Here is a 72,089-nt window from a genome sequence, read left to right on the forward strand (position 1 = left end):
CGAACAGGCCCTGCTTATATTTTTTTATTCATTGTTCTCTCATGTATATCTGTGTGCACTGTGTTTCTGAACCTGCTGGTGATTATCTCCATCTCTCACTTCAAGCAGCTCCACACTCCAACCAACCTGATCATCCTCTCTCTGGCTGTGGCTGATCTTATTGTGGGATTGATTGTTATGCCTGGGAACATAATGCAACTGATAGACTCATGTTGGTATCTTGGAAAATTGGTGTGCATATTTTTCCCACTGATCAGTTCTCTGTCAGTGTTTGCATCTGTGTTAAGCCTGGTTTTAATTGCAGTAGATCGGTACATTGCTGTGTGTGACCCCTTGCTCTATCCCAGTAGAGTCACTGTGTGTAAAATGTCTATATGCATAATCCTAGGCTGGTCTTTCTGTCTGATGTATTGTGTAATATATATGTACTTTAGTGACCATCTCATTTCAACACAGTTATATTCCACATGCTATGGTGAATGTCTTCTGCTCATGAAATATTCCTGGCTGATTTTTGACTTTGTGCTTTCATTTCTAATCCCTTTCTTTGTTATACTGATACTGTACGGGTTGATCTTCAAAGTGGCGAGACGTCAAGCCAAAGCTGTAAGAGCTGTGTGCAATAGTGTCTCAAAAGAACAAGAAGCCAAAGTTCCAGGCTCTTCTGAGACCAAAGCAGCCAAAAAATTGAGCTTGGTTATTTGTGTGTATCTCCTTTGTTGGATACCATTTTATTTAACTTCTTTTTCACTCGAAACTTTCAATACTTCATCGATAGTGTGGACTTTTTTTGGCTGGCTTTTATTCTTTAATTCTTCCATTAATCCAATAATATATGCCATTTTCTATCAGTGGTTCAGAGTGTCTGTAAAACTCATTATGACTTGTAGAATATATGACCCTTCATCTTCCAGGTTTAATTTGCTTTCTGATGGGATTTAAATCCAGACTGACAAAGACTTAGCAAAATCACAACCCAGCTTTCTTCATTATGCATGTGTTTACAGCATTTATTGCAAATATTGTAATATATTATGTGTGAATTATATTATATGTGTCGACTCATCTAATAATCCTATTTATAATTTTAATATATGTTTGCAGGAGATGTTAGAAATGATCTTTTCACTGATTCGATACAATCATGCAAATTTGTATCGTGACTTTTTCCCAACTTGTAATATTCTGTGATGTTTATTGGCTTATCTCACATTTACTTGTACATCTCCATGATTTATAGTAGTGATTTCCTTTCCCCTGATCCTGAATTGAACAGATTTGGCCATTTATTTGTTGAGGAAAATGTGCCATGATTACTTATCTGAGTGGTATTTGAGCATGTGAACCCTTGGGAAATATTCCAAATTGTTATATTTTACAGTAATGTTTATTAATTCCCCATATTATTGGAAAATTAAATTAGATAAGTAAAATAAATAACTCTGTCACAGGATACAGGCCATATTCCATGTTTTCTGCTTCACCGAATATAGCAAGTCACAACACCATTACAGTCACAAACACAATGTTTCTATTTAGGTTCAATAAGGATACAAATGAATTTCAATATTGTTTGTGAGTTCATTACAAATATGAATAAACTGACAATATTTTATCTACAGTATGGTTTAGTAGTATGAGGAAATTATGCTTCTGACTACAACAGCTCTCTTAAGTCAAGGCTGTAGGAGGGCTATGTACAGAGTTGAGCTTCTTAAGAAGCCTCCAGGAATTATTTGGATTTCTCCTAAAAATATTAATAAAAAAAAATTAAAAATAGCAAAGAGAAACTGGGCAAGCCTAGTTTTGCCAGACTACCATAAGTCATATAGCCATTGTCACAGAGGTGTTTCTGGCACTTAAAAACAGGAAATACCCAAAATACATATCCTAGTCATTGGAAGGTCTGTAAAAGCTTTGGTGTTTTGTATCAATGTCTTTGTTTACATGTGTTTTTGTTTTTTTTTATTCTGTACTTGTGTTTAATAGAAATGTGGAGGTCAGGACCAATAAATGCAGAAATTAAAAAAGGAGCATAAAGTTTGTCTCATAATATATAAACACAGGCATCAGTTTTCTTGTTTTTTATATTTAAAAATAAATAGTAGATGATACTAATATTATATTCCCTATATTCTGTGTCATAGAAAATACATCATACACCCTATGTTATTCTCAGATGACCCACATGGGAAGTAATGACATACTCCTGAAAATTAAATCTGTGAATATTTAATGCAGAGCGACCATTCATTGGTCAGTGGGAGGGTTAACACATGTATAAATAGACATGGCAAATAGGCACAGCTCTTAGTTCAGTAACCTTAAACAAAGCTGGATCAGGTAAATCAATATCTATTACAGATGGATGACATAGTTTATGAAAACATCACAGTACAGTACTGCTTTCCTGACAACAACGCATCGTGCAGAAAGGAGGTCCGAACAGGCCCTGCTTATATTTTTTTATTCATTGTTCTCTCATGTATATCTGTGTGCACTGTGTTTCTGAACCTGCTGGTGATTATCTCCATCTCTCACTTCAAGCAGCTCCACACTCCAACCAACCTGATCATCCTCTCTCTGGCTGTGGCTGATCTTATTGTGGGATTGATTGTTATGCCTGGGAACATAATGCAACTGATAGACTCATGTTGGTATCTTGGAAAATTGGTGTGCATATTTTTCCCACTGATCAGTTCTCTGTCAGTGTTTGCATCTGTGTTAAGCCTGGTTTTAATTGCAGTAGATCGGTACATTGCTGTGTGTGACCCCTTGCTCTATCCCAGTAGAGTCACTGTGTGTAAAATGTCTATATGCATAATCCTAGGCTGGTCTTTCTGTCTGATGTATTGTGTAATATATATGTACTTTAGTGACCATCTCATTTCAACACAGTTATATTCCACATGCTATGGTGAATGTCTTCTGCTCATGAAATATTCCTGGCTGATTTTTGACTTTGTGCTTTCATTTCTAATCCCTTTCTTTGTTATACTGATACTGTACGGGTTGATCTTCAAAGTGGCGAGACGTCAAGCCAAAGCTGTAAGAGCTGTGTGCAATAGTGTCTCAAAAGAACAAGAAGCCAAAGTTCCAGGCTCTTCTGAGACCAAAGCAGCCAAAAAATTGAGCTTGGTTATTTGTGTGTATCTCCTTTGTTGGATACCATTTTATTTAACTTCTTTTTCACTCGAAACTTTCAATACTTCATCGATAATGTGGACTTTTTTTGGCTGGCTTTTATTCTTTAATTCTTCCATTAATCCAATAATATATGCCATTTTCTATCAGTGGTTCAGAGTGTCTGTAAAACTCATTATGACTTGTAGAATATATGACCCTTCATCTTCCAGGTTTAATTTGCTTTCTGATGGGATTTAAATCCAGACTGACAAAGACTTAGCAAAATCACAACCCAGCTTTCTTCATTATGCATGTGTTTACAGCATTTATTGCAAATATTGTAATATATTATGTGTGAATTATATTATATGTGTCGACTCATCTAATAATCCTATTTATAATTTTAATATATGTTTGCAGGAGATGTTAGAAATGATCTTTTCACTGATTCGATACAATCATGCAAATTTGTATCGTGACTTTTTCCCAACTTGTAATATTCTGTGATGTTTATTGGCTTATCTCACATTTACTTGTACATCTCCATGATTTATAGTAGTGATTTCCTTTCCCCTGATCCTGAATTGAACAGATTTGGCCATTTATTTGTTGAGGAAAATGTGCCATGATTACTTATCTGAGTGGTATTTGAGCATGTGAACCCTTGGGAAATATTCCAAATTGTTATATTTTACAGTAATGTTTATTAATTCCCCATATTATTGGAAAATTAAATTAGATAAGTAAAATAAATAACTCTGTCACAGGATACAGGCCATATTCCATGTTTTCTGCTTCACCGAATATAGCAAGTCACAACACCATTACAGTCACAAACACAATGTTTCTATTTAGGTTCAATAAGGATACAAATGAATTTCAATATTGTTTGTGAGTTCATTACAAATATGAATAAACTGACAATATTTTATCTACAGTATGGTTTAGTAGTATGAGGAAATTATGCTTCTGACTACAACAGCTCTCTTAAGTCAAGGCTGTAGGAGGGCTATGTACAGAGTTGAGCTTCTTAAGAAGCCTCCAGGAATTATTTGGATTTCTCCTAAAAATATTAATAAAAAAAAATTAAAAATAGCAAAGAGAAACTGGGCAAGCCTAGTTTTGCCAGACTACCATAAGTCATATAGCCATTGTCACAGAGGTGTTTCTGGCACTTAAAAACAGGAAATACCCAAAATACATATCCTAGTCATTGGAAGGTCTGTAAAAGCTTTGGTGTTTTGTATCAATGTCTTTGTTTACATGTGTTTTTGTTTTTTTTTATTCTGTACTTGTGTTTAATAGAAATGTGGAGGTCAGGACCAATAAATGCAGAAATTAAAAAAGGAGCATAAAGTTTGTCTCATAATATATAAACACAGGCATCAGTTTTCTTGTTTTTTATATTTAAAAATAAATAGTAGATGATACTAATATTATATTCCCTATATTCTGTGTCATAGAAAATACATCATACACCCTATGTTATTCTCAGATGACCCACATGGGAAGTAATGACATACTCCTGAAAATTAAATCTGTGAATATTTAATGCAGAGCGACCATTCATTGGTCAGTGGGAGGGTTAACACATGTATAAATAGACATGGCAAATAGGCACAGCTCTTAGTTCAGTAACCTTAAACAAAGCTGGATCAGGTAAATCAATATCTATTACAGATGGATGACATAGTTTATGAAAACATCACAGTACAGTACTGCTTTCCTGAAAACAACGCATCGTGCAGAAAGGAGGTCCGAACAGGCCCTGCTTATATTTTTTTATTCATTGTTCTCTCATGTATATCTGTGTGCACTGTGTTTCTGAACCTGCTGGTGATTATCTCCATCTCTCACTTCAAGCAGCTCCACACTCCAACCAACCTGATCATCCTCTCTCTGGCTGTGGCTGATCTTATTGTGGGATTGATTGTTATGCCTGGGAACATAATGCAACTGATAGACTCATGTTGGTATCTTGGAAAATTAATGTGCTTATTTTTCCCACTGATCAGTTCTCTGTCAGTGTTTGCATCTGTCTTTAGCATGGTTTTAATTGCAGTAGATCGGTACATTGCTGTGTGTGACCCCTTTCTTTATCCCAGTAGAGTCACTGTGTGTAAAATGTCTATATGCATAATCCTAGGCTGGTCTTTCTGTGTGATTTATTGTGTAATATATATGTATTTTAATGACCATCTCATTACAACACAGTTATATTCCACATGCTATGGTGAATGTCTTCTGCTCATGAAATATTCCTGGCTGATTTTTGACTTTGTACTTTTATTTCTAATCCCTTTCTTTGTTATACTGATCCTGTACGGGTTGATTTTCAAAGTGGCGAGACGTCAAGCCAAAGCTGTCAGATCTGTGTGCAATAGTGTCTCAAAAGAACAAGAAGCCAAAGTTCCAGGCTCTTCTGAGACCAAAGCAGCCAAGAAATTGAGCTTGGTTATTTTTGTGTATCTCCTTTGTTGGATACCATTTTATTTAACGTCCTTTTCAGTTGAAACTTTCAATACTTCATCGATAGTGTGGACTTTTTTTGGCTGGCTTTTATTCTTTAATTCTTCCATTAATCCAATAATATATGCCATTTTCTATCAGTGGTTCAGAGTGTCTGTAAAACTCATTATGACTTGTAGAATATATGACCCTTCATCTTCCAGGTTTAATTTGTTTCATGATGGTGTTTAAATCCAGACTGACAAAGACTTAGCAAAATCACAACCCAGCTTTCTTCATTATGCTTGTGTTTACAGCATTTATTGCAAATATTGGAATATATTGTGTGTGAATTATATTACGTGTGTTGACTCATATAATAATCCTATTTATAATTTTAATATATGTTTGCAGGAGATGTTAGAAATGATCTTTTCTTTGATTTGATGATAGAATCATGCAATTTTGTATCGTATGTGTATGTGATGTTTATTGGCTTATCTCACATTTACTTGTACATCTCCATGATTTATAGTAGTGATTGCCTTTCCCCTGATCCTGAATTGAACAGATTTGGCCATTTTTTGTTGAGGAAAATGTGCCATGATTACTTATCTATGTGGTATGCGAGCATGTGAACCCTTGGGAAATGTTCCAAATTGGTATATTTTACACTAATATTTAATAATTCCCCATATCACTGGAAAATTAAATCAGATGAATCAAATAAATAACCCAGTCACTGTCACAGGATACAGGCCATAGTCCATGCTCTCTGCTTCACTGAATAAAGAAAGTGATAATATCATTACAGTCACAGACACACAATGTTTCTATTTAATTTCAATAAGGAAACAAATGAATTTCAATATTGTTTGTGAGTTCATTACAAATATGAATGGACTGACAAAATTTCATCTGCATTCTGATTCTGTAGTATGTAAAAAAATTATGCTTCTGACTACAAAGGCTCTCTTTAGTCAAGGCTGTAGGAGGGCTATGTACAGAGTTGAGTTTCTTAAGAAGCCTCCAGGAATTATTTGGATTTGTCCTAAAAATATTAATAAACTTAAAAAAAATAGCAAAGGGAAACTGGGCAAGCCTAGTTTTGCCAGACTACCATTAGTGATATAGCCATTGTCACAGAGGTGTTTCTGGCACTTAAAAACAGGAAATGCGCAAAATACATATCCTAGTCATTGGAAGGTCTGTAAAAGCTTTGGTGTTTTGTATCAATGTCTTTGTTTACATGTTTTTTTTTTTTTTTTATTCTATGCTTGTGTTGTATAGAAAATGTTTAGGGCAGGACCAATAAATACAGAAATGAAAAAAGGAGCATAAAGATTGGGTCATAATATATAAGACAGGCATCAATGTTTTTTTTTGTTCTTTTCATTTACAAATAAATACTAGATGATCTACCACCAAAGAACAAAGGCCTCTAAGAACATTTTGTTGATTTTAAGTATTACAAATACTTATTAATTCGATGTAACAAGTTAAAGCATGTGGAGTTCAAGGAGGCTGTGTGCTGCTATATGGAGTTTTATAAACACACTAATGCCACAAATTTTTCCCTATCACTTCCTTTTATAATATTTCAGCAAATACACACACTCACATTAAATAAGACAAATTCAGCAGTTCTCCTGTCTCTGTGAGGTAAGATGTGTGTAAATGTTGCAGAGTTCCAAGCGATCCAGCTGAGCTTGTGAACTAACCAAACGCTGAGCCAAGGCTTTGGTCAACACATGATGTTGGGCAAAACATAGCTACAGAAACACACACAAACAGAGCGTGCTCCTGTCTTATTTCCTATTATTCAGCTATGTTTTCACTCTGAAGAACCTACTGTTCTTTGGTTTCAGCTGGGAACTCATTTTTCTGGTTTGCAAACAAGTATATGTTTGTGAAAACAAACCAAATGGTTCCAAATTTAGTTTAAGGGATGTGAAGGACTGGCGCCCCCTCCAGGGTGTTTTCCTGCCTTGCGCCCAATGATTCCAGGTAGGCTCTGGACCCACCGCGACCCTGAACTGGATAAGCGCTTACAGATAATGAATGAATGAATGAATGAACTGGAATGTGAAATATGAATTAAATAATAAACAGTGAAATATGGCTGAACTATCAGGTTCTACACCTGCATACACATTTAAACTTTAGGATTCAGTCAGCGACTCAGAAATTTAAAGGGCCTCTTCTAGGCTGACCTGGTAGGCGGCCTGTCAAAAACACACACACACACACACAAACAGGGTACATCATATTAGAAATGTATAACAAATATGAATATAAAAAACATGTATTACACTTTGACCTTTTCATTGGTCTATCAGTGCAGTATTAATACATTATAACTGTAATATTGCATTTCTGTATTTAATACAGATGTGGTCTTTGAATTAATTTATGAATCCTTCACTGTTGACAGCTGTTAAAGTCTCCTACATTCTGTGTCACTGAAAGTACATCATACACCCTATGTTATTCTCAGATGACCCACATGGTAAATGATGACATACTCTTGCAAATCAAATCAGTGATTTTTTAGCACAAAGCGACCATTCATTGGTCAGTGGGAGGGTAAATACATGTATAAATAGACATGGCAAATAGGCACAGCTCTTAGTTCAGTAACTTTAAACTAAGCTGGATCAAGTAAATCTATGTCTATTACAGATGAATGACATAGTTTATGAAAACATCACAGTCCAGTACTGCTTTCCTGACAACAATACATCTTGCAGAAAGGAGGTCTGAACAGGCCCTGCTTATATATTTTTGTTCATTGTTCTCTCATTTATATCTGTCTGCACTGTGTTTCTGAACCTGTTGGTGATCATCTCCATCTCTCACTTCAAGCAGCTCCACACTCCAACCAACCTGATCATCCTCTCATATTTTAATCTGTATAGTCCATAGAACTGTAATAATTGATATTAGTGTTTTGTAGTTGAAAAGTTAAGTCAAACCAATAAAATCGGGAACATTTTCACATATTTGAAGATGTGTGTTTGGTTGTAAGATCTTGTATCATTTGATTCTTCACTGCCATGACTAAAATCAGGTTGAGAAGAGGAGACGTCTAAGAAAAAAGGTGAACGATTGAATGTGCTACATAACACCCTAATTAAAAATAAAAAGGCATTTCAATCTTTTTATCAACTAGGCTTGAGCTTTATTATTGGTCTTCTTCTTTCTTATAATTTTATGTCTATCTGACACATTTTATGTGAATTCTTTATCTTGATCTGTGTTCTGTTAGGCTGGACCTGACATTCAAACATGTGTACAACAGGGACATTTTACAAACATGTTTCTTAAAATACTGAAGGAAAAAAAAATGTTATATATATATATATATATATTAATCAGCCTACTACAACAGTTCCATGTTCAATATTATATTCAATTCTATTCACATTTTAAAATAATTAATTATTTATTTATTATATTTAACTTTTACTCAAATCCCAAAGTATTTTAAAGGATATTAACATTCATAATTGATTTGGGTAGTCACAGTAAATTAAGGGACACCACTGAGTATGAAATTAAAAACAAATGTAGTTTTTGTTTGTGTTTTGACTTTAGCTGTAATGTTTAGGTTTATCTGTATTTATGTCCTCTTAGTCATTCCCTAAATGTTTTGTCATTGTAAATAACTGATCATGCCTGAACTATTCTCAGATCACCTACATGGTATGAGATGACATATTCTTACATATCAAAGTAGGCAATGGCATAAACAAAGCATTCATTGGCCAGTGGGAGGGTAAATACATGTATAAAAAGAGATGCCAAACATATAAATGTCTTAGTTTAGTTTTACTGAATGGTACATTGGGATCATTTTCAATAAGTTAATCTGTGTGTATCGAAGATGGATGATATAGTTTATGAAAATATCACAGTGCAGTACTGCTTTCCTGAAAACAACGCATCTTGCAGAAAGGAGGTCCGAACAGGCCCTGCTTATATTTTTTTATTCATTGTTCTCTCATGTATATCTGTGTGCACTGTGTTTCTGAACCTGCTGGTGATTATCTCCATCTCTCACTTCAAGCAGCTCCACACTCCAACCAACCTGATCATCCTCTCTCTGGCTGTGGCTGATCTTATTGTGGGATTGATTGTTATGCCTGGGAACATAATGCAACTGATAGACTCATGTTGGTATCTTGGAAAATTGGTGTGCATATTTTTCCCACTGATCAGTTCTCTGTCAGTGTTTGCATCTGTGTTAAGCCTGGTTTTAATTGCAGTAGATCGGTACATTGCTGTGTGTGACCCCTTGCTCTATCCCAGTAGAGTCACTGTGTGTAAAATGTCTATATGCATAATCCTAGGCTGGTCTTTCTGTGTGATGTATTGTGTAATATATATGTACTTTAATGACCATCTCATTACAACACAGTTATATTCCACATGCTATGGTGAATGTCTTCTGCTCATGAAATATTCCTGGCTGATTTTTGACTTTGTGCTTTCATTTCTAATTCCTTTCTTTGTTATACTGATACTGTACGGGTTGATCTTCAAAGTGGCGAGACGTCAAGCCAAATGTCACGCCTTCGTCCTGTCAGTCTGTTGTCCCCGCCATGTGCTTTATTCGCACATGGCTATGTTTTGTTTATATTCTGGTCTCCGCCTTTGTCCCGCCTCCTCGTCTGTCATGTGTTAACCCGTCCTCGTTATCTGTCCAGGTGTGTCTCGTTTGTGTCTGTATTTAAGCCCTCTTGTGTCACGTCCTGTTTGTCGTACATTTCTCATTTCTCATTTCTCATGTCTAGTCGGTCGTGTTTTCGAGTCTCTCCGTCTGTCTCCACAGTTTCTCCGTGTTTGTTTTCTTAGTCGTTGTTTCGTGTCGTAGTTTCTTTTCCTCTCTCGTTCCTTCGTTTACTCTTTAGTCTGTCAGTCCGGTTTACCCTGTTTAGTTTCCCTTGTTTAATTTAGCCTGCCTTGTTTCCCTGTATGTTTTCGTGCTTTGTTTGGTTACCTCCCTTTATTAAAGAACTGTGTTTTAGCGAGTGCGTCCGCCCTCCTTCTATCCGCCCCTCGTTCCTGACAGAATGTACGACCCCCAGGACGCAGCTAGCACAGACTATTATCTCAAGGGATGTGCCGTTCGCCGGACTCCATTCCGCACAGGCCCCAAAGATCCTGTGGGGGAGGCTTTGAAAGCGGCCTCGGAATGGAGTCGCCGGCTCCAGCTCCTGCCTGGCGCTGCTCCGGATCCTATAGCGGAGGAGTCGACTCGGGAATCGAGTAGTTGCACCAGCGGGAGTCGAAAGAGTCGGCGGAAGAACCGTGCTGGAGTTCCCCCCTCGCTGGAGGATTACCCCCTCAGGTCCGGGGAAATTTTTGGGGGGGCGTTAAGGGTAGGGGCTGTTAGCCTCACCTCCGGAGCTCTGAGGTCTGAGGCTAACAGGGGCGCACCTCGAGGTGATCTAATGGGTGCGCCTGTGAAACCCCCTAAACCCTTTACAGCTCCAGCGCGAGCCCGGCGAGCAGCACAAACCCCTGTCCTCGAGAGCGCGGCGCGCGCCTCTCCTGTCTTCAGGGACGACGTCGCTGCAGGTTCCCCTGCCTCCGTGGACGACGTCGCTGCAGGTTCCCCTGCCTCCGTGGACGACGTCGCTGCAGGTTCCCCTGCCCCCGTGGACGACGTCGCTGCAGGTTCCCCTGCCCCCGTGGACGACGTCGCTGCAGGTTCCCCTGCCCCCGTGGACGACGTCGCAGGTTCCCCTGCCCCCGTGGACGTTGCTGCGGGGCTTCCTGTGTCCGTGATGGCGGCGCCCGCCGCTCCAGTGTCCGTGACGGCGGCGCCCGCCGCTCCAGTGTCCGTGACGGCGGCGCCCGCCGCTCCTGTGTCCGTGACGGCGGCGCCCGCCGCTCCTGTGTCCGTGACGGCGGCGCCCGCCGCTCCTGTGTCCGTGACGGCGGCGGCGCCCGCCGCTCCTGTCCCCGTGACTGTGGCTACGGCCTCTCCTGTCCATGTCCGTAGGTCGGCCCGAAGGACTTCAGGGCCGATCCCCAGAACTGTGCCCAGGCTGGTTCCTCAGACTGCCACACAGACATTAGCCAGTCCTGGGCACCGCCCTGTTATTTTGGTTCCCTTGTCTGTCCCTGTCCTGGTTCCCGTCTCTGTCCTTGTCCTTGTACCCGTGTCTGCCTTTGTGTCTGTCCCGGTCCCTGTCACGGTGTTTGTGTCTGTCCCCCTAAACATCTTGGTCCCTGTTCCCCTACCAAGTCCAGTCCAGTCTCCTGTCCTGCCTCATGTCCAGTCCCCTGTCAGCCCTGGCCAGTCTCTGTTTCAAATCCCTGTCCAGTCTCAAGCCCCGTCTCCGTTTCAACCCTCTGTCTTGTCTCATGTCCAGTCCCCTGTTAGTCCTGTCCAGTCCCCGTTTCAACCCTCTGTCTTGTCTCATGTCCAGTCCCCTGTCAGCCCTGTCCAGTCTATGTTTCAACCCCCGGTTCAGTCCCCTGTTAGTCATGTCCAGTCTTCGTATCCGTCCAATGTCCAGTCACCCGTCTTGTCTCCGGTCCAGTCTCTGTTTCAAATCCCTGTCCAGTCTCAAGTCCCGTCTCCGGTCCAGTCTCTGTTTCAACCCTCTGTCTTGTCTCCTGTCCAGTCCCCTGTTAGTCCTGTCCAGTCCCCGTTTCAACCCTCTGTCTTGTCTCCTGTCCAGTCCCCTGTTAGTCCTGTCCAGTCCCCGTTTCAACCCTCTGTCTTGTCTCACGTCCAGTTCCCGTATCCGTCCAATGTCCAGTCACCTGTCTTGTCTCCGGTCCAGTTTCCCTTCCAATCCCCTGTCCAGTCTCCAGTCCCGTCTCCGTTCCAGTCTAGTGTCATGTCACCTGTCCTGTCTTCTGTCCAGTCACGTACCCCTGTCCAGTCTAACGTTCCTATCCTGTCCAGTGTCTTGTCACCAGTCTCTGCTCCCGTCCAGTCCCAGCACCAAGTTCTGTCACCTGTCCCGTCTTCTGTCCAGTCCCTGTTTCCATCCAGTGTCATGTCCAATGTCAAAAACCCTGTCAAGTCCCATGTGTCCACTCCTGTCCTGTCCAGTCCGTTCTCGTCTCTTGCTGCCCGCCTTTGTCAGTCTCCTGTCATGTCCCATGTCCCATCTTGTATATTCGGTCCTGTCGTGTCCCCAGCTCCTGTGTCTGTTCCCGTCCTGTCCTGAGTCCTGTCACCCGTTGGTTTGTTGTCCTGTCTTGTTTTCCGTGCCCTCTCCAGTGCCAGCTCCTGGGGGGTTTAGGAGTACGCGCCCGGGAGTTGCGCGTTCTTGGGGGGGGCATCTGTCACGCCTTCGTCCTGTCAGTCTGTTGTCCCCGCCATGTGCTTTATTCGCACATGGCTATGTTTTGTTTATATTCTGGTCTCCGCCTTTGTCCCGCCTCCTCGTCTGTCATCTGTTAACCCGTCCTTGTTATCTGTCCAGGTGTCTCGTTTGTGTCTGTATTAAAGCCCTCTTGTGTCACGTCCTGTTTGTCGTACATTTCTCATTTCTCATGTCTAGTCGGTCGTGTTTTCGAGTCTCTCCGTCTGTCTCCAGTTTCTCCGTGTTTGTTTTCTTAGTCGTTGTTTCGTGTCGTAGTTTCTTTTCCTCTCTCGTTCCTTCGTTTACTCTTTAGTCTGTCAGTCCGGTTTGCCCTGTTTAGTTTCCCTTGTTTAATTTAGCCTGCCTTGTTTCCCTGTATGTTTTCGTGCTTTGTTTGGTTACCTCCCTTTATTAAAGAACTGTGTTTTAGCGAGTGCGTCCGCCCTCCTTCTATCCGCCCCTCGTTCCTGACACCAAAGCTGTCAGAGCTGTGTGCAATAGTGTTTCAAAAGAACAAGAAGCCAAAGTTCCAGGCTCTTCTGAGACCAAAGCAGCCAAAAAATTGAGCTTGGCTATTTTTGTGTATCTCCTTTGTTGGATACCATTTTATTTAACGTCCTTTTCAGTTGAAACTTTCAGTACTTCATCGATAGTGTGGACTTTTTTTGGCTGGCTTTTATTCTTTAATTCTTCCATTAATCCAATAATATATGCCATTTTCTATCAGTGGTTCAGAGTGTCTGTAAAACTCATTATGACTTGTAGAATATATGACCCTTCATCTTCCAGGTTTAATTTGTTTCATGATGGTGTTTAAATCCAGACTGACAAAGACTTAGCAAAATCACAACCCAGCTTTCTTCATTATGCTTGTGTTTACAGCATTTATTGCAAATATTAAATTATATTATGTGTGAATTATATTACGTGTGTTGACTCATATAATAATCCTATTTATAATTTTAATATATGTTTGCAGGAGATGTTAGAAATGATCTTTTCATTGATTTGATGATAGAATCCTGCAATTTTGTATCGTATGTGTATGTGATGTTTATTGGCTTATCTCACATTTACTTGTACATCTCCATGATTTATAGTAGTGATTTCCTTTCCCCTGATCCTGAATTGAACAGATTTGGCCATTTTTTGTTGAGGAAAATGTGCCATGATTACATATCTAAGTGGTATGTGAGAATGTGAACCCTTGGGAAAGGTTCCAAATTGGTATATTTTACACTAATGTTTAATAATTCCCCATATCACTGGAAAATTAAATCAGATGAATCAAATAAATAACCCAGTCACTGTCACAGGATACAGGCCATAGTCCATGCTCTCTGCTTCACTGAATAGAGAAAGTGATAACATCATTACAGTCACAGACACACAATGTTTCTATTTAATTTCAATAAGGAAACAAATGAATTTCAATATTGTTTGTGAGTTCATTACAAATATGAATGGACTGACAAAATTTCATCTGCATTCTGATTCTGTAGTATGTAAAAAAATTATGCTTCTGACTACAAAGGCTCTCTTTAGTCAAGGCTGTAGGAGGGCTATGTACAGAGTTGAGTTTCTTAAGAAGCCTCCAGGAATTATTTGGATTTGTCCTAAAAATATTAATAAACTTAAAAAAAAATAGCAAAGGGAAACTGGGCAAGCCTAGTTTTGCCAGACTACCATTAGTGATATAGCCATTGTCACAGAGGTGTTTCTGGCACTTAAAAACAGGAAATGCCCAAAATACATATCCTAGTCATTGGAAGGTCTGTAAAAGCTTTGGTGTTTTGTATCAATGTCTTTGTTTACATGTGTTTTTATTCTGTGCTTGTGTTGTATAGAAAATGTTTAGGGCATGACCAATAAATGCAGAAATGAAAAAAGGAGCATAAAGATTGGGTCATAATATATAAGACAGGCATCAATGTTTTTCTTGTTCCTTTCATTTACAAATAAATACTAGATGATCTACCACCAAAGAACATTTTGGTACATTTTGGAACATTCAAGGCCTCTAAGAACATTTTGTTGATTTTAAGAATTTCAAATACTTATTAATTCGATGTGACATGTTAAAGCATGTGGAGTTCAAGGAGGCTGTGTGCTGCTATATGGAGTTTTATAAACACAATGCTGCTACAAATCTCTCCCCACCACTTCCCTTTATAATATTTCAAGCAAATACACACACTCACATTAAATAAGACAAATTCAGCAGTTCTCCTGTCTCTTTGAGGTAAGATGTGTGTAAATGTTGCAGAGTTCCAAGCGATCCAGCTGAGCTTGTGAACTAACCAAACGCTGAGCCAAGGCTTTGATCCACACATGGTGTTGGGCAAAACATAGCCACAGAAACACACACAAACAGAACGTGCTCCTAGACTACTTCCTATTATTTAGCTATGGTTCACTCTGAAGAACCTACTGTTCTTTGGTTTCAGCTGGGAACTCATTTTTCTGGTTTGCAAACAAGTTTCTGTTGGTGAAAACAAACCAAATGGTTCCAAATTTAGTTTAAGAACTGAAATGTGAAATATGGATTAAATAATAACAAACAGTAAATTATGGCTGAACTAACAGGTTCTACACTCGCATACACATTTAAATTTTAGGATTCACTTAGTGACTCAAAAACTAAAAGGGCCTCTTCTACGCTGGCCTGGTAGGTGGTCTGTCAAACACACACACACACACACACACGAGGTACATATTATTAGGAATGTATAACAAATATGAATATAAAAAAAATATTTGTTCTACTTTGAGCTTTTCATTGGTCTATCAGTGCAGTATTAATAAACTATAACTGTAATATTGCATTTCTGTATTTAATACAGATGTGGTCTTTGAATTAATTTATGAATCCTTCACTGTTGACAGCTGTTAAAGTTTCCTACATTCTGTGTCACTGAAAGTACATCATACACCCTATGTTATTCTCAGATGAGCCACATGGTAAAACATGACATACTCTTGCAAATCAAATCAGTGAATCTTTTAACACAAAGCGACCATTCATTGGTCAGTGGGAGGGTAAATACATGTATAAAGTGACATGGCATATAGGCACAGCTCTTAGTACAGTAACCTTAAACTAAGCTGGATCAAGTAAATCTATGTCTATTACAGATGGATGACATAGTTTATGAAAACATCACAGTTCAGTACTGCTTCCCTGACAACAACGCTTCTTGCAGAAAGGAGGTCCGAACAGGCCCTGCTTATATATTTCTGTTCATTGTTCTCTCATTTATATCTGGGTGCACTGTGTTTCTGAATCTGCTGGTGATCATCTCCATCTCTCACTTCAAGCAGCTCCACACTCCAACCAACCTGCTAATCCTCTCTCTGGCTGTGGCTGATCTTCTCGTGGGACTGATTGTAATGCCTGGTAATTTAATGCAACTAATAGATTCCTGTTGGTATTTTGGAAAAACAGAGTGCTCAGTTTTCCAATTGGTCAGTTCTCTCACATTGTTTGCATCTGCTTTTAGCCTGGTTTTAATTGCAGTAGATCGGTACATTGCTGTGTGTGACCCCTTGCTTTATCACAGCAGAGTCACTGTTTGTAGAATGTCTATATTTGTAGTTCTAGGGTGGTTTTTCTGTCTACTGTACAATACTTTTTTAATACATGTTAATGAGTACTTCCCTCCATATGAGACACCCAGTAGCTGTTATGGTGAGTGTGTGCTTGTCATAAAATATTCCCTAGGTCTAATCGACCTAGCAATTTCACTGGTGTCCCCTTGTTCTGTGATACTGGTCTTGTATGGTTTGATTTTTAAGGTGGCAATACATCAAGCTAAAACTGTTAGAGCTATGAACAGTAGAGACTCAAAACCACAAAAACCAAATATGTCAAGCTCTTCTGAAACAAAGGCAGCTAAAAAACTGAGTTTGGTCATATTTGTTTATCTCAGTTTTTGGATACCATTTTATTTATTTTCTCTGTCAGCGGAAAGCATCACATCTTCATCAGTGGCGTGGAATGTGTTTGGGTGGCTGATGCTCTGTAACTCTTCTATGAATCCAATAATATATGCTATCTTCTATCAGTGGTTCAGAGTGTCAGTAAAGCATGTTATTACATGTAGAATATTTGAATCCTCATCTTCAAGGTTTCATTTGTTTCCTGGTGATGTATAAAGCCAAAATTCTCAAAGCTGAGGTTACAATTCTTTACTGAAACACTATCACAGCTTAGTTTTTTTTTTTTTCTTCGGTGGATTTGAATGTTGAAACCTTGAATGTTTGGACCATTCCTGTTTAATGAACTAAATAAGGAATTAAGAAATATTCATCATATCTGCCAGCTGATAGCTATGATGTAGACTGTGTTGATCTGGCTTTTATATATGAACTCATTTGTGAATACTCTCCTGTATTCTGTTTTTTATTCATTGTTCAGAGCATAAGCGATGTATATTGTATCTTGCACAATATATGAGTTGTCATCTTCAATGTTGCATTTATATATAAAAAATAAACTAAGCTGAAGAGATTTCAGACATTTCCCTTATTCACAGTAATATTGTACTACACAGTGCTGTATACAAAATATTCAATACAATTCTAATTTTAAATCAATTGATAGAAAACCTGAGCTGATATGTCATGCCTTTGTTGGCCCTGGCTTTGTTTGATTGGGTCTTGTTTATTGATTATATTATAGTCCTATATTTCTGTGTATTTTTCTTTTTTCTTTTTTTTTTTTTTGTAAATTCTGAGTCCTATTAGGAGCTTTTGTCTTCCTTTACCTTACCAGTTAGAAATGCACCAATATCGTATGTTTTACACAAGTATATATTATTAAGCACAGCCCCTGACAATCTAAACAAAATAAAGAGTAGTAAATTAAGTCATTTACTTTTAAACATCTTAAATTTTCCTCCTGAGGACAGACTTTCTGCTTCACATCATCCAGCTACTCATCAGATCATTAAGATAACAGTGAAAAAATAGTTACATTTCTGGTCAAATTTAATAAGGAAATAGATACTTTTCTGTTTTCTTTATTATTTTAATGATGGCATGCAAATATTTTCTCTACAGTCAGGAATGTTGGTATAGAAAGTACATTAATTCATTCATTGTCTGTAAACGCTTTTACAGTTCAGGGTCACAGTGGGTCGAGAGCCTACCTGGAAATATTAGGCGCAAGGCAGGAACACACCCTGGAGGAGGTAGCAGTCCTTCACAGGTTGACACATACATTAACATATTCACTCACACACTCACACCAGTTGCCAATCCATCTACCAACATGGGTTTTTGGAGACTGGAGTTTTTCAAAAGACCCTATAAAACATTAAGGTTTTGACAATTAAAAAACATGAATCTCCATTTTTGTTTACTACATCATTTGAACACAGCAGCTGTCCCTCACACAGTGTGAAAATTTCATGATGAATGAATCCATTGAAATGCTTTAAAAATATTTTCACATTCACTTTGAAATTATATTAAGTTTTGTCTTTCTGTAAAGTTTTTATTTTTGGGGATATATGTGATTAATTGGACAGTGATTATTTGTATTAAAATATATACAGCTTCATTAACATAACAGTAAAATGCATGTTTATTTTTAAAAATGTATAATACAGATTAGAAGTACATTTTATTTTAAGCTTTATTTTTGCACTGGATGGTTGCTGTAAGTCAAGGCAACATTTTTAATATGAAATAAGGGAATGATGTAAACAATACATTAGTAATTCATTTTTCAGTGGGAGGATTCACCAACATGTATAAATAGCCATGTCATACAGGCAGATCTCTCAGTTCAGTCTTCCTGAACAACTGATGTAAATCATTTCCACAGGGTAGATTTTTGTCTATTACAAATGGATAACAGAGTTTATAAAGACATCACAGTCCAGTACTGCTTTCCTCACAGCAATGCATCGTGCAGAAAAGAGGTCCAGACAGGCCCTGCTTTTATATTTTTGTTCATTGTTCTCTCATGTATATCTGTGTGCACTGTGTTTCTGAACCTGCTGGTGATCATCTCCATCTCTCACTTCAAGCAGCTCCACCTTCCAACCAACCTGATCATCCTCTCTCTGGCTGTGGCTGATCTTATTGTGGGATTAATTGTTATGCCTGTGAATATAATGCAACTAATAGACACATGTTGGTATCTTGGGAAATTGTTATGCTTAATTTTCCCACTGATCAGTTCACTGTCAGTGTTTGCATCTGTGTTAAGCCTGGTTTTAATTGCAGTGGATCGCTACATTGCTGTGTGTGACCCCCTGCTTTATCCCAGTAGAGTCACTGTTTGTAAGATCTCTATATGCATAATCCTAGGCTGGTTGTTCTGTCTGATTTATTGCATAGTATTTATGTACTTAAATGACCATCTTACTGCAACACAGTTATATTCCACATGCTATGGAGAGTGTATGCTGCTTTTGAAACAATCCTGGCTAATTTTTGATTTTGTGCTTTCATTTCTAATCCCTTTCTTTGTTATAATGGTGTTGTATGCTTTGATTTTTAAAGTGGCCAGGCATCAAGCCAAAGCTGTCAGAGCTATGTGCAATAGTGTCTTTAAAAAACAAGAAACCAAATTTCCAAGCTCTTCTGAAACCAAAGCAGCCAAGAAATTAAGCTTGGTTATTTTTGTTTATTTCATTTGTTGGATACCATTTTATTTAAGTTCATTTTCAGTCGAAAATGTCACTACTTCATCAATAGTCTGGACTGTGTTTGGCTGGCTTTTATTCTTTAACTCTTTTATGAATCCAATAATATATGCCATTTTCTATCAGTGGTTCAGAGTGTCTGTAAAACTCATTATGACTTGTAGAATATATGAATCTTCGTCTTCCAGGTTTAATTTGTTTTCTGATGGTGTTTAAATCCAGACTGGCAAACACTTGGCATATTCACAACCCAGCTATATTAATAATGCATGCGTTCACAGCATTTATAGCAAATATTGGAATATATTGTGTGTGAATTAAATTTTTTGTGTTGACTCTTCTCATAATCCTATTTAAAATGTTATCATATTTGCTGGGGATGTTAGAAATTATATTTTCATTGATTTGATACAATCTTGCAATGATATATTATTATGGGAAAGGTCGGTGGTGGACCCAAGAGCAGCGGTCTAGGTTGATTTATATTTACAGGTAACTAGTGAATGTGATTTGAAATATAATAAAAAAAAGTTATGAGGTGTTGAGAGCATGCTTGTGTACTTTTAGTGTTAGTGTGTATGAGCCTGGATTTGAATCAGTAACGTAGGGAACCAGGGAGCTGAATTTTACCACTGCTATACAGGAGGCGTTGAAAAGAACATGGAAAACCAACTCAAAAGGCAGTAAATATGCGAGAACGGCAAACAAAGGAGACACCAAAAAATGGTATGTTCAAACAAAGGGAAATACTGATAACTAAAGCAACAAAATAATTCTCAGCCACTGGGCTGGAAATACACTTAAAAAATGTTTTTTTAATGTTTAATAAATAAACTTAAATCACAGGAACCTGAATTCTTCTTTCAACATAAAGCATCTTAGTCTATAACTACTTTTTTTCCAGCTTCCTTTTCTCTATATTTTTGTTTTCTCCTTTTACAAAGAACCTTACCATCTGCCTCTCTACAAAGGTGCAGCACAGAGAAAGGTTTGTGTGAGCCTTTTATACAGCACCTTGCAGGTGTGCCTGATTAGCACTAATCAGTGCTAAGGCTTCTGGGAAATGGAGTTCTGAGAGCTGCTCCCAGCTGCTCTCTTACAGGGCCACCCCTGCCCCTTGCTGGTGGCCGGCCGTATGGATAAACCTCTTACATATATCATGTCTTTTTTTGGCCTTGTTATATTCTGTTAGGCTTATTGGCTTATATTACATTTGCTTGTATATTTCCATGATTTATAGGAGTGGTTTCCTTTTCCCCGATCCTGAAATGATCAGATTTGGCCATTTATTTGTTAAAGAAATTGGGCCACTATTACATATCTGAGTGGTATGTGATCATATGAACATTTGGGATTAACCCAGTGAGAAATGTTCCAAACCTGTTTATTTTACACTATTGTTTATTAATTTCCCATATCACTGGAACATTTTAATCAGATACATAAAATAAATAAGTCAGTTACTGTCACTGGGCACAGGCCTGAGAGTTTCCATTATCCACATGAAGATATATTTTCTGCTTCACAGAATATACCGAGTCATCACATCATGACAGTCACAAACCCACAATGTTTATATTTTCCTTCAGTAAGGAAGAGATCAATTTCAATATTTATGTGATTTCTTAAAAAAAAACATGAATGGATTGTCAAAATTTTATCTGCAGTCTGCATCTGCAGCATGAGGAAATTATGCTTCTGACTGCAACAGGACTGTGCACAGATTTGAGCTTCTCAAGGAACCTCCAGGAATTATTTGGATTTGTCCTAAAATATTAATTAAACTGAAAAAAGCACACATAGAGAACCTATTATTTTTAGGAATTTATAACAAATATTAATTTAACAAGTTTACTATTTCATTGGGCTGTCAGTGTAATATTAATATGAATGAATGAATTTATGTATCCTTCACTGTTGACAACTGTTAAAGTGCCCTACATTCTGTGTCACTGTAAATACATCATACACCCTATGTTATTCTCAGATGACCCACATGGTAAATGATGACATACACTTGCAAAACAAATCAGTGATTCTTTTAGCACAAAGTGACTATTCATTAGTCAATGGGAGGGTAAATACATGTATAAAGTGACATGGCAAATTGGCTTATCTGTTAGTTCAGTAATCCTGAACGGCACAGTTACATCATTTCAAACAAAAACCTTGTCGGCTTAGATGGATAACCCAGTTAATGAAAATGTTACAGTCCAGTACTGCTTTCCTGACAACAATGCATCTTGCAGAAAGGAGGTCCGAACAGGCCCTGTTTATATATTTCTGTTCATTGTTCTCTCATGTATATCTGTGTGCACTGTGTTTATGAACCTGTTGGTGATCATCTCCATCTCTCATTTCAAGCAGCTCCACACTCCAACCAACCTGCTCATCCTCTCTCTGGCTGTGGCTGATTTCATAGTGGGATTGATTGTTATGCCTGTAAATATAATGCAATTTATAGACTCATGTTGGTATCTTGGAAAAGTGATATGCAATATGCTTCCAGCTGTCAATTCACTTTCAGTGTTGGCATCTGTCTTCAGTCTGGTTTTAATTGCAGTAGATCGGTACATTGCTGTGTGTGACCCCCTGCTTTATCCCAGTAGAGTCACTGTGTGTAAAATGTCTATATTCATAATCCTAGGCTGGTCTTTTTGTCTGATTTATTGTGTAATATATATATACTTTAATAACAATCTCACTGCAACACAGTTATATGTCACATGCTATGGAGAGTGTGTTCTGGTGATAAAATATTCCTGGCTGATGTTTGACTTTGTGCTTTCATTCTTAATCCCTTTCTCTGTTATACTGATCCTGTATGGGTTGATTTTTAATGTGGTGCTACACCAAGCCAAAGCCATCAAGACTTTAAAGAAACATGCCATAAACAAACAAGAAGCCAAAGTTCCAGGCTCTTCTCAAACCAAAGCAGCCAAAAAACTGAGTTTTGTCATTTTTGTGTATCTCGCTTGTTGGATGCCATTTTACTTAAGTTCTTTTTCAGTTGAAAATGTTACAAATACAACAGTAGTGTGGACTGTGTTTAGCTGGCTAATGTTCCTGAACTCTTCCATGAATCCAATCATTTATGCAATTTTCTATCAGTGGTTCAGGGTGTCTGTGGAGCACATTTTGACTTGTAGAATATTTGAATCTTCATCTTCAAGGTTGAGTGTATTTTTAGACTATGTCTAAGACCAGACTGACAAAGTCTTGGCCAGTTTACAAACACCAGTCTTTTTTTTATATATATACACTAAATGAAAAAAAAAAAGACTTCATGTAAATCAGCATTTAACTTTGTAATGCTATTATTATCTCATTAATCAGAGCAGTGATGTGGGCCGTGATGTCCTCCTCCCACTTTGGCAATGATTTCCAATAAGCTCTGCTTTTATTATATTGTTTAAATGAATGTTTTTGTGTTAAATAATTTATAACAAACATTTATTCTTGCTCATAAATCATTTGTGAAAATAAAAATGATGACTGTATGTCAAGATTCATAAAATATTTTAACAATGTATTAAGTGTACATTTAATGAGCTATGCTCTTTGATTTGGCAAACTATATGCTCTTTTTATGAATGTATGTCATGAATGTATGTGTAAAGCAAGAATCCCAGATACTATGATAAATTATGTGTGAACTGAACCTACATTTCTAAATCTACATAAATTTGAATTGTGAGCACTGATCTGACAGAAAGCCTAAGCTGATGTTTTATTTGTTATTTTATCTCTGGTAATCTCCCTAGTTCTGAAAAGTTGAGTTGTATATAATAGAATCCATCTGTTTGCATCCTGAATTGGATTAAATAAATACATCCTTTTCAAATCTATTAAATAAATATGTCTTATCCTCTAAAGATTCCTGATGAGCATTTATCTACATAAATGAATCCATAAATGCACTGCATGTTACTAATTATGAGCTTAGATAAACTATCCGCAGTGTCTGTTACCACAGTGACAAAATAAATGTAAATTATGAATCCAATATATAAGGATTATAAATACTAAACTGCTGAGAAAGTCATTTCCTCACACTTTAACCTCACCTAACTGTAGAAGTGGAATACTTAAACTCATTGATATTGTATTACAAAGCATACAATAAATAATGATGTTGTCTCTGTTCCTTCTTTGAATGTGTGTCTTGTTTATAAGTTTACGTGCCACTTGATTCCTCTTCCCTTCATTGGCTTTAATAAAGACAAAGCACTGTATACAGGCTGAGAATAGATGTTGTTGATCTACTCATGAAGAATATCTTCTTTAGATATTTTGATTAAATAAATAACAGTTTTAATGTGCCACCTGTAAACAAATAAGGATACGCTTGATATTCTGCTAATCAACATTATCATTTCCCTGTAGTCCTTAAAGCATTGTATTCAAATGGGATTGGGATTTATTTTATTGTTTGTTTACAGTCTTAGAAATTTTGGGTGTATCGTCCGTGTTATCAGATCTTTTGATACCTGCTCAGTTAGAAATATTCCAAATGGGTATATTTTTAAATAAAATAAGCCAGTGACTATCACTGGGGACAGTCGTAAGAACTTATTTATTAAAAAGGAATCTCTGTTTTATGGAGTACTGCAAGACATAAAATAATTAGAGTCACAAAAACAATTCTGATCAACTTCAATAAGGAAACAGGAAAAATTCCATCTTCTTTGCAATGTCATTGATGGAGTGCAAACATTTACAGTCCACAGTCTGCATCTGTAACAAAATAAATTATCAATCTAACTAAAACAGGTCTTTTTGATCAGGCTGAAAAACCTCTATGCACATTTTTTTACAATTTAATGACCCTCCAGGAATTTTTTAGGGTATTTTAATGCACTGCTGAGTGTTGACACTTGCTGGAATTCCCTATGTGAGGTTTCATTGTAAATACGTCATACACCCTGTGTTATTCTCAGATGTCCTCCTGCACAGTAAGTGATGACATATATGTGCAAACCAATTCAGGGAATATTTTATGCAAACTCAACATTCATTGGTCAGTGGGAAGGTAAATACATGTATAAAGTGACATGGAAAATAGGCACATCTGTTAATTTGGTACTCCTTAACAGCACAGTTAAGTGATAAAAAAAAAAAAAAAAAACTTATCAGCTTAGATGGATAATATAGTTACTGAAAATGTTACTGTCCAGTACTGCTTTCCTGACAACAACGCATCTTGCAGAAAGGAGGTCCGAACAGGCCCTGCATATATATTTCTGTTCATTCTTCTCTCATGTTTGTCTGTGTGCACTGTGTTTATGAACCTGTTGGTGATCATCTCCATCTCTCATTTCAAGCAGCTCCACACTCCAACCAACCTGCTCATCCTCTCTCTGGCTGTGGCTGATTTCATAGTGGGATTGATTGTTATGCCTGTGAATATAATGCAATTTATAGACTCCTGTTGGTATCTTGGAAAAGTGATATGCAATATGCTTCCAGTTGTCAATTCACTTTCAGTGTTGGCATCTGTCTTTAGCCTGGTTTTAATTGCAGTAGATCGATACATTGCTGTGTGTGACCCCCTGCTTTATCCCAGTAGAGTCACTGTGTGTAAAATGTCTATATGCATAATCCTAGGCTGGTCTTTTTGTTTGATTTATTGTGTAATATATATGTACTTCAATGACAATCTCACTGCAACACAGTTATATGTCACATGCTACGGAGAGTGTGTTCTGGTCATGAAATATTCCTGGCTGATTTTTGACTTTGTGCTTTCATTCCTAATCCCTTTCTCTATTATACTGATCCTGTATGGGTTGATTTTTAAGGTGGTGCTACGCCAAGCCAAAGTCATCAAGACTTTAAAGAAACATGCCATAAACAAACAAGAAGCCAAAGTTCCAGGCTCTTCTCAAACCAAAGCAGCCAAAAAACTGAGTTTTGTCATTTTTGTGTATCTCGCTTGTTGGATACCATTTTATTTAAGTTCTTTTTCAGTTGAAAATGTTACAAATACAACAGTAGTGTGGACTGTGTTTAGCTGGCTGATGCTCCTGAACTCTTCCATGAATCCAATCATTTATGCAATTTTCTATCAGTGGTTCAGGGTGTCTGTGGAGCACATTTTGACTTGTAGAATATTTGAATCTTCATCTTCAAGGTTGAGTGTATTTTTAGACTATGTCTAAGACCAGACTGACAAAGTCTTGGCCAGTTCACAAACACAAGTCTTTTTTATATATATATACACTAAATGAAAAAAAAAAAAGACTTCATGTAAATCAGCATTTAACTTTGTAATGCTATTATTATCTCATTAATCAGAGCAGTGATGTGGGCCGTGATGTCCTCCTCCCACTTTGGCAATGATTTCCAATAAGCTCTGCTTTTATTATATTGTTTAAATTAATGTTTTTGTGTTAAATAATTTATAACAAACATTTATTCTTGCTCATAAATCATTTGTGAAAATAAAAATGATGACTGTATGTCAAGATTCATAAAATATTTTAACAATGTATTAAGTGTACATTTAATGAGCTATGCTCTCTGATTTGGCAAACTATATGCTTTTTATGAGCCATGAATGTATGTGTACAGCAAGAATGCCATATACTATGATACATTATGTGTGAACTGAACCTACATTTCTAAATCTATATAAATTCGAATTGTGAGCACTGATCTGACAGAAAGCCCAAGCTGATGTTTTATTTGTTATTTTATCTCTGGTAATCTCCCTAGTTCTGAAAACCTGAATTGTATATAATAGAATCCAACTGTTTGCATCCTGAATTGGATTAAATAAATACATCCTTTTCAAATCTATTAAATAAATATGTCTTATCCTCTAAAGATTCCTGATGAGCATTTATCTACATAAATGAATCCATAAATTCACTGCATGTTACTAATTATGAGCTTAGATAAACTATCCGCAGTGTCTGTTACCACAGTGACAAAATAAATGTAAATTATGAATCCAATATATAAGGATTATAAATACTAAACTGCTGAGAAAGTCATTTCCTCACACTTTAACCTCACCTAACTGTAGAAGTGGAATACTTAAACTCATTGATATTGTATTACGAAGCATACAATAAATAATGATAGTGTATCTATTCCTTCTTTGAATGTGTGTCTTGTTTATAAGTTTTCATGCCACTTGATTCCTCTTCCCTTCATTGGCTTTAATAAAGACAAAGCACTGTATACAGGCTGAGAATAGATGTTGTTGATCTACTCATGAAGAATATCAGTTTTAATGTGTCACCTGTAAACAAATAAGGATGCACTTGGTATTCTGCTAATCAACGTTATCATTTCCCTCTAGTCTTTAAAGCATTGTATTCAAATGGGATTGGGCTTTATTTTATTGTTTGTTTACAGTCTTAGATATTTTGGGTGTATAGTCCGTGTTATCAGATCTTTTGATACCTGCAAAGTTAGAAATATTCCAAAAGAGTATATTTTTAAATAAAATAAGCCAGTGACTATCACTGGGGACAGTCGTAAGAACTTATTTATTAAAAAGGAATCTCTGTTTTATGGAGTACTGCAAGACAAAATAATTAGAGTCACAAAAACAATTCTGATCAACTTCAATAAGGAAACAGAAAAAATTCCATCTTCTTTAGAATGTCATTGATGGAGTCTACAGTCTGCATCTGTAGCAAAATAAATAAATTATCAATCAAACTAAAACAGCTCTTTTGGATCAGACTGAAAAACCTCTATGCACATTTTTTGATTCATTTATTTATTTATTTTTACATGTCAATGGCCCTCCAGGAATTTTTAAGTTTTTTTTTTTTAAAGGGGTGGAATATTTTATGCAAGGGAGTACACTAGGGAATATTTTATGCAAACTCATTATTCATTGGTCAGTGGGAGGGTAAATACATGTATAAAGTGCACATCTGATAATTTGGTACTGCTTAACAGCAAAGTTAGGTGATTGAAAAAAAAAAAAAAAACTTGTCGGCTTAGATGGATGACATAGTTAATGAAAACATCACAGTCCAGTACTGCTTTCCTGACAACAACTCATCTTGCAGAAAGGAGGTCCGAACAGGCCCTGCTTATATATTTCTGTTCATTGTTCTCTCATGTTTATCTGTGTGTACTGTGTTTCTGAACCTGCTGGTGATCATCTCCATCTCTCACTTTAAGCAGCTCCACACTCCAACCAACCTGCTCATCCTCTCTCTGGCTGTGGCTGATCTTATTGTAGGTCTGATTATTATGCCTGAGAATATCATGCAACTGATCGATTCTTGTTGGTATCTTGGAAGCTTGGCATGCTCTGTTTTTCCACTGGTCAGTTCTCTGTCAGTGTTTTCATCTGTCTTCAGCCTGGTTTTAATTGCAGTAGATCGGTACATTGCTGTGTGTGACCCCCTGCTTTATCCCAGTAGAGTCACAGTATACAAAATGTCGATATGCATAATCCTAGGCTGGTCTTTATGTCTGATTTATTACATCACTTTTATGTACTTTAATGACCATCTCACTGCAGCACAGTTTTATTCTACATGCTATGGAGAGTGTGTTCTGGGCATAAAATATTCCTGGATGATTTTTGACTTTCTGCTTTCATTTGTAACCCCTTGCTCTGTTATACTAGTGTTGTATGCTTTGATTTTTAAGGTGGCTAGACATCAAGCCAAAGCCATCAGTGCTTTGAGCAATGGAGTTCCAAACAAACAAGAATCCAAAGTTTCTGGCTCTTCTCAAGCCAAAGCCGCCAAAAAATTGAGCTTTGTCATTTCTGTTTACCTTATTTGTTACATACCATTTTATTTAACTTCTTTTTCTGTTGAAAACGTCACTACATCATCAATGGTGTGGACTGTTTTTGGCTGGCTGATGTTCTTTAACTCTTCCATGAACCCAATAATATATGCTATTTTCTATCAGTGGTTCAGAGTGTCTATAAAGCACATTATGACTTGTAGAATATTTGAATCCTCATCTTCAAGATTCAGCATGTTTTCTGACCATGTTTAAGTCCAAACTGACAAAGCATTGACCAATTCACCAGCCAGCCCTCCTGAAAAAGTGGGTCTTTTTTTACTTTATCAATCACAGCAGTGCTATGAACCTTAAATTTGTACCAATTGTAAATGTAGCCAACTCTATTTTGTACATTTCCAATAAGCCCTGCTTTTTCAATATATTGTTTAAATGGATTCATGAGGTTTCTTAAACTTAATTATGTGCTGATATAGTTTCTTCTTCTTCTTTTTTTTTTACACTTAAATGCCCAATCATATTAAAATTAAGTAAGAATATAGTCTTACTAAAAGTATATTTAATTGTCTTTGTTACCTTAGGGTTACTTTGCATGTAGAACAACAATAGTCAACTATTATAAAATGTGTGCTTTGAACAACTTCAAAATATATATAAATATATAATACATAATATTATATGTGTATATGTCTGGGGGATCTGTAAAGAAAAAATGCAATTCATTATGCTGGAATAGGTTAGTCATATTTGTAGATTTTTAACCATTATACTCTACCTCCCCTCAATGATTTTTATTAATATAAAACACTAAAAACAGGCTGAGAAGAGATGTTTTGATCTACTTTTGGAGAACAAAGCCTTTAGATATTCTGCTTTTATTCTGCTTTTATCTGGATATACTTCAAGTAGTGATCTTATTCTGCTAAATATATTCTCAGGTTATAGTAGTCCATAAATTATTTTATTAAGTGGGATTTGGCTTCACTAACGTGTGTGTATATCTTTTAGGCTTTATGTGAATGTTGAGTTCTTATCAGTGCTTTTGTCTCCCTGTACTTGCACAGTCAGGAATTAGCCATACTGATACATTTTACACCAATGTTCATTGTCACCTGTCAAAATCTAAACCAAATGAAGAGAAGTGGAATAAATATTCAATTATGTTCACAGGCCTGAGTGTTTCCTTTTAAAATCAAACTTTGATAACACTTCAAATGAATCTTGTATTTATAAAACCTTATAAATGCATTCATAATAAGCCTGTATATTTACTCATGAAAACATATTGCTATTTTCATGACACTTTATAAAGTATTAGTGCATAATTTCATAAAGACAGGTGTTAGAATGCACTATAATATCCATCGTTAAGAACATTGTACCATTTGGGGAACCTTTGAGGCAGTAGTAGTAGATAAGGCTCATCATACACAAAAAATGGGTATTGTGACAAGGCCATTCTGCCAGTAACTGTGATTTATTGTCCTAAAAAGGGATTTGGGAACAAGTGAACAAGTCAGTATTTGGGCTTGGTGTATGATGATGATGATGATGAGTTGCATATCCTCATCCACCGTCACACAAGTCTCCAGACGATGGATACTGTTCTGTCCCATCAGTGATCACACACCAGGCACACAGAAAACACCCCCAAGAACAAAATACTACATCCCCCAGCCCATAACACACAAATCAACCAACATGGTGTGGTGGCTATGCACGCAGTGATTCCCTCCTGTGAGAACCCCATCCTGCCCAGATGGTTATTATAGTGCAATATAACACCTGCAATTATAAAGTGTTATGTATTTAGCTATATCTATGTATGAGTAATTATAGAGGTTTATAGCAGTCATTGTAAGGTATATGTATGCCATAAAATGCATAATAAATACAAAATTCGTAGGAAGTGTAACCCTCATTTGTCAGGGCAATAAGTGCATTATACACAGGACTGAGGTTTTCAAGAAGCCTTTTAAAAATCATTAAGATTTTTACTCAAATATATTACATAGATTTGGTTTAAAACCAAAATCATCAACAAAGTCCCAAAAGATTTCCATTGGGTACATTCATTCATTGTTTCTAACTGCTTATGGTGTGTCCTGCACAGGAACACACACACACACACACACACACACACATTCATTCACACACTCACACCTATAGACACTATTGAGTCGCCAATCTACCTACCAGCGTGGGATTTAATTTTTTTTTTTTCGGGTCACCATTAGCTTTGCATTTAGCTGTCACTGTAAGTCAAAACATATTGCTGAATATGGAATAGTGAATGATAGAAGGTAAAATGGGCATTTAGTTATGAGTAGGATTCCTTTTGTATTCGTATCCAAATGGAAATGGTAGATGCTTTGATGCTTTAATGCAGGTAAGATCTATACTGTATACTGTATACAGTAAAAAACATCTTCAGCTGTTCTCAGATGACCCACATGGTAAGAACTCAGAGACAATTACACATGAACCAGCCATTCAAAGGTCAGTGGGAGGGTCCATGCACATGTATAAACAGACATGACCAACAGGCAGATCTCTCAGTTCAGTCTTCCTGAACAGAAAAGAGAATTTACTTCTAGAAAGTAAATCTGTTTCTATTCCAGATGGATAACAGAGTTTATGAAAACATCACAGTTCAGTACTGCTTTCCTGACAACAATGCATCATGCAGAAAGGTTGTCCGAACAGGCCCTGCTTATATATTTCTGTTCATTCTTCTCTCATGTATATCTGTGTGCACTGTGTTTCTGAACCTCCTGGTGATCATCTCCATCTCTCACTTCAAGCAGCTCCGCACTTCTACCAACCTGCTCATTCTCTCTCTGGCTGTGGCTGATTTTTTTGTGGGACTCGTTATTATGCCTGGGAACATAATGCAACTGGTAGACTCCTGCTGGTATCTTGGCAAACTGGCATGTTCCATTTTCCCTCTGGTCAATTCTCTCTCAGTGTTGGCATCTGTTTTTAGCTTGGTTTTAATTGCAGTAGATCGTTACATTGCTGTCTGTGACCCCCTGCTTTATCCCAGTAGAGTCACAGTTGGTAAAATATGTGTATGTGTAATCCTTGTGTGGTCTTTGTGTTTAATTTATTGTATAATTTTCATGTATTTCAATGACCATCTCACTGCAACACAGATGTATGCCACATGTGATGGAGAGTGTGTTCTCGTCTTAAAACAATCCTGGATGATTTTTGACTTTGTGCTTACATTTTTAATACCCTTTGCTGTCATATTAGTCTTGTATGCTTTGATTTTTAAGGTGGCCATGCATCAGGCCAAAGCTGTCAGAGCTGTGGGCAGTGGTGTCTCAAAAAAACAAGAAGCCAAAGCTCCAGGCTTTTCTCAAACCAAAGCAGCCAACAAATTGAGCTTTGTCATTTTTGTGTACCTCGCTTGTTGGATACCATTTTATTTAAGTTCTTTTTCAGCTGAAACTGTCACTACATCATCAATGGTGTGGAATGTATTTTGTTGGCTGATGTTCTTTAACTCTTCCATGAATCCAATAATATATGCAGTTTTATATCAGTGGTTCAGGGTGTCAGTAAAGCACATTATAACTTGTAGAATATTTGAATCTTCATCTTCAAGGTTTAATTTGTATTCTGGCCAAGTTTAAGTCCAGACTGACATAGCCTTGGCCAATACTTAAGCTGGCTTTCTTGAAGAATTGGGATGTATTTGTTCAAACCATGGATAACACGGTATTTTATGTAGATCAGCATTTGATCTGATGCTGTTATTTCCTTATTAACCTCAGCAGTGGTGTGAGCCTTCATTTCTTCCTCCCTTTAGAACAAAGCTGATTTCCAATTAATCATTTTTAAATATTTTTATTGATTTTTGAGTTTTCTTAATGAGTTGTAATACTTAATAATACATTTGTGTTCTATTATTTCAACAATAATATTTAAATTCACATTAGATTTCCAAATACAGTCAAATTATTTGATTACAGGAACATTTAATAGGATTAAGAAACTGAGTTTGAAAAACTTTACTCTTCTTCATAAGGGTTATACATTGATTTGATTAATAAAATACTTCAGCTTATGTGTAATTGTTTTTTTTTTCTGCCTATGCCTAGGTAACATATGCCTGCATATAGTCATAGTATATAACAGTGTTTCACGTCCCTGGTCCTGAAATCCTGAGCTTTGAATACAAAATAATCTGAATGTATTTGTCTTAAGATTGTTAAATGAGCAGTGTACTATCTTTTCAGAATGACATTAATCCATGGATGTAAATAAATAAAATAAATTACTTGTTTAAATTAGCAGCAAATTGCTTGAATATGTTGCCTATCAACTCTTAAGAATTGATTTAATATTCTGCTCCTTTTGTGCTAATTAAAGTAAAAAAGTCACTGGAGTCCATTAATCATTTATCAACTGTTATCAGGCTATTTTTATTTGTTTAACTGTACTTTCCCAGTTTGTAATAATTAAATAAATAAATGAATAACAGACAGTGTCTTGAGTTTGTGGGTTCATGCACTGCTCTGGTTGACTGTCTGTCAGAGAGGCGCGGCTGGAGGTGCCGCGGGCACGAAGAGAGGCGCGACCGGAGGTGTGATGAGTGGAATTACGGAGGGCGGACACACTCGCTATAACACGGACAGTTTAATAAAGAGCAAACAGAACAAACGAACTAGACGAGGGACACGAAATAACATTACTAATAAACATGGCAATGAGCAGGAAACAGGCAGGAGACAACGAGAAACGAGCTAGAGAAAACAAAGACTACGAAAACAATTGGGAAACAGAACAAGCCAGAGAACAACACAATTCACAATGAAACAAACAAACTCAAAATGACCGATCACAGGAAGTGAGGGAAGAGGGCTTAAATAAACGAACTTAACTAGACACACCTGACACAGATAACAAGGGACAATGACAAAAGAGGCGGAGGTAAGAGTGAAACGAGGGCGGAGCTAGGAATGACAACAAACAGACAGAGCCACATGGAAGAGGAAAACAAACCAGAAAGTGTCAAGGTGTGACAGGAGGGTTCTGCGGCAGGATGCTGTGCAGGCCCTGTACCACAGCAACCCTCTCCACAGCAGCCCCATTGATGGATAGAGGGGCATGTTGTGTGCGAGTTCTCCTGAAGTCCACAGCTATCTCCTTGGTCTTCTCAGTGTTCAGAGAGAGATTGTTGTGTTTGCACCAAGAGGCCAGCTGGCTCACCTCGCTCCTGTAGTGTGACTCATTGTTGTTGCTGATGAGGCCTACCATAGTCGTGTCATCCGCAAACTTGATGAAAAGATTGGAGGTGTGTGATGGAGAGCAGTCGTGGGTTAGCAGAGTGAACAGAAGGGGGCTCAGCACACATCCTCAGAGTGATGGTGCTAGATGAGTTACTGCCAACCTGTACTGCCTGTGGTCTTCCAGTCAGGAAGTCAAGTAGCCAGTTGCAGAGTGATGTGTTCAGTCCCAGTCTGTCCAGTTTCTGAATGAGTTGTTGGGGGATGATTGTGTTGAATGCAGAACTGAAATCAATAAAAAGCATTCTGACATAGGTGTCTTTCTTGTCCAGATGAGTAAGGGCTGAATGGAGAGCAGTGGAGACAGCATCATCAGTTGAACAATTTGATCGATATGCAAACTGATAGGGGTCCAAGAAGGGGGGAGGGAAGACCTCATGTGTTGCATGACTAGCCGCTCAAAGCACTTCATGAGGATGGAGGTAAATGCAACCGGGCGGTTGTCGTTGAAACAGGAGGGTGATGAATTCTTTGGGACAGGGATTATAGTGGTGGCTTTGAAGCATACAGGGACCTGACACAGTGAGGTGTTGAAGATGTCAGAATACACCTCTGCAAGTTCGCCAGCGCAGTCCTTCAGTACATGACGAGTCAGGTCCAGGAGCTTTCCGAGCATTGATCCTGCTGAATACACTCCTCACCTTGTCTGAGGACAGTGTGAGCACCTGGTGCCAGGGTGTGGTTTAGTGCCTCAAACCAAGCGAAGAACCCATTCAGGTCATTCAGCAGAGAGGAGGTGCTGTCACAGGTCTGTGGCGGGGGTTTGTAATCTGTAATGAACTGAATTCCCTGCCACAGGCTCAGAGTGTCTCTGCTGTCGCTAAAGCGTTGGGCTATCCTCTTGGAGTGCTGCCTTTTTGCCTTTCTGATGCCATAGTACAGGTTGGCCCTAGCTGTCTTCAGGCCTGCCTGGTCTCCAGCTTTGAAGGCAGCATTCCTAACCTTCAGCAGCCTTTGGACCTCACCTGTCAGGCATGGCTTCTGATTGGCACGAATGGTGATGGTCTTGAGGACAGTTACATCATCAACGCACTTGGTGATGTAAGCAGAGACAGTTTCTGTGTACTCCTGAATATCTGTGAAGTTGTTGTAAGTTGTTTAAACACATTCCATGTTTGCTGGATTCTCCTGCGGCCCAGACCAGACCAGCTGCTCACCTTATTATTATTATGTAGCATAATGATACTTCATTGGTGATCATTTAAAATTCAATCTATAGTTTGATCAGAGGAGCATGTGAGCCAAGACCTTTGTGAGTCTTGGTTCCTCCCAAGGTTTCTTACTCCAGCCTTGAGGGAGTTTTTCCTTGCCACTGTCGCCTTCGGCTTGCTCGCATTGGGCTTTGATTTAAATGTTCTTTTCTGAAACTGTGAAGCTGCTTTGTGACAACATCAGTTGTAAAAGGCGCTATACAAATAAATTTGATTGGATAGGATGAGAAAAGCATCAGGGTGGGCTGTCTGCTGCTCCCTGATGTGCCGATACAGTTCATTCAGCGACTCGTTCCTGATGTTGGTGGAGCTTGGGGGAAGATAGACAGCAGCTAAAAGCACAGCTGAGAAATCCCTCGGTAGATAGAACGGTCGGCACTTAATAACCATCAGTTCCACTACTGGCGAGCAGTATTTGCAGACCACAACAGCATTACGACACCAAGCATCGCTAATGTAAACACAGAGCCTGTCGCCACGTGTTTTACTTTCAGTGAGAACTCGGTCCAGTGTGGCACCGTGGTGCAGCAGGTAGTGTCGCAGTCACATAGCTCCAGGGACCTGGAGGTTGTGGGTTTGATTCCCGCTCCGGGTGACTTTCTGTGAGGAGACACCTCCAGGGTATATTTCCGCCTTGCGCCCAATGATTCCAGGTAGGCTCTGGACCCACCGCGACTCTGAATTGGATAAGGGTTACATGTAATGAATGAATGAATGAATGAAAACTCGGTCCGCCCGGTAGCAAGTTAGCCGCACGAGTTGAACGGCGTGGTCCGGGACGCTGTTGTTGAGCCAAGTTTCTGTGAACACATAAACACAACAGTCTCTCATGGTCTTCTGAGTTGACTGAAGTAAGTGGATATAGTCCAGTTTGGTCACCTATATGGTCAGTATCATGGTGGGGATGGCTGGCTTGTGTGGGCTAGCCACTAGCCTCACTCTGATACCTCCGCGTTTCCCCCTCTTCTGCAACCTCTCGCTCCGCTTGTGGCGCTTCAATTGTGGGCGAGGCACGGCGTTGGGGGTCAGTGATTGTGCCGGTATCCTGAGCAAGCTGCAGATTTGCAACTTATCGCGGAGTTCAGGGTTAAGTTCCAAATGCGAGCTTCTGCCGAAATCAAGCAGAGATTCACGGCTGTATGAGTATTCCTGAACACAGCCGAATTATCTCTAACAGGCAGACTTGTTTTCATTCCAGATTGATAAGACAACTTATGGAAACATCACAGTTCAGTACTGCTTTCCTCATAACAACTCATTGTGCAGAAAAGTCATCCGAACAGGCCCTGCTTTTATATTTCTGTTCATTGTTCTCTTGTGCTATTTTCTATCAGTGGTTCAGAGTATCATCAAAGCATGTTGTGACTTGTAGAATACTCGAATCGTCATTCAATCTTTAATTTGTATACAGAAAATTAAGAGATATATCAGGCATGTTCCAGATCTACATTTACTAACCTAATTTCACCAAAGAACCATTTTGAAGCTTTCTGATATATACATTATAAACTATGGTTCATTTTTTCTGCTAGTAATGTTATTTGATGTTTATGGCTCTCATGACTCATATGCTTGCATTATAGTAGTGGCTCTCCCCTCTCGTCCTGAAAACCTGAAAAAAAATATAGCTATCTTAAAATGTAATAAAACTCTACACAATTTAAAATCTTCTATTAAATGTATTGTAATGGAATTAGGAAAAAAATATAGGTATTTCAATGTATTAATCCTTGAAAAGCAAAGATATATTCACACATTAACACAATTTAGTTGAATTAAATAATTAAAATGATTGTTAGCATTTAATTAAAGTGTATAAATGTAAATATGCAGCCTGTAAACTATAAGTTGCAGTTTCAAAGTCAATGAGGTCTGTATATATGTTTTTCACCTGAGATTATGCTTTTGTTTATTTGTTTTTTTTTTCAGTTTCATTTTGGCATGTTGTACTTTTTAAGTTGTACTTTTTATTTGCTTACATTATCATAATCCTGTGTATCCATATTGTCGCTAAAATTTGTTCATAACTTTCCTGGTAATGTAACTTTCACCTATATATATTTCTTATTTGGAGTTGAATTAAAGATAAAATGGTCAAATGTGGGCGGCACGGTGGCGCAGCAGGTAGTGTCACACAGCTCCAGGGGCCTGGAGGTTGTGAGTTCGATTCACGCTCCAGGTGACTGTCTGTGAGGAGTTGTGTTCTCCTCGTGTCCGCGTGGGTTTCCTCCGGGTGCTCCGGTTTCCTCCCACAGTCCAAAAACACGTTAGTAGGTGGATTGCTGACTCCAAAGTGTCTGTTGGTGTGAATGTGTGTGTGTCTGTGTTGCCCTGTGAAGGACTGGTGCCCCCTCCAGGGTGTTTTCCCGCCTTGCACCCAATGATTCCAGGTTGGCTCTGGACTCACCGCGACCCTGAATTTGATAAGCAGATAATGAATGAATGGTAAAATGTATGATTAGCAGAAATTATATTATGTCATATGCTATCTTGACTGTCTATATTGGACCTGTAATGTTTCAGATATACTGATAGGTTTAAAAAAAAAAATGATTGATTGGAATTGTAGGAGTTCAATAACATTTTGCTAGTTATTACACAGTATAATTAATGACCCATTTAAAAACATAGCAGTAAAAGAACAAAGGAATAACAGACCATTTTTTCCACAGTGGTTTGGAAAAATCCAGATTAGTTCTATATGATCAATGTTGACAATATTGACTGGGCTAGTTTCTCATAGTTGGTTTGGTTCATGACTTCCTACATGAAAAATAAAGTGAGGGGACAAAACTCTAAAACATTATGTTTTGCACAAACGATGTTTGTGTTTCTAGGGTGGGCATGAAGGGAACAAAGATAAAGTGTGCTTTGCTGAGAAGGAAAAATCCCTACATATGTGAGCATAAAACTGCAGTAGACTGAATGTGCATTGTAGCAGGGTCCAATGTGGTCCCTGTGATGGCATTTATGTGTCTATGTGACATTCGTATGTGTCATTATCTGATATTGTCATATCGCACACCCCTAATGGAAGGAACTGAGAAATCCTCCCAAAAAATGACACTAATGGCAAGAGTCAGAGATGAGCTCATCAACAGGCTGTGAAAATGAGCAAATCTTAGTCCTTAAGGGGGTGCGGTTGGGGTTCAGACACTTTCACAGAGTGTGTGGGTGAGGTAAATAGCTTGTGCACTAGTACAAGTGGGTGTTCTCAGCAGGTTCTGCACCCAATATGAAGTTAAATATTTTAGGGTTAATTCTTCATGTTAAATATGAATGTTAGTTGTTAGAGACAGGCCTGTGGCATAGACAACGATCCTCTGAAACCTGATTTATATACATACATGTTATTGTGGATTTTCAACTGTTTATTAAAGTACACTTTGAACAAATAAGAAAATGTGATAGCTACTCAAAACAGTACTATAAAAATAGACCAAATACTGATCTCGTATAATCAGTATTTACTGATATATTAGTATATATTTTACTCTATTTGCCATTCCCAGAAGAAGGGAACCAGAGTCAGGAGAAGTTTGGCTTTCAGGCACTTTATTAACACTCACCATCACCATCGTAACATGTTTGTAATTGAGATTCAAGGATCGAATAGGAAAAGGTGGTTTATGAGACTTAAACCTCCCTTCATACCTGTCTCTGTTAACTTGGGCCATAGTATAATTGATCACATGAAATTGCTTAGATTTTACAAGTACAGCTTTTTAAAATATCACTTTTACTTGATAATTTATAATGTTAAATTTATGAGGCATTTGAAAAAAAAAGTATTAGAGCAGTAGAAGCAGTAGTAGTAGCAGTAGAGGCCTCTGCTCTGTCGATGAAAGCAGTCTGAGTTTAATGTTCAATAAAGAAATTCAGCCTTGATGATGATGATTGAAATATACTGCATGTTATAATATGCTTTGCAGATGTTCTGAACCATGGATAGAAAATAGCATACATCAGTGGGTTCATGAAGGAGTTCATATCTATTAGCAAGGCTAAAGCACATGACACAGTCGGAGAGGCTTGAACTGACACAGGGCATACAAAAAATGCTATCCAGCAAGCAAGGAAAACAAAAACCACTGTGCCTAATTTCTTAGCTGCTTTGATTTCAGAAGCCCTTGTTATTTTAGCTCCATGGTTGTTTGAGGCACCATTTTTCACAGCTCTGACAGCTTTGGCTTGATGTATTGCCACTTTAAAAATAAATGAATATAAGAATAGTATAAAACAGGATGGGGCTATGAATACAAATACAAGTTCAGTGATGGCCCAATAATCATTTACATCCAGAATACATTCTCCATAACATGAGCCCTGAGACTGAAAGAAATATTTGTTAAAGTAAACATACACAATGACATAACACAGACAAAATGACCAGCCAAGAATAATTGACAGCAATGTTTTTTGAAGTGTGATTTGACTGGAATACTGCAGAGGGTTAGTGATTGCAATGTATCTATCAACTGCTATGAGTATCACACTGTACAGAGAGGCATAAGTTGAGACAAAACTGATCATTTGATAAATGTAGCATGCTAGTGTTCCAAGATACCAACAGGAGTCCATCAAGGCGCTTAATTCCACAGGCATATTAACCAGTCCCACAAAGAAATCAGCCACAGCCAGAGAGAGGATGATTAGGTTGGTTGGAGTGTGGAGCTGCTTGAAGTGAGAGATGGAGATGATCACCAGCAGGTTCAGACACACAGTGCACACAACTATACATGAGAGAAAGAAGCACAGGAGAAAATATACAGGACCCCCATTGACCTCTTTTATACATGATGAATTATTGTCAGGAAAGCAATATTGAACTGTGATGTTGTGTCTGTAGTCTTGGTCATCCATCTGAAATAGAGACAGAGCTGAAGAATTTGAAATGATTCAGAAGGTTAACTCTTCTGTTTTATACATGAGCATGAATCCTCCCATTAGTGGATAGTGTAACTCTAACATCATCATGACGTACAGTGTTGGGTCAACTGAGACTTGTTCAGAGTGTGTCATAGAAATGATCAACTAATAAGAAACGAGACTGAAAGTGGTCTTTGAGTAACCTTTATTGAGAGCAGCTAAAAGCATGCACTCTCTACTCTGCTCTGGCCTATCAAAAGGGAAAAAAAAACTCTGTTTCATACCCACACACACGCATAAGCACTTCATCATCATACAGTGAGTTATTTTGTAACTGATCCACCTATAAGGGTAGAAAGAGATAACATTTTTGTGCAGAAACAAAGTTCTATGAACCAGCTACATCTCGTGCTCGTTAGAACAGAAAAAATGTCCTTGATACCTTGGATGCAAGAGTAACTCTTTCAAGCTGCTCTACTGTGTACTCCCATCAAATTCATTTCCTATTAACACTAGAACTACCAGGATTTTCATATACCCCCTTTTTCTACCAGAGGCTGCCAAATGGCAGTGCTGGGGTATTTTGCAACCCATTAGGCCACCTTTTGTTATGTACATTAGGCCACTACTAGGTGCTAAAACGGGGGGGATGGGTGATAGTGTGAACTGTGTTGACTGTCAAAGCTCTGAGAGTCACAGCAGGCACAGACTTTCAGGAGTTTAGTTCAGGGCAACAGTTTCAACAAATAAAAAATATTTTGGTACTTTGGCAGTTTTCTCAGCTGCTGATAATAAAAATTATTATAATCTTTTAAAAATATAATGAAATAATACTTGTTTATTTAGAATACCCACAATAAAAATTTATTTAAGCTTTTTAGTTTATATTTGTTGATCTAATGCAATATTATTTGATTTGAAACCTACAAAAACCTTGAGAAATATAAATAAAAAAATCAGTTAAGTAAAAATTGCTCAAAAATAGTATTTAAACTTAATTTGAGTCATATTTACTTGCTGAGGGTTGTTTTTTTGTATAAATTTATGTAAAAATATCTTTAGCTATTGGCAGTTTTTCAAAAGACAAAAACTACTTAAAATAAGGTTACAACATATCAGAGCTATTTTGACTAATCAATATGCCACTTTTTGCGCTGTGAAAACAATCCTACATTAGTACAAAGGCGGCAGTTTTTCAAAAGGCAAATTTACTTAAAATAATGGTTAAAAAATCTGAACTTTAGCTATTTTGACCAATCATCAGTGAGAAAACAATCCAAAATTAGTACAAAGGAGGCAGACTTGAGATGTTTTGAAATTATAGTTCAAATGTCTTTGTGTCCGTTTTAGAATAAAGAGAAAGATGAATGCAGACACTGGAAAACTTGTTAATAAAGTGTGTAAACTTTATATAATAAACTGCACCAAAGTAAATAGCTTATCTGGCTACATACTGAGTGAAATAAAATAGAATAAACCTTTCTCACTATAATACAATATTACAAATATACACGATGGAGGTAACTGAGATGGGTTCTATATTTATTTTAAAAATGTTGTTGTTGCAGCCATCAGATCGAAATATGCCAGTACCAGGTGACAGTGAACAGGAACGGGTGTGATGGGTGATAGCGTGAACGATGATGATAACGATTATGTATGTATCCACCTCCATGTGGATAAAAAGCCATGTCACCACACATATTTCACTTACTCTGTTGACCAAAAAGCAAAGATGGCAAAGGTTTACAGCACACAGCAGGCAGTGAACATGATCCTCAACCATGTCAACCCCTGTGACTCCGATGGAGAAGAAATTGATACTATTGATCAGAGCGGTGACTCTGAAATCTCTTCTGGTAAGATTTCCTAAATTTTCTATGTTTGTTTGCCGGTTCTGGCTGTTGTGATTTTGGAAGAGACACACTGCAAAAAGTACAATCTTGATAAGTTAAAATTGCTGAAGAATATTATTCTATTATAATTTGAGTAATTTTGACTTGTATTTTGACTTAAAACAAGAAAAAATGTCCTGATACAATTCTTTTACTTTGGGTTTTAAAAAGTTTAAGTAAAAATGTCTTTTTTACAAGTAGCTGAGGGTTGTTTTTTTGTATAAATTTATTTAAAAATATCTTTACCTATTGGCAGTTTTTCAAAAGACAAAAACTACTTAAAATAAGGTTACAACATATCAGAGCTATTTTGACTAATCAATATGCCACTTTTTGCACTGTGAAAACAATCCTACATTAGCACAAAGGAGGCATACTTGAGATTTTTTGGAATTATAATTCAAATACCATGTTTGTGTCAATTTCACATTATTTTAACCTTTCACTAATCAATTCTCAAACATATGGTCCTGTAGATGAGGAGACTTCACCACCTCCAGGAAAGAGAGGTCGCATGGAGACACACGAGTGGCTGACAGAGACGGCAAAAGATGGCACAGTGTGGCATGAAGAACATAGTTTATGTTTCTGTATAGTTTACATTTCTATTTATGAATACTTTTGTTATCATATTGTTGCATGCTTATTTTATCTTTTATTACTTCCTTTATTACTATTTCATTGTACAGGGAAACCAAGCAAAATGTTTCTTTCCTGTTCATATACCAATAAAACTACCTTGAATCTAAATGTCTGGTAATGTTGACTTTTTTGAGGGGTGGGGGTTCACCAACTTGCTGCAGAGTGTGGAGTGCAGTAGAGAGTCTCCTTTCAAATGTAAAGGACTCATTTACATAACACTGGAGGTGAGAAGAGCTGTTCACACCTGCCAAATGGCAGTTCTTTGGGATTTAAAGGTATAATTGCCAAATGGCAGCGGTTTGGTAGTTCTAGTGTTAAAGACTCAGTTGGTGAGTCTAAAGACAGAATAATGCAACATAAATTTCATTAAACAGCTCATCTTTATATAAAACAAAGAACTTTACTAATCTTCAGTGATTACTACTAATTACTACTAAATACTAATGATTACTACTAAATAATAGTGATTACTACTAAATAATAGTGATTCAATGAGCACATGTTTGTAAAAGAAACACACACATTTAAAATTTCCCTTCACAATTCCCCCTTTGATCATTAATCACTACTCTCTATCCACCTGGGAATGAGGGGGACCAAGTTAGAGTGATACATAATATTGGTTTGTTGATTGAGATTGAACATTAATAACAAGAGCTTGCATAGTGGCGGTGTGGACCAAACAAGTTGCGCAGACCCACAGGATGCATGGGACTACGATCACTAGTAGTAAAATGGTTACAAGGACTGGGATTGCTATTACCATCAGCTGCATAAACCATCCACCAAATAATGCAGCCAACCAACTCCCCCAATCATTGCTAAACTCTTGGGGTGTGGTTACTGCACCTCTCATGTGGTCTATATAATTGGTCACATTTTCTGAAACATCAGGTATATAAAAACAACACAAAGTGTCCAGCATAGCACAAACTCCTCCTTGCTGAATAGTTATTAAATCTAAAACTTGTCTGTGTTGTATGACTGTAGCCCTTAAAGCCTGTTGCTCTGTACTAAATGCTTACATCGCTCCTGTGGTGTCATTCATTATTATCAGGAGTTCAAACACAAGTTCATTCATCTTTCACAGGGCTGTTGCTGCTCCCACGCTGCCAAAGATAGACCAGCCAATGACTGCACCCAGAGTGATCCATGGGGGTGTAGAAGGTTCCTCCTGGAGCAGTCAGGAGCCCCAAAACCATCAGACACAGGAAAGCCATAGCCATTCGATTTCTTGACGTACCTGTTCTCAGAGGGGCACTCCCCTTCTTCCTGCAGTCGCGACTACTAGGGCTTTATGGACTCACTGGTAGGTGGTGGGGTCCTCAGTGGACATGTTGGCTTCTCGTGGAGCCTTCTTGCAATTGGTCTCCTGATTTGGAGCTGTGGAGTGGGGTCTCAGTTGGACTGGTGCTGCTTTAACCTGCTTAGACAGAAAAGAAAGAGGCTTGTGCAGTGTTATGCAGTACTGAAGTTATGTTCCGCCCACGTGGCGTCCGCTGGCAGGGGAGGTCCTATGCCGCTATTTGGGGTTCTTCCGAACACAATCTCAAAAGCACTGCACCCAGTTTTGGCTTGTGGTCTTGTTCTGGTTTGCCAGAAGACCAACGGTACCACTTTCAGCCACGTGAGACTCGTGCTTTGAGTCAAATTTGCTAATGTTAATGGTGCCATTGGCACGTTCCCCTGCACTGGCAGGATGATAACTACAGTGTTTTCTCATATCTGTTCGTAGCGCAGATGTAAGTGGTTTTAATGCATGCTGCAAAGAAAAGGGGTGCCGTTGTCGCTCGAGTTGTGTATTGGAAGGCTGGGAATTATTCCCACCTGGGATTAATTTTTGTAAAAAGAGATTTGGTTACCGCTTGCACATCCTGTTTGCTCTTGCAAATGCCTCTGTCCATTTAGAGAACATGCACAGATACACACCAGTAAAAATCTGCCAGTGTTGAAATGGTTCTGTTGCGAGGGACACTAGTGTGTCCAGCTAGTGGAGGTGTTACAGTGGTTCCCCCTTTGCTGGTATTTTGCGCAAACACCAGGCAGGAGGTACAAAAATTTAGTGAGTATTGAGTCTCTTTTCCCATACCAGTACTGCTGTATACTGTCCACTATTCCCCCATCTGGCTACGCCAATGAGCAATCTTTATGAGGCCTTTCATATAAGTTTCAGGTAAACAGGGTTTGTTAGTGGGTGTATGTATCCATACCCCATCTTTGAGAACACAGCTATCTTTGATCTATTTAACTTTTTCATGTGGTGTAGCAGTTGATTGAATTTCTGTTAGAGTAGCTGTAGGCTCTGACGACTCTATGGATTGTGGGAGCAGCTGAACTGTCTTTTTTGCCTCTGCTTTAACAGCTTTATCAGCTCTCTCATTGCCCTTACTTACCATATCCTGTTTCCTGGTGTGTGCGTCACATTTACAGATGGCTAAGTGTTTTGGTAAAAGCATTACATCGAGCAAAAGAGGCAATCGGTTTATGATGAATCAGTGTACACTATTCCTGATTTTTTTGCTGCCAACTCACGTGCTTTGGACAGGGCTACCAGCTCAGCCGCCTCCGTGGAATAGGAGCTTGGAAGTGGTGCGCTTTGTACAATTTCATGATCTGACAACTGCAATTCCTACTCTATTAATACCTGTTATATCTTTTGATGCTGATCCATCCACATAGTAGACAACATCTGGGTTAGGGAAGGGTTCCTCAGTGAGGTCTGACCTTGGTGAACAGACCTCAGTGCTGATTGCCACACAATCATGTGGTTCTCCTTCTCCCTCAATGGGAAGGAGGGTGGCTGGAGTGGTGTGAAATCTCAAGCACCGTTGGGTCGACAAATGTAATACTTTTTGGTCCTGGAGTATGTTATATACAGCACGTGGGCCCATTAGTTCAAGTTCAAGTTCGAGTTCAAGAAGTATATCTATCAACTATATCTCTAGATGCTACTACAGCCTTTTCAGCTGCTGATACTGCCCTGAGGCACAAAGGAAGGCCTTGTACTACAGAAAAATGTGCAACTGGTCTCAGTCTGTCTCTCTGCTTCTGACATAACACAGAGGTCATAGAACCTCCTTTTTCATCTACAGTTTGAACAAAAGGCTTTTCAGGATTAGGAGCCCTAAGTGCAGGCACCTGTTGTAGGGCCTGTTTAAGCTGCACAAATGCCTCCTCAGCTTCAGGAGTCCACTTTAGATGTGTAGTGGAACCTTGCTTGTTTGGGATTATGTCTCTCAGGGGAGCTTCCAGTTCTGCATAAGAGGGAACGAATGACCTGCAGTAAGAACACATACCTAAGAAAGACAACAGTTGTTTTTTAGTTAATGGCTTAGGAATTTGTGCAATAGCTGACGTCCTGTCTACAGCCAGTGTGTTTCTCCCTTCAGAATGTGACCGAGAAAGGTCACGTCTCTTTTCAAAACTGCAGTTTATTTCAGCTGGCCTTGTGACCTTCCATAGCTAGATGTTTCAGTAGGGAAAGTGTGGCTTGTTTACACAGCTCTGCGGACGGTGCTGCTATCAATAGACATACTGGATTAAAGCCACACCCTCAGGCATGGTTAGTGACTCAAGGCTGTCCCATAGGGCAGCATTATAGATGGTGGGATATGCACAGTAACACTGGCAAAGTCATGTGAAATGTGTACATTTTACCTTTAAATGAAAACACAAACCAGAATTGGCTTTCTAGTTGCATTGTTACGCTAAAGAAAAGAAAAACAAACATTGGCTAGGTTTTCCACTGAATAATGAGTTGTATCGGGTGGAATTTGAGTAAAAATAGTGTGATGGTTTGGTACTTCTGGGGCTCTAGCCTGCACTGCTGCATTTACTGCCTGTAAATTCTGAACAATCCTCCACTCATCCGGGCCGGGCTTTTTTATTTTATTTTTTTTTATTTTTACAGAATAAAGGTGTTCTAACTGGGGAGTCCAGACATGGAATAATTAAACCTGCTTTCAGTAGAGATTGAAAAACTGGTTTTATACCTTCTATGGCTCCAGGTTTTCGAGGGTTTTGGTGTTGTTTAGGCCTATAAGAGCTCATTGGAGTGATTGTTACGGGTTCACACCTTTTAATTAAACCCACATCATCCCTAGTTTTAGCCCACAGTATTTCAGGGACCCCAGCAAGCTCCTCCTCAGAGGGGTGTTCCAGCTGAGGTGTCTGAAAGTCCCATTGGTGTTCTGATACCAGCTGCACTGCTTGGTGCACGAGCATAGTGCAACACAGAGGTTTCCTCCATGCCCTGTAAAGGGCACAGTATTCAACCCCCGGTGTAGTCACGGTTCCCATTGGGGACTCCAAGTGACTCCGAGCAACTTTGAGCATCCATGGCCCTACCTCCTTCCATTGAGCTGAGTTGGATGCCTTTCCCAATAAAATGTGGGGTACTGACTCATCCACATTAAAACATGCATCCAATAGAGATGAGTGCTGTGGAGGGTTTCGCCAGGAGGGTCCCGTTCCAGGAACTCTTTTTCATATTCCTGGTTAGGCCCTTCATGCACGTACGAAGTACAGTGAAGATGGTCAGAATACATGTCACAGCCTGGGCCTGCCGAAGCAGGTGTCCAGCTGGGTCTGAGGTTCCCTTTATCAGCTGCCATTGATAAGCATACAAGGGGGTGTGGGCATTATATTGTACCAATTGAAGATCACTCATCTCCATTCAAACTCCTTCTGGGGTGGTAGTCAATACACATCCCAATTTGCACATTAAATCCTGTGCAAATAAATTTATAGGGCATACATCAGACATTCGAAAGGAATGAATGATCTGTCTGTCTACTACATTACACTGTACATGTATGGAATATTTTTCTACAGTAGCATGCCCCCTGCCCCGAGGGTATTTTCATTTTTTTCCGACAGGGGCAGTTTAAATTATTTAGTCTGAATTACAGAACATGCAGCTCCTGAGTCTACCAAAAACTTTAATGACTTGCCATGTACCCTCATTATAATTAGCAGGAGCCCAAAAGGGGTGGAGCTCAACTCTTTAGCATATAAAAAAATAATAATGGTTAGTTACTTCCCTGTCAGGTGTCTCTGGATGTCCACCCGGTCATGCCGCCGCCTGTCATCCGTCAGCCTGCTTCTCAGTCATTCCTGGCAGGCCGTCAGGACAGTCCTTAGTGAAATGTCCTTCTCTGACGCAAACATAACATCGGTTCCACCACTCCTCACCTCTTCCACCTCCCCTCCACCTTCGTCCTCCTCTTCCTCTACCCCAGCCTCCGCGTCCTCCTCCCCAAACACCACAGAGAAATCAGTCCCCCTTTTTTCTCATAAGGAAACATCACAGTTCACGAGGGGTTGGCTTAAAGGACTGACAGAAGCTGAGAACCTGTTCCAAGAACCGTTGTCCCCCCCACTCTCTGTGATTGGGTAGAGACTTGGCTACTTCGGTCAGGTCGTCCTCTGTCCAGTATCTGTGGACCAATATAGGATGTTCTGGTCCAGACACTGTAACCATGGGGAGTTGGATGATGTTCCCATACTGCTGATGCTTGGGTGATGACACGGCTGGTCCTTCATAAAAGGCAGATTCTCTCCTTTCCTGTCTGTCCCGAGATCTGGTATGCTGAGACCCTTCCCATATCAAAAGACATAGCTGAGATCCACGTTGAAGGGCCCATTTACTACTTTGGGATTCCATAATCAGTTCTCTCAAAGACCTTTTACTGCAGTGTAATTTATTTCCCCTAGTGCCCCTATAAGCACCTCACAAAGTTTTCATTATACTCACTTTGTTCTCGCGGAACCCAGAGGCCTCTCTGTTATTCTAGCACATGTCTAATACTAGAAGACCAGTTTCAAGGGATGGCCTGCCCCATGCGGCTATACCATCGTATACCGCGACTGTCCCAGACAGTTCTGTTATGTCTTAACTGTTATGTCTATCATATACTTAACTGTCCCTGACAGTTCTAACGTATACCTAACAGTTCTATATTTCCGTCGAGATACTTTGAAAACAGAGGGGAGAAATATTTTCTATTCACTGTCTTTAGGTCGGATGACGGGTCCTCAGGTGCATCAGGGAAAGAGCCCACTGTTCAGCGGTTCCTTCCTGATTCAGGGTTTTCTCCTGAAGGGCATCCTCCCAGTGGCTCGGTCCCTTCAGTCATGGAAATTGTCAACTAATAAGAAATGAGGCTGAAAATGGTCTTTGAGTAACCTTTATTTGTGATTATTCCACAATATACGTAATATATATTGATGCAGCTTTCTTCATAAGTTCGTTAAAACAATGTATGGAAATACAACAAGAAATGCAAAAGGAAGTTTAATCCTTCACAATTTGGGACAGTGAGAGTTTAATATTGAATAATGCCACAATATGCTATTTATTTAAATACCATTAAGATAATACAAAGACAATACTTCAGAAGTTGAAACTGAGATATGTTATAGTTTGTTGAAAAAATATACATATCCCCATATTTAATTAGATGCAGGAATACATGCCAACAGATTTAAAACAGGACAAAAACCTGGTACAGTTTTGCAATGGTTCAAGAACCTAAATGACTTCATCAGCAAATTGTTAGTGACATGATTTTGTTAAAAAGAACATGTCAGAGAGCTTCTTAAAGCTAATTCAAGAACAACGTGTTTCAATTTAAATCTGAAACATCATATTTTTTTTATAATTTAGAGAATCATGGAGCAATCTCCACAATTCCTGCCCTGATGTGGCAATGAATTCAAATTTATGTAGAGTTTTGTAGTGGACATTGCTATCAGTCCATCAAAGGCATAACAAACATTATCATTATTATTTTTTTAAATTTCATTCTGCATAGTGGTGCAACAGGTAATGTTTCACTCACACAGCTCAAGGGTCCTTGGGTTCTGTGTTCGAGGCCCACTCTTGGGTTTGGTTTCCTGTGAGTGCTCCGATTTCCTCCCAAAGTCCAAATTTCACACACTGTGTATTGGCTACTCAAAAGTGTCCCTGGGTATGAATGTGTGAGTACGTGTCTCCCTGCGAAGGACTGGCATCCCTCCAGGGTGTGTTCCTGCCTTACAACCAGTTAAATTAATGGTTTTTAATATATAAATATTGGACTACTGAACATTATGTACAGTATATGCACTCAATACTTGGACTGGCCTCCTTTTGCATGAATTACTGCATCAAGGCAAGCAAGCGATCAGTCTGTGGCACTGCTGAGGTGTTATGGAAGCCCAGGTTGCTGTGATAGTAGCCTTCATGTGCATTACTGGGTCTGAGGTCTCTCATCTTCCTCTTGAAAATACTCCATAGATTCTCTTTGTGATTTAGGTAGGGCGAATTTGCTGGCCCATCAAGCACAGTGATACTGTGGTTATTGAACAGGGTATTGGTATTTTTTGGCAGTGCAGATAGGTGACAATCCTGCTGGAAAGTGAAATCTGCATCTCCATAAAGCTTGTCAGCAGTGGGAAGCATAAAGTGCCATCACTGATTATGGAAAATTCACATTAGACCTCAAGAAGCTTGGATTGTGTGCCTCAAAACTCTTCCTCCAGACCCTGGGACCATGATTTCCAAATGAAATGCACAATTTACTTTCATCTGAAAACAAGAATTTAGACCACTGAGCAACAGTCCAGTCCTTTTACTCCTTGGCCCAGGTACGAAACTTCAGGCCTTGTCTCTGAATCATGAGTGGCTTGACAGAAGGAATGCAACAATTGTAGACAATCTCCTGGATATGTCTGTGTGGTGGCTCCTTGTGAATCTCCCCCAAATTTTTTAGTGGCCTTTTCTTGACATCCGTCAAATCAGCAGTCTTTCCTATGATCGTGTATCCTACTGAGCCAGACTAAGGGGCCATTTTAAACACTTAGCAAACATTTGCATGTGTTTTGGGTTGATTATTCAAATTTTCTGATATTGTCTTCTGGGTTTTCATTGATCAATCATCAACATTAAAATAAATCAATGCTTGAAATAGATCACTGTTTGTAATTTATCTATATATGAGTTTCAGGTTTTAAACTGAATTACTGAAATTAACAAATTAACTCTTTGATGATATTTTAATTTATTGAGATACACCTGTATGTGTTGTAACATGACATAAACCCATAAACCACCCCCTGGAATATGTGTAAGTTAGATTTAGTATTTGCTCCATGAGGATTACCAGAAATCTGTAGAGGAGAAGGAAAAACAGAATACACTGTATTGAATACTGGTGATTTTCCAGGATCTCAGGGAATTTGTGCTGAGATTTTGCCAGAAATTCACTGCTGTCTTTAAATAGCCAGATTTACTCATTACAAATGGTCATACGGTAAAATGTACAAAAACTTAATTTTTCATGATACACAGTGAATGCTAGTTGTTAGAGACTAGTGCATAGACACAGAACCTCTGAGACCTGGCATATTTATATGTTGTATTGTGGATATAAATGGTTTATTTTTAGCTATATTGTTTATAGCTAAACAAAAAAAAATACTAATCACATGAGACATATTTGTATACATGTTAGTCAGTTTTCCATTCCCAGAAGGAGTGAAGCAGAAGCAGGAGCAGTTTATCATATAGATAGATAGATAGATAGATAGATAGATAGATATACACTTTATTGATCCCCAGGGGAAATTCAAGAAAAAACAAGTTTGCTGTTGCTGGGTCGTTGCGATTGGTCCATATCCATAGGATAGAATAAAACACTCCTCAAGGTGTGTAACCAAAAAGTTGCAAGATAAAAAAGTAAATAAAGACTTAGAAAAAACACAAAGAGACGGAGACGGAGCTACCTCGAGATGCTGCCACTGTCGTCGGCGCCATTTTGAAAAGGAGGACACTTTATTTGGACACTTTATTAACACTCTCCATCTTAAGAAAAAGATACTGAGGTATTTGGTGTTTGACACTCTCCTCAGCTCTACCTCATATTTTTAAATGTTTGCCATATGTTTGTAATTGAGCTTATGTTAGTGGTAGTCAGGGACAGAACTGTAGGTTTATAAGACATCCCTGCATCTTGTCTCTGTTAATTTGGGCCATAGTTTAATAATTAAAATTGATCACATGAAATTGCATAGCATTTAGCAGTACAGTATAATGTTTAAGTTATGAAGCCTTTGGTTTCCTTGGTAAATAATTAATATATTAGAGCAGTACAATATGAAGTGGCCTCTCCTCTGTCAGATGAAATCAGTTTGAGATTAATGTTCAAGAACAAAATTAAGCCTTGAAGATGACGATTCAAATATTTTACATGTTACAATATACTTTACAGATGCTCTGAACCATGGATAGAATATAGCATACATCAATGGGTTCACAAAGGAGTTCATATCTATTAGCAAGGCTAAAAGGGTTGACACAGTCACAGATGCATGAACTGACACAGGCCATATAAAAAATGCTATCCAGCAAGCAAGGAAAACAAAAATCACTGTGCCTAATTTCTTGGCTGCTTTGATTTCAGAAGCTCTTGTTATTTTAGCTCCAGAGTTATTTGAGGCACCATTTTTCACAGCTCTGACAGCTTTGGCTTGATGTATTGCCACTTTAAAAATAACTGAATACAAGACTAATATAAAACAGAATGGGACTATGAATGCAAATACAAGTTCAGTGATGGCCCAATAATAGTTTACATTCAGACCGCATGCTCCATAACAATGGGCCTGAGATTGAAAGAAATATTCATTAAAGTATACATACACAATGACATAAAACAGACAAAATGACCAGCCTAGAATTATTGACAGCAAGGTTTTTTGAAGTGTGATTTGACTGGAATAATGCAGAGGGTCAGTGATTGCAATGTACCTATCAACTGCTATGAGTATGACACTGTACAGAGAGCCATAAATTGAGACAAAACTGATCATTAGATAAATGTTGCATGCTAGTTTTCCAAGATACCAACAAGTGTCCATCAGGCTGTGCAGATCAACAGGCATAGTAACCATTCCCACAAGGAAATCAGCCACAGACAAAGAGAGGATTGTCAGGTTGGTTGGAGTGTGGAGCTGCTTGAAGTGAGAGATGGAGATGATCACCAGCAGGTTCAGAACCACAGTGCAAACAGATATACATGAGAAAATGAAGCAGAGAAAAAAAAATACAGGGCCCTCATTGACCACTCTTATACATGATGCATTATGGTCAGGAAAGCAGTATTGAATTGTGGTGTTTTCCCTGTAGTGTTGGTCGTCCATCTGAAATAGAGACAGAGCTGAAGAATCTGAAATGATTCAGAAGGTAAACTTCTCTGTTTTATACATGAGCATGATTCCTCCCACTAGTGGATAGTGTAACCCTAACATCATCATGACGTACAGGGTTGGGTCAGCTGAGACTCGTTCAGAATGGCCAATGTCTTATTTGCATAATTTAAACAGTGAGCAAAATATTAGAAGAGTAATTTGTAAAACACACACATAGAATATATAATACATTAGATGTTTGGTCAGTCCACAAGTACAAACAACTAAATGCTTCCTTCTTTACAGATTCTTTAAAATAAATATATGGAAATAAAACAAGAAATACAATGGAAATAAAATGCATGAATATAAATGGAAATAAAATACCTGAAAATGTGATAATTTGGGATAAATAATGCCACAATATGCAATTTGTTTAAACGCTCTAATTCAAATAGTGCAGAACAATACCTCAAATGTTGAAACTGAGAATACATATATATATACCCATATTTAAATAGATGCCAGAACATTGTCAGGCTCGCGGAGGCAGACTGACGGAGGCGGACGCAAATGTTGGTTGGAGTGTGAAGCTCCTTGAATACTATTGAAGCTGAGAAATTCATTCATTCATTCATTCATTATCTGTAACCGCTTATCCAATTGAGGGTTGTGGTGGGTCCAGAGCCTACCTGGAATCTTGAGAAATTTTATTTGTATATTTTAAGATATATCATTGAATTATGCATTATGTGTTTTATTATAAAAAGGCTCTCTGACATTCAATCATTCATTCATTGTCTGTAACTGTTTATTCAGTTCAGGGTCGCGGTGGGTCTGGAGCCTACCCAGAATCATTGGGTTCAAGACAGGAACACAGTCTGGAGGGGGCGCCAGTCATTCAGAGGGCCAGACACATTCACACATTCACTCTCACTTATGTACACTTACTGAGTTGCCAATCTACCTACCAACGTGTAATTCTAAGTGATAATGCATTTTTTGAAGGCCCACAGGAGTTGGACGTATAGGAAACAGGGTGCAGTGTGGTCACTAAGTGAGAGATAAAGATGAAGTGTCCCTAGCATCAAAGTTAGTAGCTGAGAGCAGTATGAACAGCATGGGCTCCTCCCCTTGGAGGGAGCCAAGGAAACATTCAATGCCCGGAGCCAAGACTGAAATTTAGTCGGAAAGTTAGTCAGAGTTCGTTCAGTTGAAGTTCAGTTGGAGCATAAATCAGCGTTGGAGAATCAACTAGAAAAGGAACTAAATGACTTCATGAATTATTTATTTACTTGTGAATATGTTTTTATTATGATTTTTTTCCACGCATTACACCCACAAAAAAGAAAAAGAAAAAAAAGATGCACACGCTTTGGACCATCTCTCAACGGCAGCGGCCTTAGCATAATGTAGCTTGGCAGTGGCTCGCTCCAATAAAAGTACATCCAAATAATAATGCAAAAACACAGTTTTAACATACCACAGACAAAATTTAAGAATAGTTTTCTTGACCGCAGCAGAGGCAGTCATAATTACTTTCTTTTCACAAAAAATTATATTAAGAGTAGAATCATCTCAAGCAGAAACCAAGCTGGAGAACTGGGAAAATCTTGACTTAGCAAGGAAGATTACAAAGTATGTTTTCCAGAGTTGTGCACTCTGTGGACACTGCCAGAAAACATGCATGAATGTGCCAACAGTCCCTAATGAATATTTGTGACATACGTTATCAGAAGACAGATTCATCTAGAATGCACGATATGGAGTAATATAATATCTACTGGCAAATTTATAGTGAAGTAATTGGTGAGTGAAATTCTTAGAAGAGGCAAATATATTATTCCACACCCAGTTCCAATCAAATGTTTCTTCATTTACAGACAAATCAGAAATCTAAACTCTCACCACACCAATTTTTGTGGTATAAAAGATACAAGTTTTCTGTATATCTTAGAAAATAACCCACAAGAAGAGGAACTGAATTTCAAAAGCTCCAGAGACTTCAGGAATTATCTTCAAAGGTACAAGACCTGCTCACTCCTCTCAGAGCCTCTCGAATCCACATACAAAAATCTCTAAACAGTTGACTCCGTTTTGAGCATTGAACCTTCTACAAAAAGAAATGAATTGTTACTTGTTTTTTTTCTATTTTACTTCATTAGTTTTCTTTATTGCTCAACAAAATCTTCCACATTAGAACTAATCAAAGGCTTGTAAACTTGATTTGGCCAAGCAAGTAGACCACATCTGAGATTACTTTATAGATTAGAGATTACAGAACCATGGATGTCTGGCATTCATCCAGGAAACAACTCTCCACTGAACCACTGAATCTGCCACCCAGTGCACCAACAAACTCAAGCCAGCCCAGAGCAAGAACCATTGGTGTCCTCAAAGGTTTGGTGAACTAATCCTTCACCACCAGGAACTGCCATTCTTAAGAGCACAGCGGAAAAACCCAGAGAGGCAGTCCTTCATATTCCCTGATAAAGTGATGGGGTGTGATGATAATAGGAGAGAGTGGGATGATGAGTAGAGACAGAAGGAGAGAAGAGGGAGAAGGGACAAAAGAGGAGAGAGAGGGGGCTGCATCTAAACAGGCACAATGCTGTCTATCAAGGGAGTATTCTGAGGAAAGAATATGCTGTGTCATGTCAAAATGGATGCTTAAACGTGTGCCTGTTTTCCGTTCCAATATTTTCAAAAGGCAATCATCCCTGCGAGCACTATATGAGTCCAAAGCCAATTTCTTATATTCCAAATTTATATTTAATAATAATATTCCAGATTTCAAAAATATAAATTGACAGTGAAGACAATAAAGCATTGTAGCTAATGCCTTCTAGCCCAGACACACCCAGGAGGAGTAATAGGAAGATGAGGAATACTCTAGTCGGAGGCCTTGAGTTGGGACAGAGGAGGTTGTGACATCACAATTTCCTTCAGGATATATAAAGTGATATCTTATCTTATCACTGTATGACTGTGAAGTGTTCCCATGCATTGGTAGTGGTGATAGTTTAGTGGTGACAGATGGACAGATGGCGTGTTTATAGTAGCTGGGGATTTTAACCACGCCAATCTAAAGACGGTGATGCCTAAATTCAATCTGTTTATTGATTTTCCAACCAGAGGAAACAACACCTTGGACACAGTCTACTATAACATAACAAAATGTTACAAAGTGTCCCCCTTTCCCAACCTTGGCCACTCTCACCATATCTTGAGTGTTATCTTTACCTTCAGTTACAGATAACACTACTGCACTTTACAGAAAAGGACAGAGCAGACTCTTTTTGATGCAGTTGTGTCATCAGCCATCTTTTGTGGAGAGACAAAGAAACTTATTCGGAGGGCCCACTCTGTCCTGGGAAGCCCCTAAACCCAGTGCAGGTGGTGGGAGGAAGGAAAACTCTAAAACCAAGTTAACATCTGTGCTGGAGAATGAGACTGACAGCACTGGGCAGTTCCTTCAGTGACCAGCTGCTTCACCTCAAGTGTGGGAAGGAACATTATCGCAGGTCCTGCCGCTCTTAGATTTAACAACCAGCACTGCTCCCAGTAAACCACTTTACAACCATCACTGTTCCCAGTAAAACACTAACATCTACAATGTGCACAGATTTGAGCTTCTCAGGGAGCCTCCAGGAATTATTTGCATTTATCCTAAAATGTTAATTAAACTAAAAACTAATAAAAGCACACATAGGGAACATATTATTTTTAGGAATATTTAACACATATTATTAAAGTATATTAAAGTATAAAATACTTTCTTCCAAGTTCACCTTTTCATTGGGCTGTCAGTGTAATATTAATAAACTATAACTGTAATATTGCATTTCTATATTTAATACAGATGTGGTCCTTTGAAGAATGTATGCATCCTTCAGTCTTGACAACTGTTAAATTTCCCTACATTCTGCGTCACTGAAAATAAAACATACACCTTATATTATTCTCAGATCACCCACATGGTAAATGATGACATACTCTTGCAAATCAAATCAGTGAATCTTCAAACACAAAGCGACCATTCATTGGTCAGTGGGATAGTTAACACATGTATAAAGTGACATGGCAAATTGGCTTATATGTTAGTTGAATAATTCTCAACAACACAGTTACGCCATTTCCAACAAAAACCTTGTCGACTTAGATGGATAACCCAGTTTATGAAAATGTTACAGTCCAATACTGCTTTCCTGACAACAACGCATCTTGAAGAAAGGAGGTTCCCAACAGGCCCTGCTTATATATTTCTGTTCATTGTTCTCTCATGTATATCTGTGTGCACTGTGCTTCTGAACCTGCTGGTGATCATCTCCGTCTCTCACATCAAGCAGCTCCACACTCCAACCAACCTGATCATCCTCTCTCTGTCGGTGGCTGATCTTATTGTAGGTCTGATCGTTATGCCTGGGGATATCATTTAGTGTTTGCTAAATGTGTTTGCATCTGTCTTCAGTCTGGTTTGAATTGCAGTAGATCGTTACATTGCTGTGTGTGATCCCCTGCTCTATCCCAGTAGAGTCACTGTGTGTAAGATCTCTATGTGCATAATCTTAGGCTGGTCTTTCTGTCTGATTTATTTCATCATATTTATGTTCTTTAATGACCATCTCACTGCAACACAGTTATATTGCACATGCTACGGAGAGTGTGTTCTGGTCATAAAATATTCGTGGATGATTTTTGACTTTCTGCTTTCATTTGTAACCCCTTGCTCTGTTATACTAGTGTTGTATGGTTTGATTTTTAAGGTGGCTAGACATCAAGCAAAAGTCATCGGTGCTTTGAGCAATGGAGTTCCAAACAAACAAGAATCCAAAGTTTCTGGCTCTTCTCAAGCCAAAGCCGCCAACAAATTGAGCTTTGTCATTTCTGTCTATCTTATTTGTTACATACCATATTACTTAAACACATTCCAGTCTGTGGTGCTAAAACACACCCGTACCTGCTTTAGAACTGGTTTGATGACTTTAACCAGTGGTCTGAAAGCTGGCATTAACATGATATTGAGGTGATCAGAGGCGCCAAGGTGGTGGAGGTGCAGGGTTTTGTAAACTCCTCTCCGTGTGGTGAAGATCTGGTCCAGAGTGTTGTTGCCCTGTGTTGGAAAGTCTATGTGTTTATAAAGTCCAGAAAACACAGCCCTTGGGTCTGCATGATTGAAATCCCCAGCCAGGATGAGAAAAGCATCAGGGTGGGCAGGCTGCTGCTCACTGATGTGCCGATACAGTTCATTCAGCGCCTCATTCCTGATGTTGGTGGAGCTTGGGGGAGGATAGACAGCAGCTAAAAGCACAGCTGAGAAATCCCTCGGTAGATAGAACGGTCGGCACTTAATAACCATCAGTTCCACTACCGGTGAGCAGTATTTGCAGACCACAACAGCGTTATGACACCAAGCATCGCTAATGTAAACACAGAGCTCACCGCCACGTGTTTTACTTTCAGTAAAAACTCTGTCCAGGGCGGCACGGTGGCGCAGCAGGTAGTGTCGCAGTCATACAGCTCCAGGGACCTGGAGGTTGTGGGTTCGATTCCCGCTCCGGGTGACTGTCTGTTGGTGTGTTCTCCCCGTGTCCGCGTGGGTTTCCTACGGGTGCTCTGGTTTCCTCCCACAGTTTAAAAAAAAAAACACACGTTGGTAGGTGGATTGGCGACTCGTGCTATTTCCTATCAGTGGTTCAGAGTATCATCAAAGCATGTTGTGACTTGTAGAATACTTGAATCGTCATTCAAGCTTTAATTTGTATACAGAAAATTAAGAGACATATCAGGCATGTTCCAGATCTACATTTACTAACCTAATTTCACCAAAGAACCATTTTGAAGCTTTCTGATATATACAATATAAACTATGGTTCATTTTTTCTGCTAGTAATGTTATTTGATTTTTATGGCTCTCATGACTCTTATGCTTGCATTATAGTAGTGGCTCTCCCCTCTCGTCCTGAAAACCTGAAAAAAATATAGCTATCTTAAAATGTAATAAAACTCTACACAATTTAAAATCTTCTATTAAATGTATTGTAATGGAATTAGGAAAAAAATATATAGGTATTTCAGTTTATTAATCCCTGAAAAGCAAAGATATATTCACATATTAACACAATTTAGTTGAATTAAATAATTAAAACGATTGTTATCATTTAATTATTGCAATTCACGGTGCTGAGAAAATATATTGAGTAAAAATGTAAATATGCAGCCTGTAAACTTATAAGTAAACATTTTGCAGTTTTTTTCTGAAAATTAAACAAAGTCAATGAGGTCTGTATATATGTTTTTCACCTGAGATTATGCTTTTGTTTATTTATTTTTTTCAGTTTCAATTTGGCATGTTGTACTTTTTAAGTGTGTTGGCTTAAATTATCATAATCCTGTGTATCCATATTGTCGCTAATATTTGTTCATAACTTTCCTGGTAATGTAACTTTCACCTATACATATTTCTTATTTGGAGTGGAATTAAAGATAAAATGGTAAAATGTATGATTAGCAGAAATTATATTATGTCATATGCTATCTTGACTGTCTATATTGGACCTGTAATGTTTCAGATATACTGACAGATTTAAAAAAAAAAAATGATTGATTGGAATTGTAGGAGTTCAATAACATTTTGCTAGTTATTACGCAGTATAATTAATGACCCATTTAAAAACATAGCAGTAAAAGAACAAAGGAATAACAGACCATTTTTTCCACAGTGGTTTGGAAAAATCCAGATTAGTTCCATATGATCAATGTTGACTGGGCTAGTCTCTCAAAGTTGGTTTGGTTCATGACTTCCTACTGAAGAATTAAAACGTTCTTTTGGACCGTTCCCAAAGTAATTAAAATTTAGAAGATCTCCAAAAGGTCTAAAATACAACCTTCCTCCTCAGGGAGGCGTGCTCGTTCCGGAAGCATTACAAAGACCAGTCGAGTGAAGTTCAAAGCAAATCAAAGTATTTATTGGATCCAAGAGAACTAATACATGAAAAAGTCTAATAGCCTTCCCAGTAGAGTTCTGACTCTTCACATCTGACTCCACAGTTTTATACCTGTTATGACGTATACCCTGGTGGCAAGGCGTTTCTGGCTGATTAACATATATTAATATGAATAATTAGACATGTTAGTACTCATGTTTCTCGCGTGCAGGTTTCCCATGCACCTGTGACCCCAAAACACTCATCATGCCCTTCTGACACTGTAGGTTTTGTTTCCCACACTCCTTTTCTGTCACCAAGATTCAGAGGAGTCACTAATGGACTTAAGGTCACTGAGATGCCCTACAGTTCATCTCCCCCTTTTGGCTAACAGTTATAATTTATGTGAGCCTAAGTGCAGATTCTAAACTTGTTTAAATGCATGTCTAAATACTGGTTAATCATTCATATGAGTACATATAAGATACAAGATTTCACACAATTATAAATGCTTAATTTTAACTAATCATTTAAGGATATTTGTCCACTAACACAATGTAATAAAATTATTTTTCACAACAATTCCCCCTTTTGACCTGTCCAACTGACAGGTCAATACATTTATATAAATGGTAAGCAATCAATGTTAGATTGGTCTGCCTAGGTCACCCCCGCAGATCGCCCACGCAGCCGCCGCTGCTCTCAGCACAGTCCGCCTCAGTTTATATAAAAGAAGAAGTCCAAAGTTTTATAGTCAAGTTTACAAACTCAGCCAAGAAAAGCAGGACCACCTCAGCCCTGTGAAGAATTTCACAGGTGGATAGAAAACATAAGTTTGTCTTCAAACACAGTATTGAATTTAAAAGCAAGTCAAGCCTAATTTACATGAAGTATGAAACCGACCCACGGACCGAAAAAGCTTATTAGTCAGAAGCAAATAACACGCCAATATATGAAATAGAATTTGTAATCAACAAAAAAGCTAGGAAGACAGGACAGTAAGCTCACAACACAGAATTAAACAAAAGACTATGTTTAAGGTACGAAAACAAATTTCCAGACACACTTAACAGTCAACAAGCCACAGTGAAATCACAAGATATATTCTAGCAAGCAAAAACAAAATTTTATGAACTACTGAATTTAGCAAGTTACAAAATATGTTATGATGAACGAAAAATTAAAACCGAGGCAGAAAATAAATTTTTTAGACGAACTACCATAGTTAAAAAATGCAAACTAAACCTGAAAAATAATATTCTTAGGACAATAAGCAGTAAACAAAATACAAAATATATTTTATCCACCACAAGTCTAAATTAACAATATCAAAGAAACCAGATTCAAAATTAGAGCAAGTGTTCAATTAACAATTTTCCCTTTAATTCCCATGTTTAAACCTTACAGTTTCCCCAATGTACCCTATTAATTACTCAGCTTTACACTTTGCTCTCCTTTCTCCTATTCTCAACCTCTAAAAAACGTCTTTCTGGAGCTCATTGTCTATATTTTCTTAATGTATAGTCTCCAAGAAAGCTCATTTATTTTACTTTATATATTTTACTTTAAAAACGTCTTCCGTTCAGGCTCATTGTCATGAATAAACAAACCCCTCATTTTATTGAGGTTCATATTCATCTAAATAACTGTCCTTGAACGAAGCTCATAATTGTTACCATTACAAATTTATTTCCCTATTAATTTCTAAATCTCTCATTCTTATCACATTTCCCCTTTTTGTTTAAAGACACACTCTCTCTGACACTCTCTAGTCAGAGGTGTCCTTTCCCCCCTTTTTCTCTAAATACACCCACATAAAATTTATGGCTCTTTACAGCACATGGAGAGTTCTCCCCACACAAACTCAAAGGCAACCGCAGAAGAAAAAGGGGTTGATCAGTCCCCCACTTTCTCCTTTTTCTCCCAAAAAATTCTTTCAGCTGACACACACACATAGTTACAAGATGGAAAAAGGGAGGGGGTGAGACACATACACTCAGCTGACACATACACATACACATACACAGCAAGACACTCCTCTATCGCCCTCTAGCGAGCAAAAACATACACGACAGTCATGTCACAGCCTCTAAGAATAACACAGGCTCTCAGAACAGACATAAAACATGAATACACAATCAAATTTCATTAAAATACACCACAAACTCTGGCGGGAACAACTTCCGCTTATATTTTTAATTATTTCGCGGGAACAACTTCCGCTCGCGGGTACAGCGTCCGTGAATATTAATATACTTAACCTGCGGGAACAACTTCCGCTTATGAATATACTTCAGAGGGAACCACCCCTCTCGGACGGCCTTTCCGACCGGGCAATTAACTCGATAACTCGTCAGGTTCCGAGTGGAGGACGCCACTACTCAGTTTTGAAAGATGGGAAACCAACATCCATCTATTATATTTTAAATTCCATAAACAAACAACCCCAAATGTATAAACCAATAAAAAATTATAAAAACATATTTAAAATAAATTGATTTGCTCAATACCTCACTCCGGACCGGCTTCGGACCTCCGCACCACTCTGATTTAGAAATTCCAATATGCAGAATTTTAATAAAACAGGGTCTGCTCACCCACTTTAGTTCATTGCTGCCGCGAGTGGAAACGAATCCGAAGTCGGCCTTGTTCTCACACTTCCGCACGTCCGGGGTCACCAATTGAAGAATTAAAACGTTCTTTTGGACCGTTCCCAAAGTAATTAAAATTTAGAAGATCTCCAAAAGGTCCAAAATACAACCTTCCTCCTCAGGGAGGCGTGCTCGTTCTGGAAGCATTACAAAGACCAGTCGAGTGAAGTTCAAAGCAAATCAAAGTATTTATTGGATCCAAGAGAACTAATACATGAAAAAGTCTAATAGCCTTCCCAGTAGAGTTCTGACTCTTCGCATCTGACTCCACGGTTTTATACCTGTTATGACGTATACCCTGGTGGCAAGGCGTTTCTGGCTGATTAACATATATTAATATGCATAATTAGACATGTTAGTACTCATGTTTCTCGCGTGCAGGTTTCCCATGCACCTGTGACCCCAAAACACTCATCATGCCCTTCTGACACTGTAGGTTTTGTTTCCCACACTCCTTTTCTGTCACCAAGATTCAGAGGAGTCACTAATGGACTTAAGGTCACTGAGATGCCCTACAGTTCATCTCCCCCTTTTGGCTAACAGTTGTAATTTATGTGAGCCTAAGTGCAGATTCTAAACTTGTTTAAATGCATGTCTAAATACTGGTTAATCATTCATATGAGTACATATAAGATACAAGATTTCACACAATTATAAATGCTTAATTTTAACTAATCATTTAAGGATATTTGTCCACTAACACAAAGTAATAAAATTATTTTTCACAACACTACATGAAAAATAAAGTTAGGGGACAAAACTCTAAAACATGATGTTTTGGACAAACGGTGTTTGTGTTTCTAGGGTGGGCATGAAGGGAACAAACATATAGTGTGCTTTGCTGAGAAGGAAAAATCCCTACATATGTGAACATAAAACTGCAGCAGACTGAATGTGCATTGTAGCAGGGTTCAATGTGAATCTCCCTGTGATGGCATTTATGTGTCTATGTGACATTCGCATGTGTCATTATCTGATATTGTCATATCACACACCCCTACATGGAAGGTACTGAGAAATCCTCCAAAAAAATGACACTAATGGCAAGAGTCAGAGATGAGCTCATCAACAGGCTGTGAAAATGAGCAAATCTTAGTCCTTAAGGGGGTGCGGTTGGGGTTCAGACACTTTCACAGAGTGTGTGTGTGAGGTAAATAGCTTGTGCACTAGTACAAGTGGGTGTTCTCAGCAGGTTCTGCACCCAATATGAAGTTAAATATTTTAGGGTTAATTCTTCATGTTAAATATGAATGTTAGTTGTTAGAGACAGGCCTGTGGCATAGACAACGATCCTCTGAAACCTGATTTATATACATACATGTTATTGTGGATTTTCAACTGTTTATTAAAGTACACTTTGAGCAAATAAGAAAATGTGATAGCTACTCAGAACAGTACTATAAAAATAGACCAAATACTGATATCCTGAGACATATTAGTATATATTTTACTCTATTTGCCATTCCCAGAAGAAGGGAACCAGAGTCAGGAGAAGTTTGGCTTTCAGGCACTTTATTAACACTCACCATCACCATCGTAACATGTTTGTAATTGAGATTCTGGGATGGAGTTGGAAAAGGTGGTTTATGAGGTTAAGCCTCCCTTCATCCCTGTCTCTGTTAACTTGGGCCATAGTATAATTATTAAAATTGATCACATGAAATTGCTTAGATTTTACAAGTACAGCTTTTTAAAATATCACTTTTACTTGATAATTTATAATTTTAAATTTATGAGGCATTTGAAAAAAAGTATTAGAGCAGTAGAAGCAGTAGTAGTAGCAGTAGAGGCCTCTGCTCTGTCGATGAAAGCAGTCTGAGTTTAATGTTCAATAAAGAAATTCAGCCTTGATGATGATGATTGAAATATACTGCATGTTATAATATACTTTGCAGATGTTCTGAACCATGGATAGAAAATAGCATACATCAGTGGGTTCACAAAGGAGTTCATATCTATTAGCAAGGCTAAAAGGGTTGACACAGTCATAGATGCTTGAACTGACACAGGCCATACAAAAAATGCTATCCAGCAAGCAAGGAAAACAAAAACCACTGTGCCTAATTTCTTGGCTGCTTTGATTTCAGAAGCCCTTGTTATTTTAGCTCCATGGTTGATTGAGGCATCATTTTTCACAGCTCTGACAGCTTTGGCGTGATGTATTGCCACTTTAAAAATAAATGAATATAAGAATAGTATAAAACACAATGGGGCTAAGAATACAAATACAAGTTCAGTGATGGCCCAATAATCATTTATATGCAGAAAACATCCTCCATAACATGATTCCTGAGACTGAAAGAAATATTTGTTAAAGTAAACATACACAATGACATAACACAGACAAAATGACCAGCCAAGAATAATTGACAGCAAGGTTTTTTGAAGTGTGATTTGACTGGAATACTGCAGAGGGTTAGTGATTGCAATGTATCTATCAACTGCTATGAGTATCACACTGTACAGAGAGCCATAAATTGAGACAAAACTGATCATTAGATAAATGTAGCATGCTAGTGTTCCAAGATACCAACAGGTGTCCATCAAGCTGCTTAAATCCACAGGCATAGTAACCAGTCCCACAAGGAAATCAGCCACAGACAGAGAGAGGATGATCAGGTTGGTTGGAGTGTGGAGCTGCTTGAAGTGAGAGATGGAGATGATCACCAGCAGGTTCAGAACCACAGTGCACACAGATATACATGAGAAAATGAAGCAGAGAAAAAAAAATACAGGGCCCTCATTGACCACTCTTATACATGATGCATTATGGTCAGGAAAGCAGTATTGAATTGTGATGTTGTGTCTGTAGTCTTGGTCGTCCATCTGAAATAGAGACAGAGCTGAAGAATCTGAAATGATTCAGAAGGTAAACTTCTCTGTTTTATACATGAGCATGAATCCTCCCACTAGTGGATAGTGTAACCCTAACATCATCATGACGTACAGTGTTGGGTCAGCTGAGACTCGTTCAGAGTGGCCAATGTCTTATTTGCATAATTTAAACAGTGAGCAAAATATTAGAAGAGTAATTTGTAATACACACACATAGAATATATAATACATTAGATGTTTGGTCAGTCCACAAGTACAAACAACTAAATGCTTCCTTCTTTACAGATTCTTTAAAATAAATATATGGAAATAAAACAAGAAATACAATGGAAATAAAATGCATGAATATAAATGGAAATAAAATACCTGAAAATGTGATAATTTGGGATAAATAATGCCACAATATGCAATTTGTTTAAACGCTCTAATTCAAATAGTGCAGAACAATACCTCAAATGTTGAAACTGAGAATACATATATATATATATATACCCATATTTAAATAGATGCCAGAACATTGTCAGGCTCGCGGAAGCAGACTGACGGAGGCGGACGCAAAAGTCTAAAACACAAAGACTTTTATTTAAACAAAATATGACAAATACAGAAACAAACAGACTTGAGGGCAAACACGAAGCAGGGAACAGATGAAGCAAAACGACAGTGGAGGACAACATAACAGAGGACCAAGGACACAAATGACCAACAACCAGGAAGTGAGACATGGGGACTTAAATACTTAACACAGACAACGGACACCTGGAACAGATAATGAAGGGGCAGGATTACAAATAACACTGACAAGGAGGAGGAACAAAGGTGGGACAAGGGCGGAGACATGAACAATAACAAAGAGAGCCATGTGCTTATTGAGCACATGGTGGGGAAAATAGACGAGAGGACAAGGGCATGACAGATGCCCCCTACTACACGCTCAACTCCCGGGGCGTGTACGCCTAGACCCCCCAGGAGCTGGCGCAGGAGAGAGCACAAGACAGGACAAGACAATGAACCTACAGGAAACAGGACTCAAGACAAGACAGGAACAGACACAGGAGCTGGGGACACGACAGGACCGGAAACAAAAGACTGGACTCGGGACAAGACAACAGACCGGAGCAGCAACAGTTAGCAGTCCTGCAACAACGTCCTCAGAGGCAGGGGCTTGTGCTGCTCGCAGGGCACGTGCTGGAACTGTTGAGGGTTTAGTGGGACTGATTGGCACACTCTTGAGGGATTTCTTCAACCATAGATCCCCCAGAGGTGCCGCCTCCCTTGTCTTGAGGTTGGAGGCTAACAGCCCCTACCCTTAACCACCCCCAAAAGTTTCCCCAGACCTGAGGGGGTATTCTTCCAACGAGGGGGAGATTCCAGCACTTTCCTTTCGCGGCCCCCTTCGACACACACTGGAGCAGTCACTCTGTCAATAAATTGCCTCGTCAAGCAACTCTGCCGTGTTTGTGCTGGAGCCGGATACTCCATTTCACAGTCGCCTCCAAAACATACCCCACCGGATCTCTGGGGCCTGTACGGAACGGTGTCCAGCGAATAGCACACCTGACAAAAGGATTTTCCGTGTTAGCTGCATCCTTATGAAGGTTAGTCATTCTGTCAGGCACGCAGGGGCGGACTGAAGGAGGCGGACGCAAACGGTAAAAAACAAAGACTTATATTTGAACAAAATATAACAAAAATAGAGACAAACAGACTTGAGGGCAAACACGAAGCGGGGGAAAAGATGAGGCAAAAGGACAGTGGAGAACAACAAAACAACAGAGGACCAAGGAAACAAATGACCAACAACCAGGAAGTGAGACATGGGGACTTAAATACCTAACACAGACAACGGACACCTGGAACAGATAATGAAGGGGCAGGATTACAAATAACACTGACGAGGAGGAGGAACAAAGGCGGGACAAGGGCGGAGACATGAACAATAACAAACAGAGAAAACAAGGGCGTGACACATATACCAATATAGTTGGAAGATAATAAAACTGGTGAATTTTTGGATTGGTTCAAGAATCTAAATTACTTAATTGGCAATTGGTTTATAACTTGATTTGGTTTAATATGAGCATCCCAGTGAGATTTTTTAGAAGAACGTGCTAAATACTATAGACATAATATATATATACATATTTATCTGATTTAATTTGAGTAATTTATTCTAGAATTACGCATTTTATGTCGCATAATTATTTAAAGGCTCTCTGAGATGTTCTTTTTAAACTGAATTACATCACTAACCGATTGACAATGAAGTTATTTAGATTCTTGGACCACTACATAAATGTACTAGATTTATTTTATTTATTTATTTATTTTTGTATTATTGTTATATTTTTCCTTTTCAAAGAATTATGGAGCAATTTCTATATGCAAAAGAATAATGTCCAAAACCAATATAGGCTGATAGTGTTCTTCAAGCCCTTAAAGGGCAATTAATTCAAATAAAGCAGTTTTTTTTTTTTTTTGTGTAAATTACTATCAGATAAATTATATCCATAGGCATAACAAACAGTCACATGATAAAATTAGTCAGAGCTAGAGACCATATGAGAATGTTGGTTGGAGTGTGAAGCTCCTTGAATACTATTGAAGTTGAGAAATTCATTCATTCATTCATTCATTATCTGTAACTGCTTATCCAATTCAGGGTTGCGGTGGGTCCAGAGCCAACCTGGAATCTTGAGAAATTTTATTTGTATATTTTAAGATATATCATTGAATTATGCATTATGTGTTTTATTATAAAAAGGCTCTCTGACATTCAGTAATTCATTCATTGTCTGTAACCGTTTATTCAGTTCAGGGTCGTGGTAGGTCTGGAGCCTACCCAGAATCATTGGGTTCAAGACAGGAACACAACCTGGAGGGGGCGCCAGTCATTCATAGGGCCAGACACATTCACACATTCACTCTCACTTATGGACACTTACTGAGTTGCCAATCTACCTACCAATGTGTAATTCAAAGTGATAATGCATTTTTTGAAGGCCCACAGGAGTTGGAAGTTTAGGGAACAGGGTGCAGTGTGGTCACTAAGTGAGAGATAAAGATGAAGTGTCCCTAGCATCAAAGTTAGTAGCTGGGAGCAGTATGAACAGCATGGGCTCCTCCCCTTGGAGGGAGCCAAGGAAACATTCAATGCCCGGAGCCAAGACTGAATTTTAGTCGGAAAGTTAGTCAGAGTTCGTTCAGTTGAAGTTCAGTTGGAGCATAAATCGAAGTTGGAGAATCAACTAGAAAAGGAACTAAATGACTTCAGGAGTTATTTATTTATTTCTGAATATGTTTTTATTATGATTTTTTTCCCCGCATTACACACACAAAAAAGAAAAAGAAAAAAAAAGATGCACACTCTTTGGACCATCTCTCAACGGCAGCGGCCTTAGCATGATGTAGCTTGGCAGTGGCTCGCTCCAATAAAAGTACATCCAAATAATAATGCAAAAACACAGTTTTAACATACCACAGACAGCGCAAAATTTAAGAATAGTTTTCTTGACTGCAGCAGAGGCAGTCATAATTACTTTCTTTTCACAAAAAATTATATTAAGAGTAGAATCATCTCAAGCAGAAACCAAGCTGGAGAACTGGGAAAATCTTGACTTAGCAAGGAAGATTACAAAGTATGTTTTCCAGAGTTGTGCACTCTGAGGACACTGCCAGAAAACATGCATGAATGTGCCAACAGTCCCTAATGAATATTTGTGACATACGTTATCAGAAGACAGATTCATCTAGAATGCACGATATGGAGTAATATAATATCTACTGGCAAATTTATAGTGAAGTAATTGGTGAGTGAAATTCTTAGAAGAGGCAAATATATTATTCCACACCCGGTTCCAATCAAATGTTTCTTCATTTACAGACCAATCAGAACTCCCAACTCTCACCACACCAATTTTTGTTGTATAAAAGATACAAGTTTTCTGTATATCTTAGAAAATAACCCACAAGAAGAGGAACTGAATTTCAAAAGCTCCAGAGACTTCAGGAATTATCTTCAAAGGTACAAGACCTGCTCACTCCTCTCAGAGCCTCTCGAATCCACATACAAAAATCTCTAAACAGCTGACTCCGTTTTGAGCATTGAACCTTCTGCAAAAAGAAATAGTACATTTAAGTAAATTGTTACTGGTTTTTTTTCTATTTTACTTCATTCATTTGTTTTCTTTATTGCTCAACAAAATCTTCCACATTAGAACTAATCATAGGCTTGTAAACTTTATTTGGCCAAGCAAGTAGACCACATCTGAGATTACTTTATAGATTAGAGATTACAGAACCATGGATGTCTGGCATTCATCCAGGAAAGAACTCTCCACTGAACCATTGAATCTGCCACCCAGTGCGCCAACAGACTCAAGCCAGCCCAGAGCAAGAACCACTGGTGTCCTCAAAGGTTTGGTGAACTAATCCTTCACCACCAGGAACTGCCATTCTTAAGAGCACAGCGGAAAAACCCAGAGAGGCAGTCCTTTATATTCCCTGATAAAGTGATGGGGTGTGATGATAATAGGAGGGAGTGGGATGATGAGTAGAGACAGAAGGAGAGAAGAGGGAGAAGGGACAAAAGAGGAGAGAGAGGGGGCTGCATCTAAACAGGCACAATGCTGTCTATCAAGGGAGTATTCTGAGGAAAGAATATGCTGTGTCATGTCAAAATGGATGCTTAAACGTGTGCCTGTTTTCCTTTCCAATATTTTCAAAAGGCAGTCATCCCTGCGAGCACTGTATGAGTCCAAAGCCAGTTTCTTATATTCCAAATTGCAGATTTCAAAAATAAAAATTGACAGTGAAGACAATAAAGCATTGTAGCTAATGCCTTCTAGCCCAGACACACCCAGGAGGAGTAATAGGAAGATGAGGAATACTCTAGTCGGAGGCCTTGAGTTGGGACAGAGGAGGTTGTGACATCACAATTTCCTTCAGGATCAATAAAGTGATATCTTATCTTATCACTGTATGACTGTGAAGTGTTCCCATGCATTGGTAGTGGTGATAGTTTAGTGGTGACATATGGACAGATGGAGTGTTTATAGTAGCTGGGGATTTTAACCACGCCAATCTAAAGACTGTGATGCCTAAATTCAATCTGTTTATTGATTTTCCAACCAGAGGAAACAACACCTTGGACACAGTCTACTATAACATAACAAAATGTTACAAAGTGTCCCCCTTTCCTAAGCTTGGCCGCTCTCACCATATCTTGAGTGTTATATTTACCTTCAGTTACAGATAACACTACTGCACTTTACAGAAAAGGACAGAGCAGACTCTTTTTGATGCAGTTGTGGCATCAGCCATCTTTTGTGGAGAGACAAAGAAACTTATTCGGAGGGCCCACTCTGTCCTGGGAAGCCCCTAAACCCAGTGCAGGTGGTGGGAGGAAGGAAAACTCTAAAACCAAGTTAACATCTGTGCTGGAGAATGAGACTGACAGCACTGGGCAGTTCCTTCAGTGACCAGCTACTTCACCTCAAGTGTGGGAAGGAACATTATCGCAGGTCCTGCCGCTCTTAGATTTAACAACCAGCACTGCTCCCAGTAAACCACTTTACAACCGTCACTGTTCCCAGTAAAACACTAACATCTACAATGTGCACAGATTTGAGCTTCTCAGGGAGCCTCCAGGAATTATTTGCATTTGTCCTAAAATGTTAATTAAACTAAAAACTAATAAAAGCACACATAGGGAACATATTATTTTTAGGAATATATAACACATATTATTAAAGTATATTAAAGTATAAAATACTTTCTTCCAAGTTCACCTTTTCATTGGGCTGTCAGTGTAATATTAATAAACTATAACTGTAATATTGCATTTCTATATTTAATACAGATGTGGTCCTTTGAAGAATGTATGCATCCTTCAGTCTTGACAACTGTTAAATTTCCCTACATTCTGTGTCACTGAAAATACAACATACACCTTATATTATTCTCAGATCACCCACATGGTAAATGATGACATACTCTTGCAAATCAAATCAGTGAATCTTCAAACACAAAGCGACCATTCATTGGTCAGTGGGATGGTTAACACATGTATAAAGTGACATGGCAAATTGGCTTATATGTTAGTTGAGTAATCCTCAACAACACAGTTACGCCATTTCCAACAAAAACCTTGTCGACTTAGATGGATAACCCAGTTTATGAAAATGTTACAGTCCAATACTGCTTTCCTGACAACAACGCATCTTGAAGAAAGGAGGTTCCCAACAGGCCCTGCTTATATATTTCTGTTCATTGTTCTCTCATGTATATCTGTGTGCACTGTGTTTCTGAACCTGCTGCTGATCATCTCCATCTCTCACTTCAAGCAGCTCCACACTCCAACCGACCTGATCATCCTCTCTCTGGCTGTGGCTGATCTTATTTTAGGTCTGATTGTTATGCCTGGGAATATCATGCAACTGATGCATTCTTGTTGGTATCTTGGCAAATTGGCATGCTTTGTTTTCTCACGTGACAGTTCTCTCTCAGTGTTTGCATCTGTCTTCAGCCTGGTTTTAATTGCAGTAGATCGGTACATTGCTGTGTGTGACCCCCTGCTCTATTCCAGTAGAGTCACTGTGTGTAAAATGTCTATATGTATAATCTTCGGCTGGTCTTTCTGTCTGATTTATTTAATCGTATTTATGTTCTTTAATGACCATCTCACTGCAACACAGTTATATTGCACATGCTATGGAGAGTGTGTTCTAGTCATAAAATATTCCTGGATGATTTTTGACGTTCTGCTTTCAGTTGTAACCCCTTGCTCTGTTATACTAGAGTTGCATGCTTTGATTTTTAATGTGGCTAGACATCAAGCAAAAGTCATCGGTGCTTTGAGGCAGTAGTAGTAGATAAGGCTCATCATACAAAAAAAATGGGTATTGTGACAAGGCAATTCTGCCAATAACTATGAATTATTGTCCTAAAAAGGGAATAGGGAACAAGTGAACAAGTCCGTATTTGGGCTAGTTGTATGATGATGATGATGAGTGGCATATACTCATCCACCGTCACACAAATCTCCAGACGATGGATACTGTTCTGTCCCATCAGTAATCACACACCAGGCACACAGAAAAACACCCCCAAGCACAAATAACTACATCCCCCACCCGTTAACTCACAAATCAACCAACATGGTGTGGTGGCTATGCACGCAGTGATTGCCTCCTGTGAGATCCCCATCCTGCCCAGATGGTTATTATAGTGCAATTTAACACCTGCAATTATAAAGTGTTATGTATTTAGCTATATCTATGTATGAGTAATTATAGAGGTTTA

At 38.5% G+C, this 72,089-nt stretch overlaps 4 protein-coding genes across 4 annotated transcripts; all 4 read left to right on the forward strand.

The window, feature by feature from the left end:
* Positions 1-4,806: 4,806 nt before the first annotated feature.
* LOC136674443 (trace amine-associated receptor 13c-like) lies at positions 4,807-5,826 on the forward strand. The gene is made up of 2 exons (XM_066650449.1): positions 4,807-5,284; positions 5,468-5,826. Exons 1-2 carry the CDS (start codon positions 4,807-4,809, stop codon positions 5,824-5,826), a joined length of 837 nt encoding a protein of 278 aa, XP_066506546.1.
* A 3,634-nt stretch (positions 5,827-9,460) lies between these two features.
* Positions 9,461-13,722, forward strand: LOC136674444 (trace amine-associated receptor 13c-like). The gene is made up of 2 exons (XM_066650450.1): positions 9,461-10,142; positions 13,385-13,722. The coding sequence occupies exons 1-2, from the start codon at positions 9,461-9,463 to the stop codon at positions 13,720-13,722; spliced, it is 1,020 nt and encodes a 339-aa protein (XP_066506547.1).
* Positions 13,723-18,757: 5,035 nt separating this feature from the next.
* LOC136674446 (trace amine-associated receptor 13c-like) lies at positions 18,758-19,777 on the forward strand. Its single transcript, XM_066650451.1, has one exon. The coding sequence runs from the start codon at positions 18,758-18,760 to the stop codon at positions 19,775-19,777; it is 1,020 nt and encodes a 339-aa protein (XP_066506548.1).
* Positions 19,778-27,526: 7,749 nt separating this feature from the next.
* LOC136674447 (trace amine-associated receptor 13c-like) lies at positions 27,527-28,546 on the forward strand. The gene has a single exon (XM_066650452.1). The coding sequence runs from the start codon at positions 27,527-27,529 to the stop codon at positions 28,544-28,546; it is 1,020 nt and encodes a 339-aa protein (XP_066506549.1).
* The last annotated feature ends 43,543 nt before the right edge of the window (positions 28,547-72,089 follow it).

Source organism: Hoplias malabaricus, chromosome 18, assembly GCF_029633855.1.
Source record: "Hoplias malabaricus isolate fHopMal1 chromosome 18, fHopMal1.hap1, whole genome shotgun sequence".
In the NCBI taxonomy this organism is placed as follows: Eukaryota; Metazoa; Chordata; class Actinopteri; order Characiformes; family Erythrinidae; genus Hoplias; species Hoplias malabaricus.

Coding starts and splice junctions, on each gene's coding strand:
- LOC136674447 (XM_066650452.1), top strand. CDS start 27,527: ATGGATGACATAGTTAATGAAAACATCACAGTCCAGTACTGCTTTCCT.
- LOC136674443 (XM_066650449.1), top strand. CDS start 4,807: ATGGATGACATAGTTTATGAAAACATCACAGTACAGTACTGCTTTCCT. Junction 5,285..5,467: donor AATCCTAGGCTGGTCTTTCT/GTGTGATTTATT, acceptor TGATTTTCAAAG/TGGCGAGACGTCAAGCCAAA.
- LOC136674446 (XM_066650451.1), top strand. CDS start 18,758: ATGGATAACAGAGTTTATAAAGACATCACAGTCCAGTACTGCTTTCCT.
- LOC136674444 (XM_066650450.1), top strand. CDS start 9,461: ATGGATGATATAGTTTATGAAAATATCACAGTGCAGTACTGCTTTCCT. Junction 10,143..13,384: donor GGCGAGACGTCAAGCCAAAT/GTCACGCCTTCG, acceptor CTGACACCAAAG/CTGTCAGAGCTGTGTGCAAT.